The sequence below is a fragment of the Furipterus horrens genome, unplaced genomic scaffold (assembly GCF_987537825.1).
Source record: "Furipterus horrens unplaced genomic scaffold, mFurHor1.1.pri manual_scaffold_13, whole genome shotgun sequence".
NCBI classification, from domain to species: Eukaryota; Metazoa; Chordata; class Mammalia; order Chiroptera; family Furipteridae; genus Furipterus; species Furipterus horrens.
Window position 1 is genome coordinate 35,921,338 of NW_028327183.1, and position 71,701 is coordinate 35,993,038.

Below are 71,701 nucleotides of genomic sequence, written 5' to 3' on the forward strand. Positions count from 1 at the left end.
GACATGAAATAAATGCCCCAAAGCCAAATACCTGTCTAGATCCTGATGATTTCTGACCTGTCCTTGGGGGAGCCTTCCATGGACATGAACAACAGGGTGGGGACTGACTGTGGGAGCAGGGTAGGGGGTGGGCGGGGCAGTGGAGAGCAACAGGTGAAAAATTGGGACAACTGTAATAGAAGAACAATAAGAAAAAAGAAAGAGAGAAAGAAAATAATCCTATTTACAATGGCATCAAAGAATACTTAGAAATATATTTAGCAAAGAAGGTAAAGACCTGCACTCAGAAAATTATAAGACACAAGGAAAAAATTTAAGAAGATAGAACTAAGTGGAAGCATATATGGGGTTCGTTGTTAGAAAAAAATAATAATAACATCATTGACTTCCAGCCAAGATGGAGGCATAGACAGACACTCCGTGTCTCCCTCCACAACTAAGAAGGAATAAAACTACCACAAAACTAAAGACAACCAGAAGTTCCAGAGATTCAAACTGCATGGAAGTCCAACAAACAAAGATATATAAAAGAAATACTCATCCAGACTGGTAGGAGGGGCGAAGCCAGGGCGGAGAGGACATGGTGTGGTGGCAGCAGGCTGGCAGAAAGTGCAGTCACATATTTAAAAGGTCAGGAAGGACACCTGGGGAGCACTCCCAGCACCAGACCAGACTGCGCAGCTCACAGTTCCAGTGCAAGGGAAAGTAAAGCCTCATTGCTTCTGACTGTGCAGACCAGTGTGGGGTGGGGTGGAGGAAGAAACTGCTAGTCTCTCAGCAGAGTGCGCTTGTTTAAAGGGCCCCCACTCTGGGAACGACAGCCAGGGCAACAGCTAGAGAAGCGCCAGTCCCATACGAAGTGGGAAAAGTGCCTGGAAAAAGGGTGAGAGCTGAGCAAGCAGCACTGTTCCCTCTCAGACCTCTCCCCAACATATAGCGCCACAATGTGGTGAAACAGGTTACCCATACTGGTGAATACCTATGGCTCCACCCCTTACAACATAACAGCTGCGACAGCTCTACCTAAGACACAGGGGCAAACAAACACAGGAGCCTGTCAAGATGAGGAGACAGAGATGTATGGCCCAAAAGAGGGAACGGATCAAGGTTCCAGTGGGAGAACTAAGTGACGAGGAGATAGCCAACCTAACAGATGCCGAGTTCAAAACACTGGTGATAAAGATGCTCACAGATTTGACAGATATGCTTAAGTATGGCAAATACATAAGGGAAGAAGTGAAGGCTATGTTAAATGAAACGGAGGAAAATCCAAACAAAACCAATGGTGAAGAGAAGGAAACCAGGGTAAATCAATGATTTGGAACATAAGGAAGAAAAAAGCAGTCAACCAGTACAGAATTAGGAAACAAGAATTGAAAAAAATGAGGGGAGGCTTAGGAAACTCTGGGACAACTTTAAACATGCCCATGTCCAAACCAGAGGGGAGCCAGAAGGAGAAGAGGAAGAGCAAGAAATTGAAAGCTTGTGTGAGAAAATAATGAAGGAAAACTCCTCAAATTTGGCAAAGAAAATAGACATACAAGTCCAGGAAACACAGAGAGTCCCAAACACTCTAGACCCAAAAAGAACCACACTAAGACACATCATAATTAAAATGCAAAAGGTTAAAGATAAGGAGAGAATCTTAAAAGCAGCCAGAGAAAAGCAGAGAGTTATCTACAAAGGGGTGCGTATAAAACTATCAGCTGATTTCTCAAAAGAAACTGCAGGCAAGAAGGGACTGGCAAGAAGTATTCAATGTGATGAAAAGCAACCTACAACCAAGATTACTCTATCCAGCAAAGTTATTATTTAGAATGGAAGGGCAGATAAAGGGCTTCCCAGACAAGGTAAAGCTAAAGGAGTTTATCATCACCATGCCATTATTATATGAAATGTCAAAGGGACTTACTTAAGAGAAAGAAGATCAAAATTATGAACACCAAAATGATAACAAACTCACAACTATCAACAACTGAATCTTAAAAATAAAAACAAAATCCAACGAAGCAAGCCAGAATAGGAACAGAATCATAAGTATGGGGATCATTTGGAGGATTATCAGCTGGGAGGGGGGAGGGAGAAAAATGGGGAAATGGTGCAGGGATTAAGAAGCATAATTGGTTGATACAAAATAGACAGGGGGAGTTAAGAATAACATAGGAAAAGGTGAAGCCGAAGAACTTATATGCATGACCCATGGACATGAACTAAGGGGGGTTGGATTGCCGGAGGGAAGGGAGGTACTGGGCAGAGGGGAGTAAAGGGGGAAAATATTGGAACTACTGCAACAACATAATCAATGAAATATGCTTAAAAAATAACATCATTAAAATGACCCATACTACTCAAAGCAATCTATAGATTCAATGCAATTCCTATCAAGATACCAATGGTGTATTTCACAGAAATGGAACAAATAACCCAGAAATTTAAATGAAACCACAAAAATCCCAAATAGCCACAGCAATCTTGAGACAGAAGAACTAAGTTGGAGGTATCGCACTACCTGATCTCAAACTATACTAAAATGCTATAATAATCAAAACAACATGGTGTTTGCATGAAAACAAACATTGGAGCAAAATAGAGACCCCAGAAATAAATCCATGCCTATATGGTCAATTAATATTTGACAAAGGAGGCAAGAATATAGAATGGGGTAAAGAAGTCTATTCAACAATTGGTGTTGGGAATATCGGACACATATGAGCAAAAAATAATAAAACTAGGTCATCTTCTTACACCATGTACAAGAATAAACTCAAAATGGATTCAAGACTTAAATGTAAGCCTTGAAACCATAAAATTACTAGAACAAAACAGAGGCAGTAAAATCTCTGACATTTTTCTTAGCAATATTTTTTTCTGATATATCTCCTCAGGCAAGGAAAGAAAATAGAAAAACTAATAAATGGGACTACATCAAACTAAAAAGTTTTTGCACAGCAAAGAAACCATCAACAAAATGAAAAGACAACCTACTGAATATGAGAACATACTCACCAATGATAAATTGGATAAGGGGTTAATATCCAAAACTTATAAAGAACTCATACAACTCAGTACAAAAAAAAAAAAAAAAAATCCAATTTAAAAATGGGCAAAGGACCAAAACAACACTTTTCCAAAGAAGACATAAAGGTGGCCAATAGACATATGAAGAGATGCTCAATGTCACTAATTGTCAGAGAAATTCAAGTTAAAACCACAATGAGATGCCACCTCACACCTGTCAGAATGGCCATCATCAACAAATCCACAAACAACAAGTGCTGGCGAGGATGTGGAGAAAAGGGAACCCTAGTGCACTGTTGGTGGGAACGCAGACTGGTGCAGCCACTATGGAAAACAGTATGGAATTCCCTCAAAAAACTAAAAATAGAACTGCCTTATGACCCAGCAATTCCACTTCTGCCTATATATTCAAGGAAACCCAAAACACTAATTCAAATGATATATGTAGCATTTTTTACAATAACCAAGCTTTGGAAGTGGATAAAAAAGTTGTGATACATATATACCATGGAATATTACTTGGCCATAAAAGAGAATAAAATCTTACTATTTTCAACAAGAGCATGGAGATACCTAGGCAGTATTATGCTACATGAAATAGAGAAAGACAAATACCATATGATTTCACTTATATGTGGAATCTAAATAATAATATAAATCAACAAACAAAACAGAAACGGACTCATAGATACGGAAAAAGAATGGTTGCCAGAGGGGAGGGGCATGGGGGACTGGGTGTAACAGCGAAGGGATTAATAAATATAAATTGGTAGTTATAAAATAGTCACAGGGTGTATAAAGTACAGCACAGGGAATATAGTCAATAATATTGTAATAACTATGCATGATGCCAGGTGGGTACTGGAAGTATCGGGGGAACACTGTAACATATATGATTGTCTAACTACTATACTGTACACCTGAAACTAATACAAAATAATATTGAATGTAAACTGTGACTGAAAAATATAATTTAGAGTTCTTTTCAAAAAGTAACAAAAAAGTAAACAGGGCCAGACCCTCTGATATAAGTAGTATTAATAACTAAGAGTTGTTGAGCGCTTACTTCATGCCACATTGTTCTACCTAAATGACATTAATTCATCTCCACTTACCTTTCCTAACAACTATCACAATGGATCTAAAAGTGGGGCCCCTGAACCAGCAGCAACAGCATCACCTGGGCACTTGTTAGGAAGGCAAATTCCACAGGAATGAAAAGCTCAGGGGTGGGTCTCAGCACTGTGTTTTGATGAGGCTTCCAGGTGCTTCCAGGAGCAATGCACTGTTTGAGAACCTGGAAGAGCTGAGGCACAGAGAAGTTAAATCTCTTCTTTAGGGTCCCCCAGCTGGTAACTGTGCAGCTCTGATTTGAACCCAGAGCCCTGGCTCCCCCAGTCCATGCCCTCACCTCTGTGCCCCACTGCCATTTTGGAGAAGCCACAGGAGCCCCATGGCCCAAAGTGCTAAGGGAGCAGTAAAAAGAGAGCTGCAGGGCTGTGGACAATTTGGGGGGTTCCTGAGGAAGGCAGCTCTCCCTGGTTTTCCAAAAAGGCAGAGGATACAATAGAGGACAAAGTCAAGGTCTAGCAGCAAGAATAACCAAAGCAAGCTGAGAGAGAAGGTGACAGATGGAGGCTTCTCTGTCCCTATGGTAGCAGGCTGTGAGCAGAGGGGCAGGGCCCCTGCCCTGCATCCTGTCCAGGCCCTTTCCTCATAGAACTGGCAGTCTTGCAGGCAGGAAGACATTAGACAAGTACCCTCACCCATATGCCCACTGCCACTTGTGACATCTGCTCCCCAGGTCAGTGTCAAGTAGACTTTTACAGCATAGAATGGAAGTGTGCCTTGGGGACTCAGGTGTCAGGGGTCCCTGTGGAAGGCAAGTCACATGGAAACACCCTGATTGAAAGCCCCAAGTGGAAACGTGTTTGTCAAAATTCCAGGAGCTGAACCGAGGCCAGGTGGTGTGAAGTGAGGCAGAGAACAGTAGGGGCTTCACGGCAGGAGCAGTGGAAATGTCAACCAGATCTCTTGCACAGGCAGGAGCCCCGCCTTGACACACCTGTCCCCAACAACAGACCCTGGCTCCGGCAGGTCTGACCTGATAGGAATGCCCCTAAGGACTTTGCCCTGAGGAGCACAGCAGTGTCAATAATAAGGGACTCTGGGTAACCCCAGCTGCCCAAAGTCCCACCCCAGCACCCTGATCCAAAGAGGGGTTGGGAGTGAGTTTTCCATTAATATTTATGTTTTAGTGTGGATCAGAACAAAAAGAAGCCAGCAACCAGACGGGTGATTTTTTTTTTTTTTTCTATAGAAGCTTAAGAAGAGGCTAAATTTTTAAAAAAATCAATCGAGTGAATTGATTTAAAGAAATGTATTGAGTATGGGAAAAAAACAGTTCAGGTGGTTTATAGACAGGACAAAAGTCCTGGAGGTCCTAGGAAAACCTCTAAACTTTGGGAAATAATGAAGTGCTCTGACACAAGGACTAATAGTCCCTGATGACACATAAGTAGGACTGGAATTCAGGTGTCATAGAGCACCCAGCTGCTGGACCCTCCATCACCCCCTTTTCCCAGAATTTCTCCACTCTATCAACATGTTTAGTGAGCACTTACTGTGTGCCAGGCCTATGCTGGTCTCTAGGGACACCACAGTGACCCAGAAGAAACACTCTCTGACCTCAGGGAGGTGATATTCTGTGAAAGAGATGATCAGATAAACAAGTATTGATCAGATAGGACAGGTGTTCTATGCAAGGCTGCTGTTTTAGGAAGAACTCATTTGAGCAGAGATGGAAAAGAAGTGAGGGGTGGAGTTGTGTCAATCTGTGAGGAATGTGGGTCCATGAAAAGCCAAGATCAGGTGCAAAGGCCTATGGTGGGGCTGTACTTGTCATGTGCATGGATGAAGAAGGAAGGCACCATGCCTGGATGGCAGTGATGGAACCGGAGAGTTGCCCAAGGGAACCTGATCACAGAGGGCCTTGTAGGCCACCATCTGGACCGAAGCTTTTCCTCTGTGAGAACTGGAAAGCTGCCAGAGAATTATACACAGAGGAGTGTTATGGAGGGCACTTGTGTGGCCAGTTGGCAGCAAGAGGGCTTAGGAGGCCATGGCAGTTGTCCAAGAGAGAAGAAGTAGAGAGGAAGTAGGGGTCGGGACCTATTTTGGAGGAGGAACTGATTGGGCTTGCTAATGCTGGAGGAGAGGGTAAGCGAGAAGGCCATTTCCCTGATGCCAAAGAAAGCAGAAGAAACATGTGAGCACAAGCATGCTCTACTCTGGCCATGGTCAAGGTCAGAAAATGCTGACGGCATCCTTCTTGGGACTGTCTAAACTGAGGAAGAGTTGGAACACATAACACAGTGGCTCAGAGTGATGAGGACAGATGCACAAGATGAGGTCTAACTGGGCTGAATAGAGGTGAGCAGGTCTCATGTCCCATCTGTTGGGAGGGATAAGCCACGGGGCGCAGGAGAGAGGGCATTCATGCACCAGGCCAGGGTCAAGACAACACAGACCTCTCTGTCCCTCCCTTCCCACCAACCTCCCAGGTCACAGCTGGCTGAGATAACCCTGTCCTAAGAGTTATGCTAGAGGCGACAGCTCCATCATTCTCTGTGATGAAAGGGCTCCAGGTCTGCACTGGCTGCTCCAGTCTCCTCCCCTGGGCCAGTGTTGGATTCTCCCAGCCTTGCTGTAGCAATGCTCCAAGCCTCCTTCTTCCCCATCCTCCTCAGTCTCAACTCCAGCCAGCTCACAGTCTGGGTGGCAGCCAAGCAGAAGACCTTCTCCCAGCCCCAGAGCCTGGTCTGCCTGAAATGCCATCTTCCCTGGGGAGTGGGAGGGGAACAGTGTGTTCTCAAAGGGCCTCTCTATCAAGCTCAGGCTAGAGCTAAGTAGTCGCAGGTATGTGACTCAAAGTCACCATGGAATGTTGGTCAAGCTGAGTAACTGACAATAAGTAACAGCTCACACCGTGGCAGCCACTGTGAAAGCACTGTGGGTACTTGTGATTTCTCACATTGCACCCAGAAGTCGGTACTGGCAATATCAGCATCCCTCTTAGAAAGGACTCTCAGGGGGGTCACAACTGACAAATGACATGACTGGAATTTGAACCCAGTTCTGTTTACCATTTGCTTGTCGTAGGCTGTGCATGTGACTGAGTGCATCACGTGTGTGACCTCACTTACACTGTGAAGAAGGCACTACCATTATCTCCATCTTGTAGTCTTAGGCAGAGGGCCCAGAGAGCCACATAGCCAGGAAATGAGTGACAGCCCAGGCTTCAGGGCACCATTGCTTCCCTGTTTGAGGTGAAGTGGTGACAGGTCACCCAAAATGGAACCATCTCCTTTTTGGAAGAAAGAGTGATGGCACCAAAGCTACTGTTCTCAGGAGCTCTTCTCCACCATCCTTGCTTTCTTCACGCAGCCCTTAGCTTCCAGAAATCAAGGCACATACATAAGCCTGTGACCCAGTTTTCTCTTGTTACAGGACCGTGAGCAGTGCCTGGACCTGTGCCAGCTGAGGTCTTGGACACTCCTTCTAGGTATTGAGTAGGGATTTAGGTCCTCAGTGGGTCTTCTGTCCCCTAGCCAGAAGCCCTCATTGAGATCGCTGTCTTCTTTTTTCACTTCTAATTTTGAAATAATTATAGAGTTACAGGAAGTTGCAAAGAAAACATGTCTGGTGTGCCTTTCACTCAGTCCCCCTCCCCTGCTCCCCAATGATTAGTTCTCACATGATTATAGTGAAGAATCAAAACCAGGAATTTGGGATTGGTCCAAATGTGTGTGTATAGTTTTAAGTCCTTTTATTACACATCTGAATGTATGTAACCACTACTGCAATCATATACAGAACCATTTCGTTACCATAAAAGATCTTCCTGTAGTCACATCCACTTCCCTTTCCCTCACCATCCCTAATCCCTGGCAATAAGTAATCTGTTCTCCACTGCTATCATTTTGTCATTTCAAGAATGTTACATAAAAGGAATCATTCAGAATGTGAATCTTTGAGACTGTTTTTTTCCCCCTCAGTATAATGCCCTTTAGAATTGTCCAAGTTGTTGCATGTATCAATACTCTATTCCTTGTTATTGTTTTGTAGCGCTCTATGTATAGATATATCTCTATTGATTTAGCCTAGTAGGGGACATGTTGGTTACCTCCAGTTTACGGTTATTACACATAAAGCTGCTATGAACAATCATATACAGGCTTTTGTGTGGATATGTTTTCATTTGGGGGGGATAAATGCCTAAAAGTGCAATTGAAGAGTCATATGGTAGGTGTATTTTGTTAGTTTTTCAAGAAACTCACAAACTATTTTCCAGAGTGGCTGTACGATATTTACTTTTCCACCAGTAATGATTCAGTTTTACTGCATCCTCACCAGCACTTGATATTATCTTTTCTATTTCTTTTTTTTAGCTGTTCTAATAGGTATGTAGTGATATATTATCATGGTCTTGATTTACATTTTACTAATAACTAGTGCTGTTAAACACCTTTTATGTGCTTATTTGCCAACTGTACATCCCCTTCCATAAAATATTTCTTCATGTCTTTTGCCCACCTTCTAATGGAATTGTTTAATTTTTTAAATTAAGTGTTGAGTTTTGAGAGTTCTTTATATATTCATGCTGAGTCCTTTGTCAGATATGTGGTTTGCAAATTTTTCTCCCAGTCTATTGTTTGTCTTTTAATTCTTTTGACAAAGTTTTTCACAGAGAAGGAAAAAGATCAATTTTAATGAAGTCCAGTTTATTGATTTTTAAAGATCATGCTTTTGGTCTCATGTCTAAGAGCTCTTCATCAGGCCCTATGTTCCAAAACTTTTCTCTCATGTTACCCTCTAAAGTTTATAATTTAATGTTTCACATGTAAATCTATGATCCACTTTGGGTTAATTTTTATATAAAGTGTGAGGTTTAGGTTGAGGTTCATCTTTTACCTATGGATAGCCAATTGCTCTGTCACCAATGAATGAAAGATATTCTTTCATCCATTGAATTGCTTTTGATCCTTTATCAAAAATCTGTTGGTCATACTTATGTGAAGTTATTTCCGGATTCTCTAGTATGTTCATTTGATCTATATGTTTATACCCCCACCAATACCACACAGTTCTGATTACTGTATATTAGTTCATTATAAGCCTAAACCAGGCAGAATGATTCCTCCTCCCTTATTCTTCTTTTTCAGAAATATTTTCTATTCTAGTTCTTTCGTCTTTCTGTACAACTTTAGAATAGTATTGTCCACAACTACAAAAAATATTGCTGGGATACTGATAGTAATGGGATTAAATCTGTATATAAATTTGAGGGGAAATGAGATCTTTACTATGTTTAGTCTTCCAATTCATTAACATGATATTTATTTAGTTCTTCTTTGATTTTTTTATTTTTTTCAGTGGTATTTTGTAGTTTTAAATACATGAATCTTATTTATGTTTTGTTATATTTATAACACTTAACTATTTCTTCTGTTAAACCATTATAAATGGACTTGTATTTTATTTTTTTATAACTTTTTTTAGACTTTATTTATTTATTTTCAGAGAGAAGGGAAGGGAGGGAGAAAAGCAGAAGAGAAATATTGATGTGTGAGAGATACATCAGTCAGTTGCTTCTCACACGCCCCCATCTGGGGACCTGGCAGGCAACCCAAGCATGTTCCCTGACTGAAAATCAAACTGGCGCTCCTTTGGTTCGCAGGCCGGCGAGCAATTCACTGAGGCACACTGGTCAGGGCCTGGACTTGTATTTTAAATTTCAGTTTCCATATGTTCATTGTTAGTACAATGTGACTAATTTTTGTGTTGACCTTGCATCCTGCAAACTTGCTGAACACACATTAGTTTGAGAATTACTTTTTTGTAGCTTCCTTGGGATTTTCTACATAGACCATTGTGTTATCTACAGATAAAGATGGTTTCATTTCTTCCTTTCAGATCTATATGCTTTTTATTGCCTTTTTTTAACCTAATTGTGCTGTCTAGAAGTTCCAGAACTATCTTGAATAGGAGTGGTGAGAGTGAACGTCCTTGTCTTGTTCTCAATCTTAGGGGAGAAAGTATTCAGTCTTTTAGTGTTGCAGTTTTTGTAGGCTATTTATAGGCTATTAAGTTGAGGAATTTCCTTTCCACAGTATTTCTAGTTTTCAGAGAGTTTTTATAATGAATGGGTGTTGAATATTATCAAATTAATTTTCTGTAACAGTTTATATAATCATGTGACTTTCCTTCTTTATCCATTTTCAATTTCTTTTAGTTTAATGTGTTTTTATTTCCCTTGAGATTCTCTCTTTGATGCATAGATTATTAAGAAGTGTAATTGTTTAGCTTCTAAGTGTTTGGGGATTTTCCTGTTATTTTTCTGTTATTGATTTCTAGTTTAATTTCACTGTGGTCAGAGAATATATTCTGTATGGTTTAAGTTATTTCGAATATTTTGAGGCTGGTTTTATGGCCCTAAATTTGGTTTATCTTGGTATATGTTCCATGGGTACATGTCAAATGTCAATTAGATCCTATTGGTTGATGGTGTCATTGAGTTCTTATGTATCCTGGTTGATTTTCTGTCTAGTTGGTCTGTCAATTGTTCAGGGAGGAGTGTTAAAATTTCTAACCATAATGGTGAATTTGTCTATTTCTCCATTCATCTCTTTCAGTCTTTGTTCATATATTTTGTAATTCTGTTGTTTGATGCATACACATTTAGGATTGCTGTGTCTTCTTGGTGGATTGACTCTTATTATATAATATCCTTATGTAGCTTTGGTAATTTTTCTTGTTCTGCAGTTTACTTTGTTTGTTATTAATGTAGCCACTCCTACTTTCTTTCGAATGTTTGCATGGTATATCCTTTCATATTATTTTATTTTCTTCCTACCTATATAATTATATTTATAGTTGTTTTCTTATAGACAGCATATAGTTGGGTCATGTTTTTTGTCCATTCTCTCAGTCTCGATCTTTTCAGTTATGTATTTGGACTATTTACATTTAATGTAATTACTTAATGCTAAGGCTTAAGTCTGTTACTTTGCTTTTTGTTTTCTCTTTGTTCTCTGTTTTCCTTGTTCCTATGGGTTCCTTGAACAATTTTTAAACTTCCACTTTTATTCATCTATACTGTTTTTTAGTATGTCACATTGTATAACTTTTTAGTGGTTGCTCTATTACATTATATATAACATCATTCTACTGGTTTCAACATGTACCATTTTACTTTTTTTTTTTTAAATTTTATTTTTTGGTTTTTCAATTACAGTTGTCCCATTTTTCCCCCATTGCTCCCCCCTCCCAGCCCATCCCTTCTCCCACAATCATATCCCTCCCCGTTGTCCATGTCCATGAGTCAACATGTACCATTTTAAGTGAAGTATAGAAACCTTACCTCCTTTTACATCCTTTTATCCTTTCTTGTTTCTGATATAATTGTCTCAAATATTTCCTCTAAGTACACTGAGAACAGCATTGCACACTGTTATAGGTTTTGCTTTGACTGTCAAACATACTTTAGAAAACTCAAGAAGAAAATTCTTTTGTATTTACCCATAGATTTGTTCTATTCATGTTCTCACTTCTTGATGTTTCAGGATTCCTTTTTTTTTTTTTTTTAATTGTTTTATTTCTGTTTACAGAATTCTTCTTATTCATTTTTTAAAGGATAGGTCTCTGTTGGTTAACAATTCTGTTAATTTTCCTTTATCTGAGCATGTCTTGATTTTTCCTCCTTCCTGAAGGATATTTTCACTAGATACAGTTTTCTGGGTTGATAGTTCATTTCCTTGTGGCCTCCATGGCTTTTGATGTGAAAACTACTGTCATTTGAATTGGTTTCCTCTCTGTAGGTGATGTGTCATTTCTTTGTGGTTGCTTTCAAGTTTTTTTGTCTGTTATGTGTCTTGGCATGGATATTTTGGGGATTATCTTATTTCAGATTTGCTCAGCTTCTTGAATTTGTAGATACATGTTTTTTTTTGTTTTGTTAAATTATGAACATTTTTAGTCATTATTTTGAAAAATATTTTCTCAACTCCACTATTTCTCGTCTTCTTATGAGACTCCAGTGACAAGAATATTAGATCTTACAGTCATGTGTGTTCATTTTTTCAGTCTATTTTTCTCTTATGTCCAAATTGTGTAATTTGTATTGTTCTACGTTCCATTTCACTGATTCTTTCTTCTGTACCCTGCATTCTTCTGTTAAGCCCAGTCATTAAGATTTTTATTTCAGTTAATCTATTTTTTCTAAAATGGTTTTGGCTCTCTATTCTATTTCTTCGCTGAGACTTCATTTTCTCACTTTTTTCAAGCATGTTTGTAATTGCTCATGAAAGCATTTTTATGATGGCTGCTTCAAAATCTTTGTCAGATAATTTTGACATCTATGTCACTTTAGCATTTGTATCTGTTGATAATCTTACTTTTTATTCAGTTTGAGAAATTTCCTGGTTCTTAATATGACAAGTGATTTTTCAATTAAAACTTGGAATTTGGGACATTGTGTTATAAGACTGGCTCTTACTTAAATCTGTGTTATAGCAAGCCTCCCTGGCACTGCTCCAATGAAATGAAGTGGGGCACTGCTTCACTACTGCTAAGTGAGAGTAGAAGTCCAGAAGTCCAGATTCTGTATTCAGCCTCCGTTGCACCTGGGGGCAGGAGTGAAGGTTCTTTGTTATTGTTGGACAGGGGTGGGAGTTCAGATTCCCCATTAGACACCTACTATTACCACACTGCTTGGGAGGGAGGAGGGATACTTTATTATGACTGTTCACATGGCTTCCACACAGATTCCACCCTAGGAGGTGGGCTTGTTACCACTGGGTAATGGTAGAAGTCCTGTCTGTGGGGTGGGGGCAAATGTTCAGGCTCCCCATGTGGTCTCCACTGGCAGTGTGAGGAGGAAGAGACCAGTGGGGATGGAGGGCCCAGCTCCAGACTCAGCCTCCTCTGGCATCACTTAGATGGGGTAAAATGGAGTGGCCTGAGGATCTTTGTTAAAGAAGTCTAGGCTCCCCACTCAGCCTTTGCTGTCAGGGGGCAGAGGTGAGGTTTCAGGTTTTTCTAGAGTAGGGCAGTTATTACCTAAAAGATTTCTACCTAGACTGCCTCTTTCTGGGTTCTTTGGCTAGAAGAGCAGAATTTTGCTGGAATTTTTTTTTTTTTTTTTTTTTTTTTTTTTTGGTCTGGGCCTGTTAGCATTTCCAGTTGCAGGCTTCTCCAGAACTCAGTCTGGGATATATGAAGCAAAGAGAAAACCCATGGGATTCATTGCCATGTCATTCCTCAGGTCCTGAGGTCCCTAGCCAGTGTGTCTTCTTCCCACCGTTCAGAGTCTTCCTCTGCTTGTTTTATAATGTTTTTTAGTAGTACTTAGAAGAATAAATAGAGGAAAGTATACCTACTCCATCTTCCCAGAACCATGTCCAGTATTTTTGCCATACCATTTTTGCTGCAAATATTTTTGCTGCATAACTAATTGACCATAAGGCAATTTTGCCATAAAAAGATAAAATAGCTGGTTGAGAGTTTGGGTTTTTTTTTGTTGTTGTTGTTGTTTGTTTGTGTGTTTGGTTTCATTTCTTCATTGACTAATCAATCAACCACTGTAAAAAAAAAAAAAAAAAGTCCGGTGTTTTTGTTTGTTTGGTTTCATTTCTCTATTGACAAAGTGTTTGCTGTTACTGACATTTTTATATTATAAATAAATCTTTGCTAGCCCTCACAGTGGTTGATACAGTGAAAAGTAGACATGGTGCTGGTCCTAAGATGGTTAGCATTTCTTCCAGGTGATGATTTGCCCCATGAGCTGGTTTCCTTTTTTGAAACATATTACATTTGGGGGAAAATAAGAGGCCAAGGGCCCTGTTTGTGAGCACAGAGTTGAACCCACATTTCCCACAGAACAAAGACAAGTGCTTAGGTACAAAATAAAGTCAGTTATTTGCACAGTGCTGCTACGAATTTACACACATCTTAAGTGCATTCAAATATTTTGTATTTCCCAATAGTCTTTTTAAATTTTGTGTAATTTTATTTTTAACATTCCCTTTTATTTTTCATAATTTTATATTTTTATGACAAAATTGCCTTATGGCTAATTAGTTATGTGGCAAAAACATTTGTGGAAAAAAATCCTTGTAGCAAAGATGCTACAGCAAAAATACCTAGAACCTCTCAAAACACCACTGCTTTTTTGGAGAACTTGTTCTTCATTTTTTCTATTTCCTTCTTAATGTCTAGCAATCAGTAGAGTGTAGTGGTGTCAGAGTGAGGATTTCTCAGAAGCTTCCCTTTTTATTTGTAGGATTTGCATGGCTTTGCCTATTGTCTAGTTCTGGTCTCAAACACTCACAGACTAGACACCTGAGAAAAGTGGGGATGTTTTAGTTTCAAGACCTTCCCATTCAATAACAGTTCACATAAGTTATCTTCTTCCTTTCTGATATCTGTGTGCTCTTTCTCAACCCTTGGGGGTTACTGAAACATCAATGTCAATGGTCAGATTCCCTATCTTTCAAGTCTATGGAGGGAAAATAATAGAAATGAGAATAATTGGATGGTGAAACTAAATGACAAATACTTTCAAGTTGACTTGTCCAATTTTTAGCAGGCTGGCAGTTCTCATGTGCTTGGATTGGGTCATTAGCATTTCCAAAGGTCTGGATAGAGGGAAAGTTGTGGAGGAGTCCACTCTGAAATTCATCTGATGTAGAAACTTCATACACTAAAACAAAAACTTAACCATAGATATTTGAGTGTTTCTTCCGCTCTGACTCCGAGTCTACACCCCCTTGATTGCCTCTTTTCTCCACTCCCCAGATCATCATGCCTCTTAGTCACCATCAGAGCCAGAGAAAGGCAGGAGGTGTGGCCAGAGAGGGTGAAAATCAGTTACCAGAGACATTGCTGTGCTTCCCCTTTTACTCTCAGATGCTGCTAGGATCTCTGAAAAGGAAAGACACCAGAAAACAGGTAAAAATGATTTTATTCTCTTTTGCATTTAACAAGGAGCAGCTTCTGTGTGCCAGGCACAATTCTTGGGCTGGGTAGTATAGTGAGGACCCCCTCCCTCTCTTGTTGTATTACAGCAGGTTTTAGAGCCCTGTCTTACAGCATCTTCTGGCTGAGCTTGGTGAGTCTTCTGAGAATAAGATGGGTCACTAGATGCCCAAAAGGGAAGAATAAACTCAGGGTGGCTAGCTCTTAGGTCCTGAATGATGTGGCCTTGTCCTGAGTCTTTGTGCCTAATGCCTACTGTGCCTAGCCTCCAAGTTCCACCACACCTCAGCAGCCTTTTAATTCCAGGCTGGAGCACAGGTTCTTGTGCCCCAGAGGCTTTCTGGAGCTCCTTTGGGTAAGCACGCAGCCCCTCTACCACTCATCCTGAAATTCTTAAGCCAGTTCTCAATGAGGATATGGCTGGTGGCTGCTGGCAGACAGGGGTGCAATGGCTCAGCTACTGGAGGCTAGTCTTTTCCTTCGGGCATGGAATCTGGCCCTTGTCCACAGGTCTTGTAGAAACTCAGAGTTTCTACAAGAAGTGCATCTCTCAAAACACTGACCCTGCAACCATGCCAAGACTTTCATGAAAAATGTAAAAGAGTTCTCATGGCTAAAGAAGTGTGCTCTAACACCTATGGCACATGCACTGTGATTAAAGGGTTTAAACAGACCTGCAGTAAAGAATCTTATTTTACTTTTTAAAAATCAGCTTCTCTCAAATGGATCTGACCTTGGAGGGTTTTTTGGGTGTAACACTATTTACACCTGGAGAGACTGTCTCAGTTCCAACCCCTACCTCCTATCCCTGCTTGGGCCAGGCCTGCACAGCCACTAAGCCTGGGGACAGACCCCTTCCTGCTTTCAGCAAGCAGCTTAGCTTCCCCACACCAGATACTGGATACCCAAGAGCCTTTGGCAGAAGCCATACAGGCGATGGGTGGGTGGGGAACTCAATGTGTGGGAAATGTTAGCTGGGTGGGTAGGAGGGGCACGGATCCGTGCTGAGAACGGAGACACACTCTGTGGACACATCCTGCCTGGCTCCCTAGGGACTGGCACTGAGGGCACAGCCATGCAAATCAGGACTTAAATTTAACTCTATGTAAATGTAACTTTGTAAAAGTATAGTAAGATGGCAGGCCAGCTCACTGCAGATAAAGAGAGAGAGAGAGAGAGAGAGAGAGAGAGAGAGAGAGACAGAGACAGAGAGAGACAGAGAGAGACAGACAGAGAGAGAGAGAGAGGCAGCAGTTACATGTTGCACACTGGCAGCCCTTGGACTGCCTCTAGTTCACAGACAACTTTTGTTTGACCCAAACCATGCTTGTTTGTTTTTGTTTTTTTAAAGCAGAATATTTCACATGGCAATCTGGCTTCTTCTCTTAAAACAGTAGATCAGGCAGTGCTGAGCTCACATTTCCACGTGGCAACCAATGATTGGCTAGAACTGAGATAGTCATCCCCTTTACATAAAGCATGACCCCTGACCTTTTTTAAAAACAATTTTATTTATTTATTTGTTTGTTTATTTATTTATTTATTTATTTGTTTGTTTGTTTGTTTTCAGAGAGAGGGGAAAGGAGAAAGAGAGAGAGAGAAACATCACTGTGTGGTTGCCTCTCACTCACGCCCCTAACTGGGGACCTGACATGCAACCTAGTCGTGTGCGCTGGCTGGGAATTGAACCAGCGACACTTGGTTCACAGGTCGATGCTCAATCCACTGAGCCACAGCAGCCAGGACTTATGACCCATGACCTTTGTCCCCACCTCGTTGATTTATGTTTCCTACCCAGCCCCTGGGGACATCTGAGAGAGATCACATTCTCCTAAGTCCTTTCAGATCCCTTAAAATGCTCCCCTGATATCATACTTAATTACTAATTTTAAAGTTATTTTTTCTCTGGTCTTTAAAATCAAGTTTTGGCCATGTCTATCCCCTATGTAAAACCATCTACTAGTTGCCCTAAGGCTCATGAGCCCCAAGTTTCCAGGGCCTAGCATTTGCGGTGCTCAGTCGTCTGGTGCTACTCAAAGTCTGAGAGCCAGTCAGGAAGTTTATACAATCATGGATGGATGGATGGAAGAAGGGAAGAAGTACTGGGAAGAGAGAGAGGCTAGCCCAACAGGGCTCTCAGACTCATGGGAGAGGCACAGCATACCCAGAGAAGTCCCCATGTGCATCCAGAAGCCCATATCTCACCACACAACCAGACATGGGCTTCTAGGGGTCAGGGACCAGGGGTTGGAGCTCAGTGGATGAGCAAGAAGAGCTGTCTAGGGGAAATAAGCAACCAGATGGCTCAAAGACACACTCTTTCCACCCCAGGCCCCTGCCTAGACACAACACCATGCATCTCCTTGGCCCCTTGCTCCTGCTCCTCGGTAAGAACTGTGCCCTGGACTGGTACTTGGGTTCTGGGATGACTGTAGAGCTGGAGGAGAAGGAATGGATCTGGGGCAGGAAATAGTAAATGTGGGGTAGGGTGGGGACAGGCAGTGAACACATGTGTGTGTATGGTTCTCTCTTTGTTTCTCTCCCTCTCTCTTCAGAGGGGATTCTTTAGTCCTTTGAAAGTTCTCCATGCCCCTCAATAATGCTTTCTGAACACTGTGGTGGGTTCCAGAATACTTGGCTTTCTCTGACTCAAATGAGCGGAAGTTTGAGCACCCGAACATCCCAAATAAGTGGAAGTTTGAGCACCCGAACATCCTCTATGCCTGGGAGGGGGCCTGCATCTGGATTCCCTGCAGCTACACAGTCCCAAGGGATGGAGAGGAGCTGGAACGCCTGGTTGTGTACCGGAATTTTGAGTATGACGAGAAAGCCCGGGAGTTCAACGGGACAATCCTCTATAACGGGACAAGGTCGAGGAAGCCTGCCTCTGAGGAAAGGGTACAATTCCTGGGAGACTTCAAATCCAACTGCACCCTACACATCCACCCTGCAAAAGCCCAAGACAATGGTCTTCTGGGGCTGAGGATGACATCAAAGACTGACAAATGGATGGAGAAAATAGTCCTCAACGTCTCAAGTAAGGCCCTGGGGGTTGGGGTCCTCTGCCTCGGGCAGGGGCAAGGAGGGAAGTGGGAAACACTGACTCCTGGGACAGGGGCCACAAATGAGGTTGCCTGCAGAGGCCAGGCAGGGGGTGCCAGCAGGTGGCTTGGGCAGCACTAGATATGGGTCTGTGGCCAAACTGAAGCATGAGCACTTGTTCCTTCTTAAGCATCCCACCTGCCACTCAGCTTGTGCCCATTCTATAATCTGGATTTCAGGCTACCTGATTTTTCAAGAGGAAATAAAACTCTATAGATTTTGAAGTAAAATCTTGCAACATGTTAATGTTAGTGATTAATTCTAATTGGCCCTTCGTGGCTAAATGACACATGTGTAGGGGGTGGATCAAACACAGGTCTGGGGCCTGTACCCCAGGGCGTGTGCTCACTCCATTTCATAGCCTCTCTTAGGTGGGTGGTTCTAGGAAGCCCTATGTTTGGAGTGAGAGATGCAGCTTCAGACCCTGCAATTTGAGGGTGACCTGGCCCAGGATGGCTGAGATTGGCTGCCCACAGTCCTGCTCTACTAAAAAACCCTTTAGAACAATGCTGTTTGGGGTGCCTCCAATAGTGAGGCCGTTAAATTGTGCAGGTTTGTCATCAAAGCTAAGCAACACATGTTGAACTAAACTGTAAAATCCACTTAGGGGTGGTGGGGAGAGCAATCTGGAAAACATTTAGAAAGCAAACATTTGGCAGTGAGAATAGAATAAGTACAAAATATGAAATGTAATTTCTAAGAAAGTTCAGCACTCGACCTTTCAAGAGGAGATGCTTCAGCTGAGCAAAAGTGATTCACAGTAGAGAAAGGCAGGCCCAGAGAGAGGCAGATAGATTAGGAGGGGTTCCTGAGCAGTTATTTGGGGCACAGCATCTAAAGCCAGCTGTAAGAGGCTAGTGCGCAGTGGTCCTCAATCTCCCAGGCCACCAGCATGGTTCTTACTCTTTTGCAGAGACAGCCCCTCTACCTCGCATTCAGCTTCCTTCAGAAATCCGGGAGCTCCAGACAGTCACTCTGAACTGCTTGCTGGATTTTGCCTGCTCTGGATACCAGATCAAATGGCAGTGGTCCCTGGAGGAGCTACCACATGGATTTTCCTCTGTTCCCTCAACTATCCTGACCACCAAGACTGTTTCCACCCAGAGAAGGCTCACATTCCAGCCAGAGTGGACCAACCACGGCAAGAATCTGACCTGCCAGCTCTGGAAGGATGAGGCAGATGGGCCACTCTCTCAGGAAACAGTGCGGCTAGATGTGAAGCGTGAGTCTCTTCAGTGCTTTTGTGGGAAGGATGAGAGACTTGTCCTCTTCTCCCAACACCTCAGTGAGCACCTAGAGTGGCAGGAACCTCCACAGAAGGAAGCATATTGTCTGTGGGCCCCTGAAGCTGGGGATGGTCTAGGCTGAGCTGGGTTCGCTCCTCCACCATCCCTGTTGTCAGGAAACTGATTCATTTTAGCATCTGCTGTGGTCTAACAGAATAAAACATTTTAATCTCTCCTCAAGCCATAAGGATTAATTATATGATCTTGGGATCAACTGGTTAGGTTTTATTGTTCTTCTTTGGGGAGAAAGGAGAGGAATTTTTTCACATCATTATTTGTGCCTCATTTATTCACTCAATAGGTATTTCTTGCAAACCTACTAGGTTCCAGGCCTCATTACAGTTACTGGGGAGATAGCAGTGAGCAAAATTATTGCCCATGTGGGGCTAGCATTGCAGTGGGAAAGACAAACAATAAAGAGATCAACAAGTAAATAGAGAATAACAGTAGGTCCTGCTAAGTGTATTAAGAAAAAAATTAAGCAGGGCTTGGGCAGAGGGAATAAGAGATGGAGACTTCTGTGAGGCAGGTGAACTTGAGCTGAGACTTGAGTGAAGGGAGGAACTGAGGCAGGCAGAAATTTTTGAGAACATTCCAAGAAGAGAAAGACTGGGGACAAAGTCTTGAGGTAGGAACTTGGTGTGTCTGTGACAAGCAAGGAGACCCAGAGCCCCAGCACCACGTCGGAGGGGTCTAGGGTAGGACAGGATGGTTGAGAGGGACCAGAGCACTTGAGCTTGCGAGCAACAGCTAGGATTTTATATTTTATTCTAAGTGTGGACTCCACAGAATGGTTTCAAGCAAGGAAGTGGCAAGCTCTGATTGATAGTATTAGGAATGCTGTTGGCTGTTGGTGGGGACCAGAGCTTCAGGAACTGGGGGTGGGAGAAGCAAAAACAGGAGTGGGAGGTGGTGAGAGTTGCCAGCCCTCGCTTGTTGACACAGGTAACAGTAGAGTAGCTGCACAACTCACATGCGACATGCAGGCCACTGCTTTATCAGAAGAAAAGCCTGGCAACTTCTCACTAATTTATACCCTCTGAGAATTCTCTGTGCCCTCCTGCACTGTCCCTCTGCTTCTCCAGACTCCCCAAAGTTGAAGATCATGGTCAGTCCTGGAGATGCCATTGTAACAGTGGGGGAATCTGTGCACATGACATGCCAGATCATCAGCAGCAACCCCGAGTGCAAGACTATATCCTGGTTCAAGGATGGAAACCCCCTGGAAGAGCAGAAGACACTGCACAGGGAGCAGAAGACACTCACGCTAACTCTGTCCATGGTGACTAAGCAGATGAGTGGAAACTACCACTGTGAGGCCGAGAATGATATAGGCCCAACAAAGTCAGAAGTGGCCCTCCAAGTGCAGTGTGAGCCTCCTGGGAGCTGTGGAAGGGCAAGCGGGGAGTTAGTTGGGTGGAGCACAGGCCCTTGAGAGGTCAGCAGGAGAGGCCTCTGCTCACCTCCCCTACCTGCCTCTGCCCCCTTTTCCAGATGCTCCAGAACCTTCCATGGTTCAGATTGCTTCCTCACCAGCTAAGGAAGGAAATGCAGTAAGGTTGACTTGTATATCACAGGCCTATCCCCCTCCAATAAATTATACCTGGTATCACAACACGATTGAAATGTTGAAAATAACAAACAAGACCTTCCAGATCCCAAAAGTCCTCCTCAAGCATGCTGGGAATTATTCCTGCAAGGCAGAAAACAGTCTTGGTCCTGGGGATGTTGGCCAGAAAGCTGAGCTGGATGTCCAATGTGAGTAGTCACAGAAGCTATGGGTTCTAGAGAGAGAGGATGGAAGTGGGCGCAGGAGGGAGCCAGGTGAGCGCAGGGGATTCCTGAGTCCTAGGATGGACAGCAAGCAGAAGCCAGGGTTTCCTGATGTGGAAGCTTCTTGGAGCAGGTGTTTTGCTGCTGTTCACAGTTGTATTCTCAGCAACAGAATAGGTCCTGGCTGGCAGTAAGGTGCTCAGTAGATGTGTCTTGAATGAATAAGCTGCACAATGCCAGAGTCCCATGAGGGAAACAAAGACTTGGCATCACTAAGCACTGTCTCAGTCCCAGAAGGGGTCCTGAAGTTTCTGAGAAGAAATGGGGCAAAATGTGTCATTACCTCTCCATAATAAGACCCTACTTAACACAGTGAATCTTGTCACTGAGTCAAGTCCAGGACACAGAGAATTCATAGTTTTCATGCTTAGACCCTGGAACATTATTGTCTGGGCCAAATACACTGATGGGAATACGCAAATCTTGAACATCTAGACAGCCTGGGCACTGATAACAGCATCGATGTTTATTGCTTATTTACTATACACCATACTGCTCTAAGGACATCATCTCCTTTTGTTTTGGCAGCAATTCCATGAGGTTAGATACTCTTAGGACCCATTTGACAGATGAGTAAACTGGGGCTTGCAGTCCATGGTCACACAGCTCTAAGCGGTAGGGCCCGGCAGTCTGGCTCCAGAGTTGTGCTTTATTATTATTATTATTATTATTATTATTATTATTAATCATCACTCATGCTGCAGCGACCCAGCCGTGTGCCCCAGACCCTCACGGAGACCACAAACAATGTCACATGTTCTCTGCCAGAGCTGTGCTCTTAGCCGCTGCACCACCCTACCTCTAACCACAGCCAGGCCAAACGGGAAGGGCAGGGTTTCTGTCCTCCTGCAGATGCAGGAGGCAAGTGTGAGTCTTCTTTTGGTTAATTTAGGAACTGTGTGGGTACAGGGGACAGATAGAGGGAAAAGAGGAAGCAGAAAGGGACAGGTATTATGAATAGTTGACTTTTCTTCACCCACTTCTTTCATTTTCTCCCAGATTCCCCCAAGGAAGTAACCATGTTGATTCAAAACTCCACACCAATTCGAGAAGGAGACAATGTAACCCTGTTCTGTAACTACACTTCCAGTAACCCCAGTGTTACCAGATATGAATGGGAACCCCAAGGCTCCTGGAAAGAGCTAATGCCTGGGGTGCTGATGATTCAAAAAGTTGCCTGGAACGCTGGTCCATTCTCCTGTGCAGCCTGTAACCAGTGGTGTTCGTGGGCTCTCCCCGTCAACCTGCATGTCCAGTGTGAGTGACTTAGGAACGGGCATCTGGGAAGTGGCCAAGTGGGATATGGGGCTCTAAGGGAGAGGAGACTGGAGTCTGGACCAGAATCTTCACATAGAACTGAGGGATGAGAGTCAGGCCTCAGCACCAAGGGGAAAGGAAGTCCTGGGGACAAGAAGAGGGAAGGGGACCCAAGAGGTCAGACTGAGGTCCTTGCTCTCCAGATGCCCCCAGAGGTGTGAAGGTCCTGCCGATTAACCCCAGTTCTGAAATTCACTCTGGACACTCAGTCCTCCTCCGATGTAACTTCTCAAGTAGCCACCCCAATGATGTCCGCTTTTTCTGGAAGAAAAATGGAATCTTCCTGGAAGAAGGAAGAGATCTGAGCTTTGACTCCATCTCTCCAGAAGATGCAGGAAATTACAACTGCTTGGTCAACAACTCCATAGGACAGAGCACATCTGAGACCTGGAAACTCCAAGTGCTATGTGAGTGGCTGGACCTGGAGGCTAAGAGCAGAGGACAGGTAACTGGCTACCTGGATCCTGATTTTGCTTCTCCTTGCAGATGCACCTAGGAGGCTATGGGTGTCCATCAGCCCTAAAGACAGTGTGATGGAGGGACAGAAAGCAGTCCTGACATGTGAGAGTGATGCCAACCCTCCCATCTCCCAGTACACCTGGTTTGACTGGAATAACAAAAACCTTCACCACGATGATCAGATGCTGAGATTGGATCCTGTGAAGGTCCAGCACTCAGGCGCCTATTGGTGCCGGGGGGCCAACCGACTGGGCATGGACCAGTCTCCCCCCAGCACCCTCACTGTCTACTGTAAGGCCCCTTCCTTCTTCTTCCCTGGCCTTGACCACTCCTGTGGCCAAACGAGAAAGGCATCCCAGACCATCTACCCCTTCTCCCCTCTGCCTCCCCTCCCTGTCCTGCCAGGCCAGCACAGCCTGTGTGCTCAAAGGCACACCCCTGCTCCACATGGCTCACCAGCCCTCCCTCTTTCCCATCCAGTCTCTCCCGACTTTCTCCAGTAGCATTCCCTCTCAGACTGCTTCTACCTTCCAGACACCCTGAATTCCTACTGGGTCCATCTCTCTGTCTCTCTGTATCTCACCCTTGTTTTGTCTTTTGAAACTTAAGTGTGTGTTTTTTTTTTTTAAAGATCATACAAGTACATGGTAAAAGATTAAAAGAGCATGAAAGAGCAAATAGTGGAAATACAGACACCTCTCCTTTCTTGCTCCCTGAGAACTGTACCCCTCCCTCTAAGCCTTCACTGTTGGAAGGTGTTTACATTTCCTCAGAGAATTCTATATGCATGCAATATGCACCTATACGTCTGTGTCTACACCCTCTTCATTAGCAATAGTGGCAGGACTCACACTTTGCCCTAAACTTCCTTTTTTTCCATGTAGTAACAACACTTGGAGAAGGCATATATAGGATGTCTAAAGAGTCTGTAAACATAGGAAAGATATTAATTTATTTGTTATACTTTTTAAGATTTATGATTGACTCCATGGTTTTAAATTTAGAGGATCATTGCCTGCAAAGTTGGACACTGGAGGAAAATAGCCTGAGCCTGTTACTTTGAAATGTAATATATTATATAAAAACATGTTCCCTAGGTTTCCCACTTTGCAGACACCCCGGAAACCTGCCTTTTTTTCCCCCTAAGGGCTGCGCCATACTCCGTTGTATGGATGCTGCTTAACTTACTACCCACTGCTCTCCTCAAGGCATGTGCACCCTCTTGCTCGGGGCACCCCTGTAAGGATAGCTGCAAGATAAATTCCTTCATGAAATTGTTAGGTCAAAGGACAGTGATTTGAAATTCTAATGGTATGGCCAAAGTGCCCTTGAAAAAGTAGTGCCCGTTTATGAGAATTACATGCTCTGTGTGTGCCCCTGTCTGTCACAAAGCAGGAGCTCTTCATAAGAAAGAGCTATCCTCCTTGTGGCAGCCCCAGAGGGCAGGACCTGGCTTCTCCCTCTTTGTCTGCATCGTTTCCCCACTGGTGGAAGTCATGCAGGCAAAAGGACAGAGCTCTACAGAGAGAAGCCGAGGATGCCCTCCAGGCAAATGTCAGAGCAGAGTGGTCTAGTATCTCACTGAGACAGTGTCATCAATGAATGGTCCTCCTTTCTCTATCAGATAGCCCAGAGACTGTCAGCAAGCGAGTGGCCCTGGGGATGGGGCTCTGCCTGGCCATCCTCCTCCTCTCACTCTTGGGAATCAAGCTTCATCGAAGGTGAACTTTTCACACTGCCCTCCTCCCCCTCCTTCTCCTCCCTCCAACCCCCTCCTTCCCCTCTTCCTCCTCCTTCTCTCACACCTCCTTCTCTTTCCTTCCCCTCCTCTTCCTCCTCTCTCCCTCAGCTGATTCCAGGGAGTAACTCCAGTTACTCAGTCCTGTGGGCTCCAGCTTACCCATCCCATAGTATCTTGTCCCCATTCCCTTGATTCTCACTGAGCAGTCTTTATTTCTTAGCTGGAAGAGGATTCAGAGCCAGCAAGGGCTTCAGGAAAATTCCAGTGCGCAGAGCTTCTTTGTGAGGAATAGAAAGGTAAGATGGAAGAAAGATGAAGTGCAAGGCAGACCTTGAAGTCAAGCAAAGAAACAAAGTGAAGCGGGGTGACAAAGAGTACTGTGGAGAAGCCCGGGCTGTCAGAGGCCAGGGGAAGGGAACCATGGTGGTGAGAGCTGAAACCTTGTTTCCCTTGCAGATTAGAAGAGCCCCCCTCTCTGAAGGCCCCCGATCACTGGGCTGCTACAATCCGGTGATGGAAGATTCCATCAGCTATGCTACTCTGCACTTTCCTATCTCTGAGACTGACACACGAAGGGCTGGGTATGGAGGGTCCTGAGAGGGTGACAGCTGCACCCTGGGAGGGGTATGGGAGGAAAAGCCCATGTCTCGTCTGCCATCTTTGTGCCACGCTCATTCCAGGCACCACTATATTCCCATTTTCTCATTCCAGCTCCACAATGACCTGCCCCCTTCAGTAAGTAATATTCTCAGGAATTAGACCTGTTCCTTCAAGCCCGGAGAAAGTGTATCTAGTGTCAGTCTCTATCACCAAAGTTAAGATCATGGTATATACATCCACCCACTCATTTGACACATTAGCTCCTACTGCAAGCATTAGGCATGTATATAAAGGACTGAGAGGCTGGGTTACTCTTAGGGTCTAGGGGAGTCAAAAGAAGGAGGAGAGTTCATGAGAAATGCTTCATTTGTGGTCATCTATCTGCCCCCCACCCCTTTCAGAGAAACAGGGACTCCAGAGGCACAGAGGCCTTCCCTAAACAGGGACAACACAGTCACTTATGCTGTGGTGCAGAAGCGTCAAATGGTAAGAGGGCAAGGCTATGGGAGGTAGGGGAGTGGAGGACCTGGCCTCAGCTGTGGGTTCCAGATGAGGAAACTTGGGTGGACTCAGCGGTGTCAAAGGCTGGGCGATGGGGAGGTTGCTCAGGTACCTCCCAATGTGAGATGTCAATGACTGTCAGTTTCTGGCCAAGAGTACCCCTACTTGGGTGCTTGATCCCCTAGTGGAGTCAAGGAGAGAGTGGCAGAGAAAGATGGTGGGAGGCTGGTGACCATGAAGCCAAGTCGACCATAATGTGGCTTTTTCAGGGTGACTATGAGAATGTGACCCCAGATGCTCCAGAAGACGAAGGGATACATTACTCAGAGCTGGTTCACTTGGGGCTTGGGGAGAAGCCCCTGAAACAAGAAGGAGTGGAATACGTGACCCTCAAGCACTAAGGGGTCAAACTGGCTCTGGTGGAGATGCCTGGGGGCTGTAGGGGACAGGGTAGCCTCCCCTCACACACACACATACCACACACACACGCACACATGATTACTGCACCCCAAGTTGGTATACAGAACTTGGGGCATGGCCCAGAGACAGTCTTCCTTCTTAGCATTGGTTACCCCAACCATCTAAAAGACCTGGCCCTGGTTCTTTCCCACTCTCCTTCCCTCCCAGGAACTCATCTAAACATCTACCCTGAACTGTACAAATCTCCCTGCCCTTCCCCAGCCATCTGCCACCACCCACTCCCTCCTAAATCCCACCCCCAGCTGGCTATTTCTCTACTGGGATCAGCTGGTTACCCGTTTTTCTCCTTTCCTTCTCCATCCCATTGACACTCCACTCCCACCCCACTCTGATAGCCCCACTCACTAATCTTGGGCCTAATTTCTGCCTCTGGAGCAAAGTCCAGAGAAAGGAATAGAAATGAGGTAGAAAGAGGCACTGCTCGGTGCTGGTTTCTCCTCTATTTGTCAGCGAGGCATTCCATGGAGAGGATCACGCAGCTGCAGCCCCACCCTCAGGGGTCTTGTGGTATGACCAGTGTGGAAAAACATGTAACAAGCACAGAGCTGCACAATAAAAATGGCTCAGATATTACTTCAAAGAACCGGTGAGCTCTTTCCAGTCTGTGGAATCAGAGTAGGATGGGGACTTGGGGAAAACATCATGGGTGGAGCTTGGGGAGAAGTGATAGGAGTCAAGGTAATTTCATGATCAAATCAGCAGATTGAAGAGTCTGTCATCTTGTTGCAAAGAGTGCACTGGGTCTGAGTCTGAGTCTGTCTCTTCTACTTAGCTAGTCAAGCCATCTTAGGCAAAGTTCGCCAGCTTATCTGAGTCTCAATTTCTTCCTCTGTGAAATGGAGATGCCACTACCTATTGTACAGGTGGTTCAAGACAAGAAATGATGTATAATCTTACATTGCTGGAGTTGCTTTATAAGAAGTCTTACACAATAGCCAAAAGTCCACCAAACCAAATTCCCATCTTATTTGCATCTCTTGAAGAATGTAAAAAGGGGAAGCCAATTTGTTAGTCAACTCTTCTCAAAAGTGATCCCAGCTTCTTTTACAATCCACAGCTGCCTTGAGAAACCTCATAGTTTTTCTACCTCGACTGTCACCCCACCCCCCACCCCCAGCTCCCTGTTATGTTCTCTAATTCTGACTTTCCAGTTAGGTCCTTCCAGATTCCCCTCCACTTCTCAGTCTCAATCTCTCCCCACCCATTCTCCTTCTGTCAATGGGCGAAGGCCCATTCTCCTTAAGGGCAGCAATGTGTGGCTAATCAATCACCAAGAAGAGAACCATAAAATTCCTGGCCTATGGTAGTTATTTCAAAAGTGCCACCTTTTCTTTCTTCCCCCTTTTCCAGTCCACTCAATTCTGGAAAGCTCTCAAAGGGAAGAGGAGATTCTGGTCATCCTCAGAATTATGCAGAATGAGGTGCTGATTTCTTATCATTCCACTTTGTCCCCAATTTGATATCCTGTGAGCACCATCAGTTTTTCTGGAGCAAGAGGAGACTCCAAGAACTGTTTAAATGAGGATAAGGTTTGGGGGGTTCTATATTGAAAATGAGGTCCAGTATCATTCAACTGTCATTCAACAGATGTCTCCTGAGCACATGACAATGCATCCAGCACAGAGCCAGTCATTGGGGTAAAAAAATATATGACAGCCCTGAGTGGTGTGACTCTGTTGGTTGGGCATCATTCTGCGAAGCAAAAGGTCGCTGGTTTGATCCCAGGCACATGCCTAGGTTGCGGGTTCGGTCCCTTGCTGGGGCACTTACGAGAGCAAACCAATCAATGTTTCTCTCCCTCTCTTTCTCCCCACCTTCCCTTCTCTCTAAAACAAAATAAATAAAATCTTCTAAAAAAAAGATATGACAGAGTCCTAATTTGGGGATCTCTGGGGTACCCAAAGTGTTTTAGGGCAGAGTCCCCTTGAAGAGACTGGAGTCAGCCCTGAGTCTGATGAGGCTTGGCCCAGGCTTCCTGAAAACCAGTGGGTACCTTTCTGTCTTGTCCCTGAGCCTGGCTGCTGACATAAATCTACTTCATGGCCAGCTGACCAAGAGATGTGGCCACCAATACGCACAGCTGAGGCATGCACGGAAGGTGACTGGGAAGCTCTAGGGTCAGAGACTCTAGACCATGGGCAACCCCCATCCAGCCCCAGATCTCACTGCCCTCCCAGGGTCCAGACAAATGACTGTTCAACTTCCTGAGCCACTACTACATATGCAGCAAGCAGTGGACAAAGCAGACAGAAATCTTGGCTCTCACTGACCAACATTCTAGCAGAGGAGCTAGCAAATCTGATGTCTTTAGCAGTGAATGTTCTGAATAAACACAACACAAGATAAATACAAAGAGACTGGAGCAGGGGCGGACCTGTTTGGATGGAGGGATCAAGGAAGCCCCTCTGAGGTGGTAGCACTGGCCAGACTTGAACCACCAGGTGGGTGAGGCTGGAGCAGAGATCTTGAAGACCCAATATCTCCCTTTACACTCAGCTTTGATCTTCTCCCAAACACTTGTTACAGGAGGTGAAATGGCACTCCTCTTGATTTTTCCCTTGGTTCTGTCAGTTTCTCAGTGTTTTCTAAAGAGAGTCCTAAACAACAGGTGGCAACATTGGACTTGGAAGGGAGGTGACTTGGAAGGAATCAATTTAGTGACTGAGGCAGAAAAAGAAAATTCAATTGTTTCTTTTGAGGGAGTTGTTGATATGTTGCCTCCGCCTGAAGCCTGGTGAGAAGCACTCCTAGAAAACCACCCAGAGAAGCTTATTTACTTATTTAGGGTAACTTGGAATGTAGGAGGGGCATAGTAGCTTGGTGACCTCCACACACACCCAAGAAAACTGAAATCAAGAGGATGTGTTGTCTAGGACTTCCGGTCAAGGTAGCAGTCCTGGTAAACATGACTCATCCCTTTGCACAACCACACCAAAATTACAACTAATATATAGAACAACTCTTACTCAGAAATGTCAGAAATCGAGTTGAATGGAAATCTTACAACTATGGAATTAAAGAAACCACATCCATTGAAACAGGCAGGAGGGGTGCAGATGCAGAATGGGCTGGTCCCACATCCACATGTGGTGGATAAAAATTTGAGAGGGATATCTCTGGAGCAAGGAGCCCCAGCCCAGGGTTCCAGTGCCTGGAAGAGAACTCCCCATTTCTGGCTATAAAACCAGGGGGATTGAGTCAGTGGAAGAAAATTCTGAAGTTCCAAGCAGTTCCTCTTAAAGAACCCACACATAGACTCACCTACTCAGACTCACTCCCTCTGAGCTCAAGCATGAGGGTAGCAGCTTGAAAAACATCAGTGGTATATAGGGAGGAATTGAAGTGTCTGGCATCAAGGTGAGCAAAGACCACTGTCCCTTTCCTAAACCCTCCCCCTACAGAGCTGGCAAGCTGGTGCCATATCTGAGACTCCATCAACCTGGCTAAAATTGTTTGACCTGCCTTGGAGATCCCCAGAGACTCTGCCCCACCCAACTTATGGGCCCACCCAAGCTGCTTTACCATATGAATGCCTGGTTGTGGCTCATGCTGCACAACTTCCTAAATCCTCTCAAACAAGCAACAGCTGGCCTTAGTGAGCCCCAGGCCCAGCACTAGCAGCAGCCAGCCTAGAGTCACAGCTTGGCTTCACCTGGGAATCTCCAAGCCCAGCATAAGTAGCAGCCATCTCAGACTGCTTTATAGCTCAGGCAGGGTCGCCCTGGGCAAAACACAGGTGGGGACTGAACTTGGCCTGCACCACCTGGGAAACCCCAGGGCCAGCGCACCCAGTGCACAGCTACAGACCACATCAAAGCATCACCACCCTGCCCTGCACAGCTGATCCTCCACAGAGGGCAGAGGTTGGTGGTAAGTGGTCACAGCCAGTCCTTGCAGCTGACTGGCCTGGATAAATCCCTCCCACTGATCTACCAATAGCAGCCAAGGCTCAACTATAAGAGGAGGGTATACTTAGTCCACACAAAGGGCACACCTCGAGTATCCAGCTTCCCAGATGAGACGAAATTAAAGGAGTTCATCATCACTAAACCATTATTATATGAAATGTTAAAGGGACTTATTTAAGAAAAAAGAAAAAGATCAAAACTATGAATAATACAATGGCAACAAGTACATATCTATCAACAATGGAATCTAAAAAACAAACTAAACAAACAAGAACAGAGAGAGATCATAAATACAGAGAGCGTTTTGATGGTTGCCAGATGGGGGCAGGTGTGGGGGAATGGGTGAAGAGGCGAGGGGATTAAGAAGTACAACTAGGTAGTTACAGAATAGCCATGGGAATATAAAGTACGGTGTAGGAAATGCAGTAGCCAAAGAACTTATACACATGACCCATGGACATGACCAATGGTGTGGGGATTGCCTGAGAGAGTGGGAGGTGCTGGGCGGAGGGGGCCAAAGGAGGAAAAATCATGACAACTTTAATAAGTATAATCAATAAAATATAATAAAAAAAGAGGATGTGTTGTCAGTCTGAGGCAGCAGAGAGATAGAGATAGTTAGGGAGACACATGCACAGTCAGAGACAGAGACAGAGAATGAAAGAGACAGCTTAAATCTCACTGAGGAGGTCTTCCTGGAAGGGCAAGGTGACCCCCGATAGGAGGTAAATGGCCAAATTCCCAGAGACTGAGAGAAGAAAGCTAAGCAGCCATTTGGGGCATGCACTGTGCCAGCCAATGTCCCTACAAGGGCCCAGATGGAGTCCCCTTTGACATCCACACATCCCAGAGAGGCAGAGTGGAGACCACTACCCAGTTAGTCCAGTGCCACCAAAAGACACCTTGTTTGTCCCTTGTCTCTCCTTCTCCCCCTTCCTGCCAACACTGGAAGGGTCAGAAACCAGTGTCATCAAGCCAGAGGGGAAAGGAGAGGGAGAATGGAGGAGTGCAGTCCTCATAACACGTGCCCACTCCTGTGCATGACGGGGTACGAGATGCACAGGCTGTACTTCGGAATAGTCATTTCATTAGTCCACATATGAATGACCAAATGGAGACAGTGTGGGTGACTAAAAGGACTGGAGGCCTGCCTCGCAGCTCCTCCAAGACTAGAGAAAACTTGGCCCCAGAGCAGGTTGGAACCAGCCAGGCAGTGGGCGAGATAAAGCTGTGTTCTGATTGTATGTCACCAATCCTGCCCCTCCAAGGTGCTGGCTCTGCACTCCACACTCTGCCCAGGAAAAGTCCACATTTCTGCCATCTTCCCTTCTTGTGTTCACATCATCCTGGACCCCTTCCTCTTTCCATCTGGCCTCAGTTCCAGCAAGAGATGCCCCATTAGCTGCTCACCCAGGCTGCTAGTGCCTTGGGCAAATGGCCCTGCCACTACTCCACCCTTCTTTCCCTTCCAGCTCACTGCCCATCCCAGGCACCCTCCCTCAGCCCAGCAGGGGGGGCGGGGGGGACTCCTGAGCCTCAGAGACATCTGGCAGCACCAAGAGGTGAGTCTTTCTTTCTGTGGCTCCTCTCTACACCAACAATTATTTCCTGCACTCCCAGATCCCCTTCCTTAGGGTGCCCCTGAAGTCAGCTAAGGTCATTCCTTTGGGACTTGGCTTCCCTTGGGCTCTCTCCTGGGGACTGCCTTTGCCTGACTTTTGCTACAACCTCCACCCTTCCCAAATGCCAACTTCCTCCCTTGGCTAGGAGTTGCCACCAACCCTCCACTGCAGGAAGGTGGTCCGCTGTGGGAAGCAGCTCCTTCTCTTTCCAGGGAATTGGAGGGAGGGGAGTGAAAGCAGAAGTCTAACTTCCATGTCTCAGAAAAGCACATACTGTGGGGCTCAACTCTGTTTAAATTCTCTCTACGCCTTCTCTCCTCAGAGTCTCAGAAATTAATCAGTCTTCGCTCTCCGGGGACCTGCATGCTTTTGTTCTATCTTCTGTTAATCTTCTATCATACTCTTCATTTTAAGAGGTGATACAGTAAAAAGAAAGCAGAGGACTGAGGGCTAGCAGCCTCACTTCTAATCCAGGCATCCCTGTTAACTGGCTTCCACCTCCTTCTGTAGGCCTCCGTCTCCAGATGCCTTCTAATACTCTGAGAAGTGCTGAAACCAGTTTGTGACTCCAAGAGCTCCCCTCTTCAGGCCTGAGATCCGAGGGCAGGGAGCAAGTAAACGCAGGAGCCCATTAGGCCACCGGGACCCATGGACCTCCCTCCGCAGCTCTCCTTTGCCCTCTATGTGGCTGCCTTTGGGCTGGGCTTCCCACTCAACACCCTGGCCATCAGGGGTGCTGTGGCCCATGCTCGGCTCCGCCTTACCCCCAGCCTTGTCTATGCCCTCCACCTGGGCTGCTCGGACCTCCTACTAGCAGCCTCCCTTCCTCTGAAGGCAGTGGAGGCCCTGGCCGCAGGAGCCTGGACTCTGCCGGCCCCGCTCTGTCCAGCCTTTGCCCTAGCTCACTTTGCTCCACTCTATGCGGGTGGTGGCTTCCTGGCTGCCCTGAGTGTTGGCCGCTACCTAGGAGCCGCCTTCCCCTTGGGCTACCAAGCTGCCCGGAGGCCCTGCTATTCCTGGAGCGTGTGTGTGGCCATATGGGCCCTTGTCCTCTTTCATCTGGGGCTGGTCTTTGGATTGGAAGCTCCGGGAGGCTGGATGGACAACACCACCAGCTCACTGGGTATCCACACACCAGTCAATGGCTCTCCAGTCTGCTTGGAGGCCTGGGACCCAGCTTCAGCAGGCCCTGCTCGCCTCAGCCTATCTCTCCTGCTCTTCTTTCTGCCGCTGACCATCACAGCCTTCTGCTATGTGGGCTGCCTCCGAGCACTGGCCGGCTCAGGCCTGAGCCACAGACGGAAACTAAGAGCTGCCTGGGTGGCTGGTGGGGCTCTGCTCACGCTGCTGTTCTGCTTGGGACCCTACAACGCTTCCAATGTGGCTGGCTTCCTACGCCCCGACATGGGAGGCCGCTGGCGGAAGTTGGGGCTCCTCACAGGCGCTTGGAGCGTGGTGCTCAATCCACTGGTGACAGGCTACTTGGGAGGGGGCTTTGGCCGGGGGACATCATGTGTGGCAAAAATGAAATGGGGTACAGCCCAGAAGTAGTAGCCATTGCTTGGGGGAGGGAACATGCAGCAGACACCAGCTGCTTCTTCAGGTCCCTGGTGGGGGCTGCTCCAAAGGAACTGCAGGATGGCCTTGCCTGGGGGCATCCCTGGAGCCACTTATGGGAAGAACTGAGCCTGGCGAGACTGCATCCCAGTGGGAGAGAAGAATGGGGGCCAGGAACTGGGTCACAGGAGAAAGGTAAGTTTACCTCTGCACACAACAGCCTGACTCCTCACATCTTTCCTCTCCTTGTTCCTTACCTGCCTGTCTGCCAGTGTGCTATGGGCAGAGGCCTTTTACTAATGGGGAAGGAGGAGGGAAGTTTGCTTCTAATTTAGAGGAACTTCCACTTTGATGATACACTTTGGGAGATGCTACTCCAAAATCTTTTCCTAGGAAATAACAACTTAATTTCTGAATGAGAGGAGGCAGGAGGCAAAATAATGACATTGTGATACCATTTAGAGGTCACAAGGGGGCAGCATTGGAATTGTGAACAGGAGGTTGGAGGGAAGGGATGCTTCAACGGGGTGAGAAAAAATATTAGCAACACCAGAAATAGTCACAAACAAATATAGAGTAGCTAACATGTGACAGTCATCATGTCAAGTGCTTTACAAGTGTTGTCTCATGTCGTTCTCACACAATCCTTTGATTTAGCCATGCCGTTGCTGTACAGATGGGCGGGATGTTCACTGCATGAGGGAGTCAGACAGAGGGGCAAACACCAACTAAATTCTGGCCTATACTTTGCTCACCAAGCCATGTGCCTGGCGAAGGCTGGCCTCCATCCAGGAGAAGTAGCATCTTATTCTAATTTGAACAAAAACATCACCCAGTCCTCAAATGGTACACTTTGGTGCACAGCAGGGCTGTGCTCAACTGGATGGGGTACCTTTTCCTAATTTGCACAAAGGTGCTGCATGAGTTAGCTACAGATCTGAAGCTATTATCATCTCTATTTTGCAGGGTGAAGAAATTTTCCCAAGGCCCTAGAGCAGAGAAGGGGTAGATGTGGGATGTAATCCTTTCAAGGCAGGACCCCCAAGGGTCAGGGGACATTTAGAAAACTTAGGCTCTCAGGTTAATGTCTGTACTTGGGATCCATTTTGCAAAGGTGAATGGTGGCATGAGGAAGCAGACAGAGAACAGTGGTGATAAAGGAGACAGACACGTGGGCATCTGCGCTGATGAGGCCTGGTGTAGGAAGCAGAATTGTTCCTCTAATGACAATAAGGCCATGAACATACAGGAACACCAAAAGTGGTAGCTATGTGTCAGTGTGTGTGAACTGGTTTATACAAGTTATCTCTTTTCATGCTTAAATGTCTACAAGGGCAAGGAATTTTGTTTTATTTGCTGATATAGCCCCAGCACCTTGAAGAGAGCCTAAAACACATATAGTAGGCTCTCAGCAAATGTTTGTTGAATGAATGAATGCTCACAATAGCCCTCCAAAGAAATATTTGTTTTATAAATATGGGAACAGGCCAGAGAAGCTAAGTAACTTGCCAGAGGCTCTGTGAGAGGCAGAAACAAGTTTGTTTTTTTACGCAGTAGTGACACCAGGGAATTTCAGTAAAAGCGCAGGTGGCCCACTGCCCCTCCCATGATGCCAGGGACTACTGCCTCTCCGCTTCTTCCAGTTACTTTGCCTCCTCCTCTTAGGGGAGCAGTTCCTCCTTGTGACCCATGGAACCTTGCATGAACCACTCCTGGCATCCTCCCCAAACCCTCACCACTTGAGCCCTAAACCCTCCACCAGCTGCCCCAGCAGGTTGAGTCTATGCATTCCCTGTTCCTTCTGCCTGCAGTGTTTCCTCCAGTGATGTCTGTATTATCCTCCCACTCACCCCCCAACCCCTATTACCAAATGTAAGCACCACAACAGCAAAAACTTTGTTTTGTTCACTGCTGTACTTGTAATAGCTTATTTGAGATAAAATTTTTATATCATAAAATTCACCCATTTAGAGTGCCACAATTCAGTGATTTTTAGTAAGTTTAATGAGGTGTGAAATTATCATTATATTCTAATTTAGAACATTTTCACCACCCCATGCTCATTTATAGTACATCCCATTTCCAGTCCTATTCCTCAGGCAACTAGTAATCTACTTGCTGTCTGTATAAATTTGTCTATTCTGGACATTTTATATAAAACAAAACATACAATACATGGTCTTTTGTGTCTGGCTTGTTTCACTTAGCATAATGTTTTTGAGGTTCATTCACACTATAGTACACATGGATATTTCATTCCTTTTTATTACTAGATAGTGTTTTATTGTATGGATATGCCACCCGATTTATCTGTGTGCTAGCTGAGGGACCACTGAATGATGTTTCCATTTTTCAGCTATTATGATTGATGCTATTTGAACATTTATGAGCAAGACTTTGCATGGACATAAGTTTTCATTTTTCATTTTATTTTATTTTTAAATTATATTTTATTGATTATGCTATTAAAGTTGTTCCAATTTTCCCCCTTGCCTCCCCCTGCCTGGTATTCTCTCTAGCAATCTCCATCCCCTACTTAGTTCATGTCCATGGTCATGCATATAAGTTCATGGGCTTTGCATTTCCTATATCATTCTTAACATCCCCCTGTCTGTACCTGCCAATTTACGCTTCCTTTATTTTTAAGTATACTTTATTGATTGCGTTGTTACACTAGTCCCAATTTATTTTCCCTTTGCTCCCCTCTGCCCAGTACCCCTCTTCCCTCCAGCAATCCCACCCCACTTAGTTCATGTCCATGGTTTGTGCATATAAGTTCTTTGGCTTCACCCTTTCCTATATTATTCTTAACTTCCCCCTGTCTATTTTGTACCAACCAATTATGCTTCTTACTCCCTGCACCATTTCCCCATTTCTCCCCCTTCCCCCTCCCAGCTGATAACCCTCCAAATGATCCCCATACCTATGGTTCTGTTCCTATTCTGGTTTGCTTAGTTGGGTTTTGTTCTTATTTTTTAGATTCAGTTGTTGATAGTTGTGAGTTTGTTGTCATTTTGGTGTTCATAATTTTGATCTTCTTTTTCTTAAATAAGTGCCTTTAACATTTCATATAATAATGGCTTGGTGATGATGAACTCCTTTAGCTTTACCTTGTCTGGGAAACACTTTATCTGCCTTTCGATTCTAAATGATAGCTTTGCTGGATAGAGTAATCTTGGTTGTAGTTCCTTGCTTTTCATCACATTGAATACTTCTTGCCAGTCCCTTCTTGCCTGCAAAGTTTCTTTTGAGAAATCAGCTGATAGTCTTATAGGCACCCCTTTGTAGGTAACTCTCTGCTTTTCTCTTGCTGCTTTCAGGGTTCTCTCTTTATCTTTCACCTTTGGCATTTTAATTATGATGTGTCTTGGTGTGTACCTCTTTGGGTCTAGCCTGTTTGGGACTCTCTGTGCTTCCTGGACTTGTATGTCTATTTCCTTCACCAAATTTGGGAAGTTTTCCTTCATTATTTTTTCACATAAGCTTTCCATTTCTTGCTCTTTCTATTCTCCTTCTGACACCCCTATGTGGATGTTGGCACATTTCAAGTTGTCCCAGAGGTTCCTAAGCCTCTCCTCATTTTTTTTTCAATTCTTGTTTCCTTATTCTGTACTGGCTGACTGTTGTTTTTCTCCTTATGTTCCAAATCTTTGATTTGAACCCCAGTTTCCTTCCCTTCACCATTGGTTTTGTGTGGATTATCCTTCGTTTCATTTAACATAGCCTTCACTTCTTCCCTTTTGTGTTTGCCTTACTCAACCATATCTGTCAAGCCTGTGAGCATCTTTATCATTAGTGTTTTGAACTCTACATATGTTAGGTTGGCTATCTCCTCATCACTAAGTTCTCCCACTGAAATCTTGATCCATTCCTTCTTTGGGGCCATACATCTCTGTCTCCTCATCTTGACAGGCTCCTGTGTTTGTTTGCCTCTATGTCTTAGGTAGAGCTGTCACACCTGTTACATTGTAAAGGGCGGAGCCTTAGGTATTCATCAGTGTGGGCAACCCGTTTCACCACGTTGTGGCACTGTATGTGGAGAAGGGGTCTGAGAGAGAACAATGCCACTTGCTCGGCACTTAGCTTTTTTCCAGGCACTTCTCCCACTTCTGTATGGGACTGGCACCTCTCCAGATGTTGTCTTGGCTATTGTTCCCGGAGTGAGTGGGCCTGCGGAGGTTCTAGGACCATGGGAGCCCTTTAAACAAGTGGACTCCACTGAGAGACTGGCAGTTTCCTCCTCTACCCCAACCTCTACTAGTTTGTACAGTCAGAAGCAATGAGGCTTTATTTTCCCTGGCACTGGAACCGTGAGCTGTGCGGTCTGGTCTGGTGCTGGGAGCGCTCCCCAAGTGTCCCTCCTGACATTTTAAAATGTGTAACTGTCCTTTCCACCAGCCTACTGCTGCCACCACTGCTGCCACTACCATACCACATCCTCTCTGCCCCACCTCTGTCCCCCCTACCTGTCTGGATGAGTATTTCTTCTTTATATCTTGGTTTGCTGGACTTCCATGCAGTTTGATTTTCTGGAATTTCTGGTTGTCTCTAGTTTTGAGGTAGTTGTATTCCTTCTCAGTTGTGGAGGGAGATGCAGCGTGTCTGTCTAGGCCTCTATCTTGGCTGGAAGTCCCAATTTATGCTTCTTAATCCCTGCATCTTTTCTACCCTTCTCCCCCTTCTCCCTCCCAGCTGATAACCCTCCAAGTGATCTTCATATCTATGATTCTCTTCCTGTTCTCCTTGCTTGCTTGGTTTGTTTTTTTAGATTCAGTTGCTGATACTTGTGAATTTGTCGCCTGTTGTCATTTTCCTTAAGTAGATACTTATAAGGGAATTGGGTCACATGGTAAGTTTACATTTACCTTTTTAAGAAATTGTCAAAATGCTTTCCAAACTGACTCCACCATTTTATATCCTTACCAGCAATATCTGAGCATTCCCATTTCTTCACATCCTCATCAACACTTGGTATTATCTCATGACTTTGCTTTAGCCATTTCAGTGGCATGTGAGTGAAATGGTATCTCATGATGTTCCATACATATTAGAATGAATAAATAAACAATCTCTGAAGCTGTACAGAACATGGGTGTGAATTCTGGTGGTGATACTTAATATGTTTTATTACATGGATCAAGTCACCTCCACACTGTAAGGCATGAGGATTTCAAGACATAATGGTGATACCCTGAGAAACAGAGTATCTGATATAGATTATCTGCCTCCTAAAAGGTAGCTGCTATCATCATTGCCACTATTATTATTATTATTAATATTATTATTACCATCACCCCATAGAGAGGCTCACACTGGTGACTGGGATGATGGCAGCTAACATCTGTCAAGTTCTCATCATGACATGCCAGTCCCCTTTCTAAGCACTTGACATGTATTAATGCTTTAGTTTATACCATAACATATGAGATTAGTACTATGATTATCTTTTTTCAGATGAGAAAACAGAGATTCAGAAAGTTTAAATCACTTGCCCCACATCAGAGTTAATAAGTGACAGAGCTGACATTGAACCCAGGCCTCTGGCTCCAGAGCCCACACTCTGCATCACTGCATTGTGCTTCCTGCCCATACAAGGCAAACTGGATCAGTGCCATTCTAAAGGAGCAAATATAATGCCAGTGGAGAATTAGGGAGGGAAAGATGAAGTCTACTCAGGCCTGGTTAGAGCATTCCATCAGAGGCTGCCCTAGCATCCAGGCATATAGTTGTGGAATTTGCTCTTCATTTTGCATACTGTGCAGCTCTGTTAATGGAACTGAAGGTATCTTTTGTGCTGTTGCTCACCAGTGAATGACGTTGTGGGCACTGCCAGGTCTTTATCTGTTCTGTCAGATTAGTAGCTAACTGCATTTGTTCTGGAGGAGCCCTCTAGGTGCTTAGCGGCAGAACACTCGAGTTCTCAAATAAGCAAGTGAATGCTGGGTCCTGAGTTGCTATATGGAGTACTGACTTGGTGCTTGCTTTACTGGGGACAGAAATAGAAGACAGTCAGCGTGACCTTGCTGGGGGAAAAGCATTGGGGGCATAAGGAACTGGGGGTGGTGGAAATGTTCCCTGTGGATTGTTGAGATGTTACTGGTGCAAGTTCTCCATCCTCATTTCTCTCTCTCTCTCTCTCTCTCTCTCTCGGCCATCACCATGGACACAAGCCTGGATCAGTTCTTCTTCCCTGACAATCACTGGCTATACTCCATGTACCTCTTCACCTTCCTGTGGGGCTCCCCCTCAACTTGAAGACTCTGGTGGTTTCGTGGGCAAACCTCAGTGCCGGCCTGTAGCCATGGACATGCTCTTGCTGAACCTGATCCTGTGGGACTGCTCCTGCTGCTCTTCCTGCCCTTCCACGTGACATGCGCTGGTCCCTGCCCTTCATCTTCTGCCCCTTCTCCAGATTCCTCTTCTTCATGACCTTCTTTCTCACCTCCCTCTTCCTGGCAGCTGTGAGCATCAAGCACTTCCTGAGCATGGCCTACCCCATGTGGTACAAGACCAGATCCAGGCTGTGTGGAGCCAGTGACCACTGCAGCGTGGTCTACATCACCAAATTCTTGGGGTTCCCCAAGAACCCCTCCCACAGCCAGGGTGCCAGTGGCACCTGCTACCTCAAATTCTGGGAGGATCAGCTGGGTGTCCTCCTGTTTGTCCAGCTGGAGATGGCTGTGGTCCTTTTTGGGATGCCCCTGCTCATCACTAGCTACTGCTACAGCCGCCTGCTGTGCATACTCAGTAGGGGAGCCAACCATCGCTGGCAGAAGAGTCTGATGGGGCTGATGGCAGCCACACTGCTTAACTTCCTCATCTGCTTTGGACCCTACAACGTGTCCCATGTCATGGGCTACTTCTAGGGTGAAAGCTCAATGTGAAGTTACGTGCTGCTCCTCAGCACCCTGATTTCCTGTGTTGACCCCCTGATCCACTACTTCTCATAATCTGGATTCCAAGCTGACTTTCAGAGGCTGCTGGGGAGGCTGACTGTGGCCTGGGGCCTGGGGCTTTTTGAGGGAGGAAAGCAACTGTAAACTGAAGAAGAATGAAGGAGAGGGGCAACTTCAAGAGCTGTCCAACATAGAGAACTCTGGGAGGTAGTGGACTCTGGGAGGGCTGTGGAGTGGGTGGCCAAGTGGCCTCGACTAAAAGATATCTCATCCATAGGACAGTTGCTCGCTCAAGTCAGGTGGGCCCTGGGAGTAGCAGTCTGGGGACTGATGCAGCCAGGGCAGAGCAGGCACCCAGCCTTCCTGAGGATGTGCTCACCAAAGCCCAACTCTTAATCTCACCACACTCCCCTCCCTTCCCATCTCCCCACATGCTGTGGATTAGGCCCAGGGAAGTAGTCAAGGTGAGAGAGGGCTCTGGAGAAAAGTGAGCTCCCTGTGGCAGCAGGCCAGCTCCTGTGCTTTTCTGAGTGTAGAAAAGGAGGTGAGAGCAATGTCCAGGATCTGAGGGAGCTGCCCAGCGACTTGGGACAGGAGAGAAGAATCTATCCTTCAGAGCTGCTGACCTGGTAGGTCGTAAGTGGGGGACACAGGATTCCAGGCACAAAGGAGCATCCTGCTCTCGTGTGGACTTTTCCAGAAAGTTTCCATTATTCAATGAATTCATATTTTAGGGGACATTTGTGAAAAATGACAGAACAAAAATTACCTAAATAGATTTGTTAGTGAGTACTGTCTTTTCTTATTCTGTTTTCTTGTGGTATATGTGGGTCAGGTGCAATTGGTGAACGGAAGGATAAAACACCTAGACTTTGAAGGGAAAGGGCTAAACAATAAGATGCCTGGATGCTGGGAGAGGATCTGGGTTGAAGAAATAACAATAATAGCTGACATGTTATTTTCTTTAACCCTCTCAATAATCATGTAACAGGTAGTATTTCTATTTTTCAGATGAGGGAATAGGCCCAAAAAGATGAAGTCTCTTACCTGAGATCCTATAGCCAGTAAATGATTGAAGGAACACTTGGTCCCTCTGTCTCCACCCTGGCTCCTCATTCTGACCCCATGTTTTGGAGGCATTGTTCTGAAAGGCTTTCCTCTTTTGCTTTTGTTCTACACTCTTCCCCCAGGTGTTCCAATCCATTATAGTAGTTTTGGTCATTGATGACTCCCAAATATCTATCTCCAGCCACAGACTCTTGTGTACCCAGCTGTGTACAGGGGCATCTCATCTTCACAAGTTCAAACCAAACTCTTCAATTTCTCCCACAAAGCTGACCCCACTCCCCAGACTAGTCCCCCTCTAAAAATGGTAACACCATCTACCTATTCTACCAGGCCAGAAACCTAAGCCTCATTTTATAGAAATATTTAATTTTTTTATTTTAAAAATAATCACACAATAAAAAGGAATTTCTTCAGTTGTACACTTTTTTGTGTGTACAGTTCTGTGCATTTTAACAAAGATTCTTGTATCCACCACCACAATCAAGATAAAGAGCCTTTATAGTCACATCTGCTCCTCACCCCTAACTGCTGACAACCACAGATCTACTATTAAGACAGTTTTATCTTCTCAAAAATGTCACATAAATGGAATAATATAGTCTTTAGCCTTTTGAGACTGGCTCCTTTCACTCAACTTAATAATGTCTTTGAGATTCATCCTAATTATTGTATCATAGTTTGTTTCCTTTTACTGCTGAAAGTTTGTTGCTTTGTATGACTGGACCATAATTTGCTATCTATATACCCACTGAAGGACATTTGGGTTGTTTCAGTTTAGGGCAGTTATGAATAGAGCTTCTCTAAACATTCATGTACAAGTTTTTATGTGGCCATACATTTTCATTTCTCTAGGTTAAATATCCAGGGGATGAATGGTTGAGTCATATGATAATTATATATTTAACTTTTTAAGATACTTTCAATCTGTTTGCCTGAGTGGTTGTACCATTCTGCATTCCTCCCAACAATATACGAGGGGTTCAATTGCTCCACATCCTCGTCAGCACTTGGTGTTGTTAGTATTTTTATTTTGGCCATTCTGATAGGTGTATAGCGGTTAAGAAGTAATTTCTGATGCCTCTCCTTTACTACCCACATTCATTTCACCATCTTATTTTTTCTATCTCCAGAATATCTTACATAAATCTGTTTACCTCCAGCTCCATGGCAGCCATTATTCCTCACCTGAACTATTGCAAAATCTGGCTTTTCTTTTTGTCCTCATCCTCATTAGTTCACCCCAAAGCCAGAGGAAGCTTTGGAGAACATAAATTGGATAATGTTGTTGCCCTAAACAAAACATTTGATGGCTCCCTATTCCTGTCTCTCTTCATAGTCTAGCAGGCTCTGTGCTGTCTGGCCCTGCCTCTCTCTCCAAGATCCTCAGAAGCCAACCCACCTTCACTGACACCACTCTGCTAGCCTAGCCTCAAGAAGGCCAAGCTCTCAGTCTCTGCCTACATTGTTTCTACCACACTTTACCGTGCTGGCTCACCCTCTTCTTTCAGCTATTCTCTCCAATGTCACTTTAAAATATATATATTTTTAAATATATATATACACACACACACACATATAATCTATATATATTTATTATTTAATAATCTTTTTATTTTTCAATTAGTTTACATACAATATTATATTAGTTTCAGAGGTACAACATAGTGATTAGACATTTATATAACTTATGAAGTAATCACCTTGTCCAATGTCACTCTTTAGAGAGGATTTCTCTGATCACCTAATCTCAAGCAACCCTCCCCGCCTTGATAGTATCTTACATTGTACGATGACAGTTTGATTTATATATTTGTTCATTTGTTTAATATGTGATTCCTCCCTCTAGTCTGGGAAGCTCTTGACAGCAGTCACCATGTCTGTTTTATTCATTACTATCTACCCAGGTGCCTAAACCAGTACATAAAACAGAGTAGGCATTTGACATTTGATAAATAATTAAATAATAAAAAGTATCTTTGATTCTCTACTATTATAAAAAATGTTACAGAAGTGTCATTTAAAATAAATGCCTGTGTGCTTGCAGATTTCCAAAAGTGGTACTGCTGTATTAAATGATATATACGGTTGACATTTTTATAGATACTAACAAATTACCTTCCCCAACTAAATTAACCATCTCTAAGAGTCTGTAAGGAACCCTATAACCGTGACAACAAGGGAAAATGTCATATTTTAATTTTTTAATGTTTATATTTAAAACTTAGGATCTCACTGTATTAGAGAGGGTCCTCCAGAGAAACAGAACCAATAACATGTGATTATACGTAGAAAGAGGCTTGTGCCTTGGTCAGTGTGGCTCAGTTGGTTGAGCACCATCCACAAACCAAAAGGTACTAGGTTCAATTCCCAGTCAGGGCACATGCCTGGGTTGTGGTTTCTGTTCCTGGTTGAGGCATGCACAAAAGGCAGCCAATCAATGTTTCTCTCTCACACCAGTATTTCTCTCCTTCTCTTTCTCCCTCCCTTCCCCTCTCTCTAAAATAAATAAGCATATCCTCAGGTGAGGATTTTTAAAAAAGAAGAAATATTTGGGTAAGGAATTTGCTCACATGATTGTGGTGGTTTGATGAGTCCAAAGTCTGATGAAGGAGGCCTGCAGACACAAGACTTCAAAGAGTTGTAGTTCAAGTTCAAAGGCAGTCTGATGGCAAACTCAGAAAAGCTGTTGTTGCAAATAAAGTCTGAAGGTAGTCTGCTGGGGAGTTTCCTCTTGCTCAAGGATGTCAACCTTTTGTTCTACTCAGGTCTTTAACCAATTGGAGAAGACCCACCCACTATGGAGGGAAATCTGCTTTACTCAAAGTCTACTAATTCAAATGTATATCTCATCTAAAAACATCCCCTCAGAAACATCTAGAATAATATTTGACCAAATATTTGGACACCATGGCTCAACCAAGTTGACACACTGCATTCAGTATTATTTTAACTTTAATATTTCAGATAAAAAAGTGAGTTAGAAAATATCTGCAAATTATATGCACTTATATCTTTTCCTATTTTTGCCTGTTATTTGATTTCCCAGAGTTCTTTGAATATTAGTATATAAACCCTTTATCAGCTATATGTGTGGAAAGACAGTAGTCTTTTACTTTAATTTCTTTTCATAACGTCATATTTTTATATGCTCAAAATTGTTGTTTCTTTGATGGCTTCTACATTTATATCATACTGGAAAAAAAGCCTTATTTATAAGGCTTAAAAATATTCATATGATACCTATACAACCCCTATAGTTTTTAAAAAACATCCTCAATCTTGAACACACCTGGATTTTACTTTTATTATTTAGTGGCAACTTTTCCAAATGAAGAGGCAAATATCCCAAAATTATTTACTGAAGAGTCCATCCTTCTCCACACTGATTGAAATGGACTTGGATCATTTATTTAGAAAGAGTCCTCAAAATGTAATCTATAAACAAGATATCATCATTTTATCCACCTTATTAGCAGAAACATTAAAAATTAAAAATACCCAGTGTTGGAGAAGGTGCACAGAAATAGTACTCTCATGCCAGTTGGTGGGAATGTAAATTACTGAACATTTTCAGGAAGGTAATATGGAAATATCTATCAAACATTTTAAGGTACCTCTCTTTAACCCAGCAGTTATATCAATTACATATGTAAAAATCTATCTAACTAAAATACTCACATGTAGATAGATACATAGATAGATAATGAACTAGACTGATAAATAGATAGGTAGATAATCACTGAAACACTGTTTATTATAGCAAAAGAACTGGGAACTATGAAAATGGACCCTAGGACTTCCGGCCAAAATGGAGGCAGAGGTAGACACGATTTGTCTCCTCACACAACCATAAAAAGGATCATAACTAACCTCAAGACAAAAACAACCAGAACTTCCAGAAAATTGAACTGTATAGAAGTTTAACAACCAAGGATTTAAAGAAGAAATATTCATCCAGACAGATAGGAGGAGTAGAGATGGGGAACTGGAGCAGAGGGAACACAGTGTGGTGGTGGCAAGGCAGCAGCAGCAAGGCAGTAATGATAGCAACTGGCAGAATGGGCAGTCCCACATTCGTGTGTGGCAGATAAAAGCCAGTAGGTACATCTGGGGAGCCATCCCAGGTCCAAGCCAGATGACACAGCCCAGAATTCCAGTGCTAGGAAAATAAAGCCTCATAGCTTCTGGCTGTGAAAACCAGTGGGGGCTGTTCTGGTGGAAGAAATTGCCCGTATCTCAGGAGAGTCTGTTTAGAGGGCCCCCACAGTCTAGAACACATGCAAACTCACCCACTCTGGGAACCACCACCAGTGCAATAGCTACAGTGGTGCCACTCACATAGGGGAAGTATTTGAAGTGACTGGAAAAGGGGTGAGTGCCAAGCAAGCAGCATTGTTCTCTCTCTGCCCCTGACAATGTAACAGATGTACCAAGAAAGGGAGTCAAAGCAGCACTACCTAATACATAGAAACAAACACAAGGAGGCTGCCAAATTGAGGAGACAAAGAAATATGAGCCAAATGAAAGAACAGGTCAAAGCTCCAGAAAAAGAACAAAACAAAATGGGGATAACCAACCTATCAGACACAGTGTTCAAAACACTGGTGATAAAGATACTCAGAGAATTCACTGAGTTTGACAAATGCATAAGGGAAGAAATGAAGGCTACACTAAGTGAAATAAAGGGACCTTTGTGTGGACTGCATACACCTTCTTTTTTTAGTTGAGCCTTGGTTGCTTTTGACAGATCAATGGGAGGGATTTACCCAGGCCAGTTAGCTGCAAAGATTAGCTGTAACCACTTACTACCAACATCCACCCTCCCATGGTGCAGGTCAAGATCAGCCCCCACCTGTGTTTTGCCTGTAGTTACCCTGTCTTAGCTATAAAGAAATCTGAGGTGGCTGCTATTTGTGCTATTCTTGGAGATTCCCAGGCAAAGCCAAGTCATAAATCTAGGTTGGCTGCTGTTAGTGCTGGGCCTGGGGCTCACTGAGGCCAGCTGTTGCTTGTTTGAGAGGATTTAGGAAGTTGTGCAGCATGAGCCAAGACCAGCCATTCATATGGAAAAGCTGCTTGGGTGGGCCTGTAAGTTGGGTGAGGCAGAGTCTCTGAGGATTTCCAAGGTGGATCAAACAGAGTTAGCCAGGTTGATGGACTCTCAGATACAGCACCAGTCTGCTGGCCCCATGGCTCTGTGGAGGTAGGGCTCAGAAAAGGGACAATGGCCTCTGTTCACCCTGATGCCAGACACTGTGCCTGCACCTCTCATTCTAGTCTGGATGGATGTGGTTTCTTTAATTTTGTAGTTGTCAAGACTTCCACTGGACTTGATTTTTGATGGTTCTGAGTGATGGTTGGTCTATATTTTAGTTGTAATTTTGATGTGATTGTGTGAAAAGGCAAGCTATGTCTGCCTATGATGCCATCTTGACCAGAAGTCTCATTATTACACAATTTTTAACAATTAAAGCACTAATAATACAAAAACATTCACCACCTTGTTTCTGACCAAGCTAGAAGAGATTTTCCAGTTGTCTGAAAAATCAGAGGGATGCTGTGAGGCTAGCTGAGATAATGATGATAAATTATTTAACATGGTCATGCCTCTAAGTGCCCACCCCTCAAATCTCAGGCATTAAAAACAAGAGGACTGTCTTCTCTAAGACCAATGAGGGTAGCATCACTGGAAGATGGGGGAATGTGAGCAGGACACACCATTAAGCAATGACTAACAAGGCTGATGCCCAGGAGATGTGTGGGAGGGTCTCATTAGTGTAGGGCCACCACATGCTTTTGGAATCTGCCATTTCTCCTGTTGATATAAGATCAAAAATGTACCCCAAAGGTTGACTATCAGAATAATCACACCTAGACAAACCTCTGCCTAACCAATCTCCTGGGAGCCAGTCACAAAGAGTAATCAGCAATGAGTTCAAAACATGATCAGACTTCTGATACCACTCCATCAGTCTCACCCCTGACTGGTCTCCAGACATCCCCAAAACCAGACACAGGATTTTTCCCAAAGTAGCAGGCTCCTGTGGACCCTTGAGACACATGACAACAGCCTTTAAGGTACAGTTTCATACCCTTTTGGGAGGAGCCTCCTATCATAACAGCTAGAGAGAGAAATTTTAAAATGGTAACTTAGAAAAGAATATGGCACAGAGCCAAGGCTGTCCCTGTAGCAATAAGAGTCTGGCTTATAAGCTTTTTCAGTGAGGGAGAAGAGGTGAAGTTATAACTGGTGCCCTAGGAATTGCTCAAAACTGGTCTCCCTGAAGGCGGGCATCACGTGTGGAAGCATCATTCCTTTGCAGTGTGGTTGACACAGAGGGAGACTGAAACTGGCCTGTGAGATAAACAGCAGAGCTGGTGGTGTGCTTTGCAATTTGGCAAAGATCTCCCCCAGAGATAATCTTTTTAACTTGTAATATAAATTTGAGGGGTTGGCATCATTCTGCTGTCTTTACAGATGACAGCACTAAGGATAACATCTGTGAAATGAATACAGGATATAAAAAGGAGACCTTTGCTGTTTTAGTTTCAAACAAGAACAATCAACAGATACCAAGCACCGCCACAGCCCAACCTAATGGGGATGTTAGACCATCCATCTAGACCAGTGGTTCTCAACCTTCCTAATGCTGCAACCCTTTAATACAGTTCCTCATGTTGTGGTGACCCCCAACCATAAAATTATTTTTATTGCTAATTCATAACTGTAATTTTGCTACTGTTATGAATCGTAATGTAAATATCTGATATGTAGGATGTATTTTCATTGTTACAGATTGAACATAATTAAAGCATAGTGATTAATCACAAAAACAATATGTCATTATATATGTGTTTTCCAATGGTCTTAGGTGACCCCTGTGAAAGGGTCATTCGACTCCCAAAGGGGTCGCAATCCACAGGTTGAGAACTGCTGATCCAGACTGTGAAAACTAGTTCTGTCAGCACTCACTCAAGACCCCCTCTAGGCCACATACAAGGAACTGGGAAGCGGAAGAGGCAGGCATTGAGGACTGTTCTGGAAAGCTGTGAGTGCTATGTTCTGACCTCAGTGGGAAGAGGAGGAGAGCTTCCCACAAACAGATAAGATAAACAATAGCCCTGGCTAGGTGGCTCAGTTGGTTGGAGCATCATTCCACGAACCAAAGCATTTCAGGTTTGATTCCCAGTCAGGGCACATACCCAGGTTGCAGTTCAAACCCCAGTTGGGGGGTCTGTGGGAGGCAACCAATTGATGTCTCTCTCTCAAATCAGTAAACATCCTCAGGTGAGGATTTAAAAAAAAAAAGACACACAATACAGGGACTCTAAGATAGCAGCTGGGAGGGCTTGACATGGCCCTGAAGTTTAGAGGACACAGGGCTGATGCCAGATGCTTACTGGGAGAAATTAAAACCTGGCTCACTCAGCCTGGCAGAACAAAATGAGAAAGAAGGCTACACTGGGAGTGAGCTGCTGTTCCACCAACAATGGGGCAAATGTGCATGGCTCCCTTGGACCAAATAAGAGCCTTTTGCTAAGGAGGCAGCCTAGAGTCATTTTATAAATGATACCACCCAAGGGTCAGCCTACAGGAGCAATGCAATGTAACAGAAGGCATGCCCAAGGGCTGGGGGTGGGTCAAGTGTGGCCAAGCAGAGGAGGCACTCCACATCCAAGGGAGACACAGAGACAGGTGCCTGCTGGAAAGCCCAAGAACTTGCAAAAAGTCCCCATGGGAGAATGAACTGGCACTAGATGCCTTCCCTGACCAGAGAGCTTTGGCTTCAGGTCATAACTGTGCCAGACCAGCTAGACATTTGCCACCCCCTACACCTACTCTATGCCTGTAGAACGGAGCCCAAGGTGGGTTCAAAGCAAAAGATAAGGAATGGAAGAGGAGATGAAATGGATGGAGCCAAGAAAAAGAAATCCCAGTCGCTGGCCTTCTCTGGGTTGCAAGCCTAAGGCATTGCAAAGCTGGAAGGGACAAGTGCCACTGGAATAGAATTGGGAATTTTGATATAACACTGGTCTGGAGTTGTGTGATTATTTAACTGGACTAGACTTTTAAATCATCTAAACGTGCCCAAAGAAGCCATGTCACCCAAGGAGCCAAGCAAGCAGCAGAAACAGGGGGTGTAGGGGAAGAATAAAATTAGGTTTTACTTGAATTTTGTCAAGTTCAGCTCATTCAACAGCATGATTATATTCAATTCTAGATACGCTCAGTGGGCAGTCACTTGCCTCTTTGGCTTCTTTTTTTTTCTTTTAAGTATATTTTGTTGATTATGTTGTTACAGAAGTTTCAATTTTTTTCCCCTTTGCTCTCCTCTGCCCAGTATCCCCCTTTCCCAGCAATCCTACCCCCCTTCCCTTAGTTCGTGTCCATGGGTCGTGCATATACGTTTTTGGCTTCACCCTTTCCTATATTATTCTAAGCTTCCCCCTGTCTATTTTGACAACCAATTACGATTCTTAATCCCTGCACCATTTCCCCATTTCTCCCCTTCCCCCTCCCAGCTGATAACCCTCCAAATGACCCCATACCTATGATTCTGTTCCTATTCTGGTTTGCTTATTGGATTTTGTTCTTATTTTTTAGATTCAGTTGTGGATAGCCGTGAGTGCCTCTTTGGCTTTTAGCATCTGCATAACATCCATGGCAGCTCTTGGCTCTTGAGTGACCAGATATAGAAGGGGCTGCTGCCCCAGAGTGGACCAGAGCACGGCAGCACAGGGCCACTTGCCCACGACAGGGCCTGCCACAGGGCTGGCCCAGAGGGTATTGGGCCCAGGTCTCACAATTGCTCTTTGAACATAATCACCAGATAAGGTTAAACATAAAGTCACAGGAAAATGTTGACAGGACCCAACTTTGAACCCGTAGCTCATTTCTGACTTCACACTTCAATGAATTCTGTCAAGAACAAGCAAATAAAATCCCACAACTATTGTGAGAACAGTACAATTACATTTCTTATTTTATTTAAGAATGCTGCTCTACTATTGTAATCCCATTTTGGCATTTCATCATTTTTTTTTTTTTTTTTCATACACCAGGAACCTCAAAAAACTGGAAGTGGTCTTGCCTGTCCTTACCTCTGAGAGGCCCTGTTCTAAGGACATTGGTCATCCTTTGGTTGCCTAGCATCTGAACCCCTTTCTATGTTTAGGGAACTGCCCAAGTATGAATTCTAAGTCTTAGTGGGAAGCAGAACCCCACTCCCACTAGAGAGACTGATAATACTGGGACTCAGTTTTCTGTGCATCCTTCCTCTGTTTAGGCAATCAGGTGCACCTGCTCAAATTCTAAATCTGAAGCTACAAAATGGGACAAGAAGGTGGGGCAGTGGAGAATTAATTCTGGTGGTGACAATAGTAGTGCAAGTAAAATGTGGCTCTAGGGCCCAGTGTTCAGTATGACTGTTTTTGGGAGGGAGGGGCTCCTGTGTCCTCATTGGACTGGGTCAGTGGCAGGACTTTCTGTGTGATCCTGGCTGCGCAGTTTCCTTTATACTCCAACCTGGTTCACCAGCTTTTTAGCAAATCATTTTTATCATATAATCCTTAAATTAGCCAGAGTTGGCCTCTGTTGCTGCAATTAAGACCCCTTCACAATGATTATAAGCTAAGAGAGTCTGCATTCCAATGAGATTCTCAGCTCATTAGTAATCTTTGTTGAATTAAAACAGTAAAGAGATATTGCTTGATATCCATTCAGCAGGCAAAGACCCGGAAGCTGGACAATGCCAAGTATGGGTGGGAGTGTGGCTCCGAGTTCCAATGGCTGTGAGGCTGAACTTTTTCTGTTTTCTGTCTACCTTGGTCCTATGTGGGGCTGCCTAACAGAAGAAAAGGCTGTGGCTGAGCTGTGTGGACCACACTGCTTACTACTTCCACAAACTAACCTTAATTCTAGGTGTGCACTGTGATGAGAAACATAGCTCATAATAAATGCTCAATAAATGTTAGCTATATTTTTTCTTGCTTTTAATTTATTTTTTTGAGCAAGATTGCACACACATACATAGAAAAAAAAATGAGCATTATAAAAAGCTTTATGGGGACAAACCACTACTAACAGTTTCCTTGGTATTCCTTCCCCCAACCTACTCTTCACCCAGCATCCAGAGGGATCCTTTGGAGATGTGAAGCAGATTACAGCACACTTCTGCCCATAGTACTCTGGATGTCACACTACATCCTGACACAGCCACAAGGCCCCATATGATCTGGGACCTACTGACTGACCTGACCTGACCTGACCTTATTCCCAGGACCATCAGTCCTCTTACAGTCACTCTGACCTCCCTGACCTCCTCTGACATGCTGTCACTCATCTTAGGCTTGCTGTCTGTTGCTGGAATGCTCATAACAGTCTCATACCTCATTCTCTTCTTTCTTATAGGTCTCTGTTCAAACATCACCTCCTCTGAGAGGCATTCTAAGATTGCCCTCACCTTCTGTCCTGTACTCTGCTTTTCCAATCTCTGTCTTCCTTCATTGTGCCAGCCTAGCCCCTGGCTTGATGTTATATACATGTTTCTCAATCTATATAGAGAGAACATCAATGGGACATCAGCTCTGTGCAGCAAGGCCTGTTCACACTGATTGCCCAGTACCAGGGAGCTCCATCCCATGGAGCTGCTCTGCAAGTGCTCACTGCATGAATGCACAGGTATATATCCCCTTCTCTTACAACTCATTATTCTCATACTTTCATTTTTTTATTTAACAATACATCTGAGTTTGATCTACATTGGCATATGTAGAATTGCCTCATTCTTTGTAACAGATGCATAGCATTTCTGCTGTTGGATCCCCCACAGTTTTCATTTAACCAGACCCTTTCCTGATAAACATAAGTTGTTCCAAGTCTTTTATTATCACAGAACAAGCAAAAAGATAACTCAGTGATAAACATTCTTTATTGTGAACATGGGAATGCATATCTATACAATAAACTTGTAGAGGTCAACTTGTTGGGTCTGATTGCATAGGATTTTTAATTTTGAAAGATTATCAACAAATTGCACCCCACAAAATATGTCTCTAATAATAGGGGGAGAGAAAGAAAGAGAGGAGTAGGAGATGAGGCCAAAGAGTGAGGGGAGCAGGAAGCTGACACAGAGGAACTGTGGGCCGCTGTAGGACTGTGGCTTTGACGAGATATGAGGACACTATGGGATTTTAAGTAGTGGATGGATTTGACCTACTTGTGCTCTAAAAGATCATACTGGCTGCTGTGTGGAGAACAGACTGAAAGGGCCAACAACAGAAGCAGGAAGACCATATAGATTACTATGGAAAGCAGGTGAGAGACAGTGATGAGGGCCTGAACAAGAGTGGTAGCAATAGATGGAGTGAGGAGTAATTGGATTGGGGATAGTTTGAAGATTTTCTGATGGAGTAAATGGCAGAGAAAGAGAAGAGTCAAAGATATCTCTCAGATTTGGGGCCTGAGCAACTGAAAGGATGGAGAAGTAAAGTCTGTGTCACCTGGGATCCCACTCCTGAGATGATGAAAGTGAGAGCCTGAGAGCCAGCAGTTGGTGGAGCAGAGGCATCTAGAAAACATGACAGGTAAGGTTTCTTGACCTTAGACTGTTTTTGTGGTTTCAAAGGGGTACAGCTGAACTGCAAATGAGAGCAGTGGCCGCCTAAACCCAGTTTCCTGGTTGGGCCCCCGCCCTCCTTTCTCTTTGCTTTCCCTGTCAGTGCATGCTGTTTTACACGTATAGATGGAATTCTGTTTCCTGACATCTTGAAGTGTTTCCTAGTCATTCCATTTTCACTATCCCTGTATCTGGTCTTCACCTCATCTGTTGTTGCTGGATGCTAAAGAGGATGGCAATGGCTCTGTGTTGTCAGGATATCGAGAGGGCTCTGAACCAGAAAGGGGTTGTCAGATTCTGACTGGCTGCAGCAGCTTATTAGGACGTATCAAAGACTAGGAGAGGAAGATAAGATCAACAGATGAGACAACCATCATTCGAGGTCAACCAAGTCCAGATGAAAGTCAGCTCTCTCAAGCTTGCTCCTGTGTCCTCTCCCCAGGGTCCACTAGGCTGAGCAGCCTGACCTGACTTCTATCCAGCCACACTGGTTTCCTTTCCATTCCTCCAACACAGCGAGCTTATTTGAACCACAGGGCTTTGGTGCTTGCTGTTCCTTCTGCATGGAATGCTTTTCACATTGCTGGCTCCTTATCATCAGTTCAAATGGCCTTTTTCAGCCCAGGCCTTTAACATCTCTCTCTAAAAAAGCCCATCCCAGTCTCTCTCTATATTTCCCTTTTTGCTTCCTTTCTTCACTTGAACTTACCCGGTGACTTTGTTTACTTGTTTACTATCTGTCTTGTTCATTCATGTACCCAGAGTAAGGGCTCAGCACATTTGATGAACAGGAAACAAAGTGATGGTGAAAGGTGTGGCATTGTGGAGAGGAAGTGCACATACATAATTAATGCAAATCAACCTCAACTTTGACTTAATTGAGTTATACTTGAGATGTTTCCCTACCTGCTCCCATGATATAGCTGTATGTGATTCTGCAGAAGCTTTATGATTCTGCAGAATAACTTAATCTGAACTCCCCTTTCTACTCCTTTGACCCTAGGACCCTAGGACCCCAGCACCAAGGATGTCCCATTACTGGTAACTTGGCCAACAGAATGAAGATAGAATAGAGAAGATAACAAACATTGGTTGCTTATATCAGGTAGCAAACTCTGACAGGTACATTCAAATTTCATCCTTTCACTCCACATATTCAACTGCCTATTATATGCGAGGGACTATGTGAAGTATTTTCTAAGGACAAACTTCAAAATAGTTACTTCCAGAAGAGATGATTTTACCTAGACTCAACACTAGGACCATATGAAAAGGGGACTTATGAGAGCCTTATGAAGTCTTAGAAATTGCCCACGGTCTTGGCATCTGCTAGAAGAAAGTATTCTCTGCCCTGTTCCTGACCTGGGAATCAGCTCTGCATGATTGTGGATAGTAATGGATAGCATTTTAAGATAATTTAGAGCTGCCCTATCCAGCAGTCTGCCTTTCCAGTAAGTTTCTGTTCCTCAATCAGATTCACACAGTAAACTAGCACAAAAGATTATTATGTTGCTTCCATCTTATGTATATCAAACATCAGAACTACTTCCTGAGTGCCCATTTTAGGCCAGGCACTGTGTGGGTTACGGAGGGCCAGGCTGCAAGGTGGAGAATAATGAGCTAAGTGAGGAGAGATCATTTCTTCTGGAGAAAGTGTGCTGAGGGTCACTCTTCCGGGGGCAAGAAGAAGAGTTTCTCTTGGCAGTGTCAGGCAGCTGGTGGCAAGACAGACACAATCTCTGAGAAGAGACAAAGCATCCTCTCTGCCCATATCTTCATGTGTCTGCCTCAAGACACCACCAGGGAGCAATGTGGACTCTACACAGGTTGATGATAGACCAGCAGTGAGAAGTCAGGGGCCACAAGAGAAAAGATTGGGGAGGAATAGGAAAAGAAAGAACAAAAGGAGCAGGATACGGATATGTGTGCAAAATTATTTGAAATAATTGTCCATGGAAAGGAAACAGAATAGATTCCTTAGAATACAGAAGGAGGACAGAGTCCAAAAGAACAGTTGTGATCTGGACTCGGAGAAATAAGTTTGATGGGGACAGAGTTCAAGCTTCCTTGTAAAGAACTCAACTATTGATCTTTGTCTTTTTGAACACATGATTCTTCCCAGTATAAAAGCCTGTTATTTGTGAAAGAGAAAGAGGTGGTCCAGTTGGACAAGGCTCCATTTGCTTCTGAGAACTGATGTATTTGAAAAGCCATCTGTATTCCTCCAGGAAAAGGCAAGGCACCTGATTTTGCTTGTGCTCAGGAAAGAGGCCATTGGGATCAAGATCTAGGAAGAGTTGGGGTGGAAGGAATGCATGTAGATAAACTTAGCAAGACAGGGCAGAGTGTGGAGTTTACTCTCCAAGAGGAGAGGAAAGAGGCAATAGAAACAGGAAAGGGGCAAGGACAAGGTAATGGAGAGATGCTGCTGGTGAGGGCCAGGTGCAGGTGAGAGCAGGAGGAAAGCAAAAGGTGAGCTCAGTCCCAACTGGGTGGGAGCCTCCCTCTTCACCTGGTCGTCTACAAGATTCTCCAGTTTGGGAATGAGCCACACAGATGTACACCAATCATTTGTTACCAATAACAGGTTAACTACTCAAAGCTTTATTTTAAATGTCTACCTTAATAATAAGTTAGAGGAGACTAAAGGTGACTCTTGGTTGACATAAATCTCATGTACATAAGCTTTCCTCAGGGGCAGAGAAAAGAGTGAATCTGCAGGCATCATACTGGGGATTCTGGTAGTTCTGGTGAAAATACTGGTTATACATGGTACAGAATGAAAACAAGCTAATGCTGAGAGGACTTAGAGTGATTTTCCCAGACTCATATGGCTGATAAGAATGGTCAGGACTGGAATCCTGGTTACCTGGCCCAGGTCAGGCCTCTTCTGTTACCACACCCAAACCTATAGGTTTTCTTTGAATTGCTCAGCATATTATCAAGAAACTGGGCATCTGGGATTCATCGTGAGCCTGCTTTTCCCTCGGGCTTAATTGAATTCCCATTTTCAAAAGTGGAGCTGAGAAATCTGCATTCAAGTCCAATATCTTAAGGCAAGAAAAGAAAAAGAAAAGATAAGGTGAGAAAAAAAGCTACAATCAGGTTGAGTAAAACTTGGAAAAACTCAGCAACAGTCTCAGGCTTCCTCCCTCTTTATTTTGAAGCAACCTGTTTCTTTTCACTCAAACTATGTAGCCATTCATTTACTGTCAGATTTTTGTTGATCACCTACCATGTGTCAGGCACATTTCTAGGTACTAGAGACACAATGGTGAACAAGACAGATAATGTCACTGCCCTCATGAAGTGTCCTTTCCAGTGGAGACTTGACAACCTCATAACTTTTCCTATGAGAGCTTCTGAGACATCAAAATTCTGAGGAGACTAATATTTTGTGTGTGTGTGTGTGTGTGTGTGTGTGTGTGTGTGTGTGTGTGTGGTGTGGAAATGGAGATTGGGAAGATGCTAAAGAAGTAATTTGGCTGGAAAGAAAGGAGGCCTTTCTTCTCCATGACATACAGAAAGCAGAACAAGGCTCACTTTGAAGAGTTAACAATAATTACTTGGGGAGGCAGGGAGAGAAAATACAATGAAGCTAAGAATGGATTCAGCTTGATTTGGGGCTGGGAAGCCCATGGTCAGAGAGAATTCTGACCCCATCTTTTCTCTCTTTTGGAAGGATGGCCCCAAGTCCCAGAAGCTTGGAATTTTTCTTTGTCTGCATCATATCTTTTCTCATTTGGTTTCCCTGCCAACCACCTGGCACTTTGTCACATGAGTCTTCCAGCCCCACCCTGTACCTGTCTCCATCCTCCTGCTCAGCCTGACACTGGCAGATCTCCTGCTGCTGCTGCTGCTTCTGCTGTCCTTCAAGATAGTTGAGGCTGCATCTGACTTCTACTGTTACCTGCCTGAAATAGTCTAAGCGCTCACTGGCTATGACTCTTACAATAGCACGTGGCTGCTGGTAGGCATTAACATTGAGCACTACCTGGGAATGGCTTCCCCCATGCGATACAAGCTGTCCCACCGGCCTGTGTATGCAGTGATTTCTGCTCAGGTCTTCTGAACTTTGTCCTTTGAACACTGTAGTATTGTGATCACTGTCCAGTAACCTACCAACCAACAATGTGATGAGTGATGCCTCCCTGTCTGCTATGAGAACTTGCCCCAAGTGCAGCTGGACATAGTAACTCCTGTGAAGCTGGAGCTTTGTCTTGTCTTTTTCTTCATCCCCATGATGGTCACCATTTTCTGCTACTGGCGCTTTGTACATACTGTGCTCTCCTGCACCCAACTGGGGCTCTGGAAGTGCTGGAGAGCCGTGGGGTTGGTCATTGTGACCATCTTCAAGTTCCTGGTCTGTTTGGGACCCTACAACGTGTCTCAGGTGGCAGGGTTCTTCCACAGAAGAAGTCAAAGCTGGCAGTGTGCAAGGTGTTGCTCAGTGCTCTTGGTGCTTGCATCAACCCCTTCATTTACTAGTTTTCCTCTCCAGCTGTCCACAAAGCCATTGATGAAAGGCTACAGAGGCTACAGAGCTTGGATGGATAAAGAGTTGAAGAACCAGCTGCAGAGAGGAAATGGGAGCTTAAGTATGAACAATGTCAGCTTCACAGGAGACTAAATTTGCCAGCTTGTTAAGTCCTTGCAGAGAAAGGCTAAAAAAGGGAACAGTGAAACAGAACTGGGGAGAGTTCTCCTGTGTCTAGCTTAAGAAGCAAAGATGAACATCTCAAATCCAACTTATCCATTTGGGTGAGAGTTTTTGTTTTGTTACCCAGAGTTTACAACATTTCTTTATTTACGGTTGGTACCACTTCAGGGTAAGCTGCAAGCTCTGTTATCCTAGAATATCAGTCTTGGAATTCTTTATTTTCCCCATTCAGTATCTATAATATAAGGCAGTAGCATTCATATATCTACTACAGAGAGTTTGATATATCCTTGGCCCTGATTTGGGCAAGAGAGGGATTCCACATGCTGAGTCTGACCATCCAGCACAGACAAGAGTCTGGACCAGCAGACAGGATTCTGCATGTGAGCCCAACAACCAGCACCCCAATCAAAGCAATTGCTGGCTCGGGTCTATAAAACGTGCAGGAAAGAAACAGTTCTTGAGAGGAAGAGTCAGTGCTAGTGTTAAGAAACTCAAGTCAGAATACTTTTTAGTAGTTATGCCCTATTTTCAACCGCCAGTATTCTGTATTTCTGCCTTCTTTTCTCCTTAATCCATCTTTCCAAAGGTCTGTTAATTTGTCTTTTCAAAAAAATAAGATTTTCTCTAGCATTTATTTTTGTTTTCTGTTTTAGTTATGGCTAATTTTATTATTGTTTCCTTTCTTTTTCTTTATTGAGTCTTTTCAGTTGTTCCTTTTCTAATTTTTAAAAGTTGGATGCTCATTATATTTTTGCCTCTTTGTTAATATAAGTATGTAAGACTATAAATTTCCCTACAAGAGCAGTTTTAGTGGGATACTACAAGTTTTGATTTGCACAATTTTTATTATTTTGAGTTCTAAATTGGCTCTAATTTCCATATAGTTTTTTCTTTGACTCTTGAGTTTAGAAATGTTTCTTAATTTTTAAGCATATGGATTTTTTTCTTGATCCTTCCATTATTCATTTCTAATTAGAATGCACTGAGGTCCGAAAATGTTGTTTGAATGTTACTAGTTCTTTAAAATTTGTTGAAAATTACTTTTTGGCCTAGGATATAGTCAGGTGTAATAAGAATATAGATTCTAGCTTGAGTTCTAACAGAATATGGACTCAGTCTATGTTTAAAACGTACCCACTCAGACTTGGTTATAACAGAATATGGACTCAGTCTATGTTTAAAGAATACCCACACAGCCTTTGTTCTAAGAAAATACGGACTCAATTTATGTTTAAAGAATACTCACTCAGCCTGTGTTCTGACAGAATATGGACGCAGTCTTTGTTTAAATATTACTAACTCAGCCTGTGTTCTAACAGAATGTGGACTCAGTCTATGTTTGAAAAATACTCACTCAGATTGTATACTAACAGAATAGTTCTAAAAGAATATGTACTCAGTCTATTGCAAAGAATACTCACTCAGCCTGTGTTCTAACAGAATATGAACTCAGTCTATGTTTAAAGAATACTCACTCAGCCTGTGTTCTAACAGAAAACTCACTCAGCCTATGTTCTAACAGAATATGGACTCAGTTTGTGTTTAAAGAATACCCACTCAGCCTATGGTCTAACAAAATATTGACTCAGTCTATGTATAAAGAATACCCACTCAGCCTTTGTTCTAACATAATATGGACTCAATATATGTTAAAGAATACTCACTCAGCCTGTGTTCTAATAGAATATGGAATCAGTCTATGTTTAAAAAATTCTCACTATTCCGGTGTTCTAACAGAATATGGACTCAATCTGTGTTTATAGAATACTCATTCAACCTGTGTTATAACAGAATATGGACTCAGTCTGTGTTTAAAAAATACGCACACAGCCTGTGTTCTAACAGAAAACTTACTCAGCCTATGTTCTAACAGAATACAAACTCAGTCTATATTTAAAGAATACTAACTCACCCAGTGTTCTAACAGAATATTCACTCAGCCTGTGTTCTAACAGAATAATCACACAGCCTGTGTTCTAACAGAATATGGAGTCAGCCTATGTTAAAAAAAAAAAAACAAAACAACTCACTCAGCCTGTGTTCTAACAGAATACTCACTCAGCCTGTGTTCTAATAGAATATGGAATCAGTCTATGTTTAAAGAATTCTCACTCTTCCGGTGCTCTAACAGAATATGGACTCAATCTATGTTTATAGAATATTCATTCAACCTGTGTTCTAACAGAATATGAACTCAGTCTGTGTTTAAAGAATACTTACTCAGATTGTGTTCTAACAGAATACTCACTCAGCCTGTGTTCTAGCAGAATATAAACTCAGTCTATGTTTAAAAAAATATATATAGATTCTGCAATTGTTGGGTGCTGTGTTCTCTCTATGTGCCTTTGATCAAACTTCTTAGTTTGCATTGTTTGAATCTTCATATCATTATTTATTTTGCCTATTTGATCTATCACTTACATAAGAGCTGTGTTACATGCTCTTCTATGATGGTGAATTTGTCTATTTCTCCTTGTACCTCTGTCTTCCTGGTGAATCGAACTTCTCATTATTCTTTTTGCCTTATTCTATTTTATCTGATATTGAAATAGCCACACCAATTTGTTTTTTTGTTAGTATTTAACTAGTACATCTTTGTCCATCATTTTACTTCCAAACTTTCTATATCCTTATGTTTTAGATGTGTCTTTAATAAGCAGTATATAGTGTTTGAATTTTTTTTGTAATCTTGTCTGACAATCTGACAGTATTTTTCTTTTAACTATATGATTTTATTCACTTATATTTATGTAATAATAATTTTCAATATATTTCATTTTATATTTAAACACTTCCACTGAGGTATTTTAAAAATGCCAAATTATAATTGTACTGGTCAAATGCATTATCACAGTGAACACAGCCATTTAAGTAAAAAATGAAATATCTACCATCTTATTTTGTGCTTTTTACTTTCTTTACCTTTTTTTTTTTTAATGTTTTTTATTGATTACTTTCTTTACCTTTTAATGTTTCTTTTTTTCTCCTCTCGCCTTCCTTTGGGATTAAGTTGTTTTATTTCTTTTCATTTCTCATATTGCTGACTTGGAAGTTATATGCTCTGGTTTTATTATTCTAGTGGTTATTTTGGGCATTTTAATATGTTAGGAATTCCTTAGTCTGTTCCTTTCCTTCCTTCTTCGTTTAAAAACCACACATTAAGACTTCCGGCCAAGATGGAGGCTTAGACGGACACGCTAGGTCTCCCTCTACAACTATAGTGGAATACAACTACTTCAAAACAAAGGATAACTAGAAATTCCAGAAAATAAAGCTACACGGAAGCCCAACATATGAAGTTATAAACCAGCGGTGCCATTTGGGCAGGTAAGAGTTAAAGAAGGCAAAGCTGTTTGCGGAGCGGCGGGGCGGGGCGGCGAAAAATCCTGGAGGCAATCAAGCCCCTGCCGGTGCGCGACTCCGGCGCTGGGGAGCAGCCGCAGCATCGCCTTGAACAGTGAGGCCCAGGGGGGCGGGAGGACGGATCCCGGTCTCCTAGCTGAATAACTGTGTGAATCCATCTTGGACCCCCGCCCCCACAGAAAGCACCACAGGGCTGCGAAATAGGTCGCGGACAGGCAGGCGACTCCGATCAAGCCCCTGGCGTGCCCGACTCCGGCGCTGGGGAGCAGCCGCAGCATCGCCTTGAACAGTGAGGCCCAGGGGGGCGGGAGGACGGATCCCGGTCTCCTAGCTGAATAACTGTGTGAATCCATCTTGGACCCCCGCCCCCACAGAAAGCACCACAGGGCTGCGAAATAGGTCGCGGACAGGCAGGCGCCTGCGGTCGCTGATTTGTGACGCGTACGCAGGCACTGCCCCCTGCCCCCGACAGCCGGCCCAGGAAAACAAAACGCATCTGTCAAAATGTGGCAGACAAATATAGAGATCCCGGTGGCACAACTCACCAGACAGCAGATAGAGAACCTGACAGATGAACAGATAAGAAACCTGTCAGAGGCTCAGTTCTGGGCCATTGTTATCAGGTGGCTTACAGAATTCACAAAAGAGCAGGAAAAAGATATGAAAGAAGCGAAAAACTTTCATAACGAAAGGAACAAAACCACATACGAGACAGATGGTGAGGAATCCAGAGTCCATTTCAACAAACTGGAATATGGAGAAGGAACAAGCAGTCAACCAATGCAGCGAGAGGAAATGGCAAGCAACAATGAGAGGATCAGAAACCTCTGGGACAGCTATAAAAGGCCCAACATAAGAATCATTGGTTTGCCAGAGAATGAGGAAGATGAACTAGAACTTGAAAAATTGAGTGAAAATATAATAAAGGAGAACTTCCCAGACTTGGGGAAGGGAATAGACTTGCAGGTCCAGGAAGCAAGGAGAGTTCCCAAGAGACTGGACCCAGGGAGAACCACTCCAAGACACATTATAATCAAAATGTCAAAAATTAAAGATAAAGAGAGAATCTTAAAAGCAGCAAGAGAGAAGAAAAGAATTATGTACAAAGGGGTCCCAATTAGACTATCAGCTGATTTCTCAAGGGAAACCCTACAGACAAGAAGGGACTGGCAAGAAATATTCAAAGTAATGAAAATCCAAAACCTACAACCACGAATACTCTATCCAGCGAAATTGTCATTCAGAATAGAAGGACAGAGAAAGTGTTTCCAGGACAAAATAAAACTGAAAGAGTTCATTAGATCCAAACCACTGTTATATGAGAAGTTAAAGGGACTGGTTTAAAAAACAGAAGCTAGGGAGATGAAACAAAGGCAAACGAAACAGGCAACGAGAGTGGAAAAGGAACTGTGGGTAAGGGAAACATAGTGGGGGGAGGCCAACAGGGAGGGGGAGTGGGGAGAGGGAGGGAGATGATATAGGAATTGGGGATCATGGTAGGAGGGAATGGAATAGACGGAGAGAGGTTGGGAGGAACTGTAAGCACAACTAATGGACATAATCTAAAAGGGGGGGACAACTGGAGGGAGGGGGCCACCGGGTGGAGGGGAGCAGAGGGAAGGGAAATTGGCACAAATGTAATATTTTAATCAATAAAACACATTAAATCTAAAAAAAAAAAAAAAAAAAAAAAACCACACATTAAGGAAAAATTGATTCAGAAGACATTCAAATATGTCATACCCATAGAGCAGTTTTCAAAGTGTGATCTGAAGACCCCTGCAGGGTCCAGAGACCCTTTCAGGGATACATGAGGTCAAAGCTATTTTCATAATGATACTAAGATGTTAATTGCTTTCTTCAGTCTCAATCTCTTACGAATGAACATACAGTAAAGTTTTTTAGAGGCTACCTGACATGTGATATCACAACAGAGGAAATGCAGACCAGATGTGAGAATGCATATCTGCCTTCTATTAAGCCAGACATTAAAGAGACTTGCAAAAATGCAAAACAAGGCCATTCTTCTCAAGAGTTTTTGAAAATTTTGTTATTTTCATGAAAATGTTATTTATATTAACATTATGACTTTATCGTTATTATTTTAAAATAAATTAGTATATTTTAAATTTTTCTGTTTTAATTTCTAATATGGTAAATGTCAATGACTATAATGTATATAAATATAAAAAAGCTCTTTGGGGTACTCATTAAGTTTTAAGAGTAAAGGGACCCTAAGATCAACAAGTTTGTGAGTTGCCAATCTAGTGAACTGATAAAACTGTGCTTATTCTACTGAATGCAATTGCATATATTGGTACTATATAAAACATTTTGCTACCTGGTATATAAGCATTTAATGATTCAAAATTTTGAGTTAAACTCGAATGCTGCTTAAACTTTCAGAGATGTAATTTAACGTCTCTCTGGTCAAATGCAAAGCTTTTTGAAGTATTAAATATGAGACATAAAACCCGGAACTACTCCTCCATGAGAGAAAGAGTAACAAAACCAGTTTAGATGGATAAGGTATAATTGTGCTGCTCAGGTCAGTATGTTCATCACTCTATGCTAGTCAGTGTTCTTGTTCAGAGATTCTTTGAACTGGAATTCTTGCTTTATGGGGCAGGAATGCTTCATCTACATTTAGGTGGTGGTATGTTGATTTAAAAAATCAACACAGGTGGTATGTTGATCAGAAATCTTAGTAAGTGTATAAACTAGGGGAAGGGGAAAGCTCAATACTAATTATATTTGCCCTATATCATCCTGAGAAAAAACTGTACATTTGATTCTTGTCAGCAAAGATTAAGGAAAGCTTGTTAGGCACGAACAAAATAAAACCAGAGGCATGGATACATGGAACAGACTGACAGATCTCAGAGGATAGGGGTAGGGAGGACTGGAAGAGATTAGTCAAAGAACATATATGCATATACACATAGTCCATGGACACAGACAACAATGTGATCAAGGTAGCAGGGGTGTGGGGCTGGAGGAGGGGGACAGGAATTGGGTAAAGGGGAGCAAAGGCAGGAAAATGGAGGATATCCATAATAATGTCAACAATAAAAAAAGACAGAAAGAATATACTTTGTGAGCTTTATTTTGGAAGGAGAGCTTCATAAAACCCCAATTTTGTTGTTAGAGTACTCAATAACAACTAGTTCATATAATCCGGTTTGGTGCAATGACTGTTGCACCTGCTGATAAATGAAGGGCTCCTGGAGCATTGTGTTAAGGGGGATAATGGAAGGTTTTCTTCAGCTCCCCTTGGCTTTCAGGTTAATGGTAGGGAGGGTGAATTTCTACTGGAAAGGGACTCTGACATGAAGTCAGATTACTTGGTTTATGTAAACTTACATGAGAGTTTTCTCCTTAAGATACCACACCCCTAATCAGCACTTCACAGTCATTGAATACACACCTTTTTGACAAGTTGCTAATCATCTGCAGTTGTGTTACATTAAACAAGTATTATTTGGCAAAGATAAAATTATACTAAACATGCATTTTCAATCAATCCACTCCATCCTACTTGCAAAATCCTGCTCTGAGGGTGGGATTGCTGGGGGAGGGGTGGTGCTGGGCAGAGGAGAGCAAGGGGGAAAAAATTGGAACTATTGTAACAATATAATCAATAAAATACATTTTTGTAAAAAAAGAATTTGTAAATCCTTCTTCCTGGTTCTGAAGCCTTTCCCTGGGGATGACATTAGGCAGGGCTTGGTCATTTTCCTTCAGGAGAGAAATTCTAAGTTAAGCTTCTCAGGAGATTTTCTTTTTTTTTTTTTTTTTTTAACTTGATCAGCCATGAGTTTCCTCCACAGTCAAATATTACAGATTCTTAACTTAGACATTCTTAAAAAAAAAAATCCCACTCTGAGATTCTAACAAGCTGACTTGGCAGAGGCTCTGCTCCCACCCACTCATAGGTGGAGTGCTGATAGCTTACTGGAAATCGACTGAGAACCTCGATCTGGCATTTACAGTGCATTCCCATAAGGGAACCCTACATCCAGGGCAAGGTGCAGAGTGATAAGAGAGAGGCAGGGAAGACAGAATGGATCAGTCAACTTGAAAGTTATAGTTTTATCACTATGTGCACTGCAATCCCTTTTCAAAAATGAGCCAGCAATCAGAGGTGGGCATTTGTTGCTTTCGTCTTCTTGACAGCACCCTGACAGCACCCCACCTGCCCCATCTGTGATGTGGTTTAGTGGACCTGAGCTCTTTCCCCACCTCATGCTCCTGGGGTAGCTGTGTGACCCAGAATCAGGGCCACCAGCCTAATTCCCCTCTGACCACAGCAATGGTTTCCATGTGTGCATGTGACTCAATCTAGGCCAACGAAACTAGTCCAGTCCTTACTTTTTAACCATTTAGGAGAAAGAACCTCTCTTCCACTGAACTAAACCTTAAATGAATGGCCATTTCTTTCAGGGCCAGTTTGAGGAGAGAGGCTGAAGTCAACTTGAAGGAAGGTGGAACTGCAAAATACCAAAAATTCTTCCTCTTTTAGCTTAAGCTGGTTTGAATTGGATTTTCAGACACCAGTAACCAAAATAATGCTATCACAGTTGCAGCAAGTCTTTCTTCATTATATTTAAAATTTGGATTAAAACCTTTAAGTTTGGAAACTTAGAAACATAAAAAATATGATACACTCATAATGCAGAAAGAATGCTTATTAACAGCCCTTTTCTTCAGATTTTTAAGATATCTACTTCACTGGATTTTCTCTCTTCTTCACCAGAGGCAACATTATTTTGGAATTTAAGTGTCATTCCTGTCCATGAAATGTACTTTGTGCTTAAATCTATAAATACTGTTTGGTATTCTTTTGTGTTTTTTAATGTCCATAAATATCATATTGTTCAAGTCATTCTGTGTGGGCAACCACTCGTCATGGTTTAGGGAATTGTAGCCCCGGCCTGAGCATGACTGCTGCCAGCATTCTGGCTGTGCTTGTCATTAAGTCTCAACATTAAGGCTGTGTACAGAACATGACTGAAAACCACTCAGAGGGTTGCCATGGGAATTAGATTTGAAAAATGCTTATTATGCTTTTATGCTTTAGAACTTGCTCTGCTTTCTTTATCTGTAGTATAACATAAACAGTCTCTAGATAGGAATCTATGAAACTTTGCACCTAATGCCAGTGTGGCGTCAAGATGTTTGATAGACCCTCACACACACTGGTCACTGTACCCTCTGCACTAGTACATGTAATCTGTTACTGTCAACTGTAATCCTAATGCCTCCAAACTATTGATGATTCATGAATCTTGACCTTGTATCTCTCATGCGTATCCTCCTCAATAAAAGGCATGAGGGAAGAAGGTGTAATCGCTGTTCTCTGCTAGAGAGAGCAGCCACCTTGCTTCCCCCAGACATAATAAAGTGTCCTGGGTAAAAGGTATTTCATGGGATATAATAAAGTGTCCTAGGTAAGAGTTTGTTCCTCTGTGGTCAGAAGCGTCTGCTAGACAGAGTGACTTCCAACCAAGCCTAGGGTGTGTGAGGCACATCCACCTCAATTCTGTAACTAGCTATTTTCCACCCAACATTATATCTTTGATATCTACTCTTTTGATAGTTATTACTGAAGCTTATAGATATCATACATTTCTTTTGTCTGCTGAATTATATGCTCTTGTATTCCTAAGCCATTTTACTTTTCCATTCTACTATTTATAAACATTTAGATAATCTCCCATTTTTCAGTAGCATAACAATGCTGCTTTGAACGTCCCTGTGCATGTCTTTTGGTATATGTATGGGAAAGTCCCTTGGAGAGGGAAATACTGGCTGGCATAACATGTGCATTTTCAGCAGAAGCTGCCAAACAACTCTACAAAGTAAGAGCATAATTCCAGCTTTCTGAAAAAAGTCTCACAACACAGAAACCCCTGCCTTCCTATGGGGTTCTTCTTCCAACCCTGGCCCTGCAGCTGACACCAGGTGAAGACTGGAGGGAAGAGGTGAGGCATACCCATCCTGCCAATGGGAAAAAGAGTTCAGACGGGGCCTGATACCTTCAATGTAGCCCAGTAGATTGGCATACACATGGGCTATGGGGGACACAGGACAGAAAACCTCTCCAGAACTTTAGGGGTAAAAGAGTGGTGCATCTCCCCATTTCTCACCTTTCTTAATGAAACCCACATTGTTGTGAACATTCAGGAGAAGCATAAAGGTAAAATGATATAACTAAATATTGCAAAAAGAGGTTTCTCCCTGCCCCCCCCATGCCATTGCTTACATAGAAGTACACTCATGCTGCAGAGAAATGGTGACTAGAAGGCTAGATATTCTTGGTCCTAGAGGAGAGCATAGATTGACAATGGAGTGAAGGGAAGATAAGATGTTGGGATCCTGAGGGGGTGGATCTGGGAGGCAGGAGGTCAAGTGTGCTGGATCTGTTGACTCTGGGCCATGTACCACGGGCCAAGATGAGACATAGTTCTGTGGAGAGAGAATGCATAATCTGTCACATGTGTCTGTGTCAAATGGCTTCCATGGAATCTGACACAGACACGTGTGTGTCTAAATAGTAAAGAGGTGGGAAGAAAACAGGTGGTGCCGTGGCAGGGGATGGGACATTGGGGGACAGAATCAGAGCCTGCCTGCAGTCATCAATGGGCTGTTGAGGACTCTGACCCTCTGTGAACATTTTAACACGTGGCCCCACTTTCTTCTAGGGTGCTCATGGGTCAAGGGATTTAGAGAGGTTTTTGAGGCAGAGCTGGAGAATAACCAATTCAACTGGATCCTGACTAGGGAAAACTGGCCAAGCAAGCAGTGTGACCAGGAGCAGGGATGGGAGCACATGAGAAAACTGATAATACACAAGTTCATTTGGAAGAATCAGCCCAGCAGATGATGTAAAAGAGGAAACTTGAATTATGAAAGCAGAACAAAGTCTGAGAAACTAATCATGACTTGAGATCTAGAGATTAGCTAGATTTGTGGGAACAGACTTTTGGGGGAAATAGAAAGGGCTGAGTAGTCTGAGAAATAGCTCAATTCTTGACCTTTCTCTTCCTGACACATAGCAAGTTCAAGTGTAAATGCTCTTGGCTCATGGGAGACCCCGAGATGGCAGACATGCCTGTGTCTCTGCACCTTATTCCACACATCAGTAAATGTCCATTTGGGGCTGATCTCCAAGAACCATCTGCTTGGCAATGGGATGAGGCTAGATTCCCAATTAGTGAGCAAGTCCTGGGAAAAGATACCCTGAAATATGACCCAGAAAATGAAAGGGAAGAGAGGCCCAAGTGACCACAAGTTCAGCCAGCTGGGAAAGAAGGTGAGAAGTTCATTCCCAGTGGAGGGGTGAAGCCAGAATGATAAAAGATCAAGAAAACTGAATGGGGACTTGAGAGAAACTGATGGAGGTATTAAACAAGTTGAGGTGGGAGGTACAATGCCAAGCAGAACTGATCTTCCCTGTTGGAATAGAGAAATGCTCTGGTATTCAACTGGCCAGTGATTAAACTGTCCTCACCTCTGCCATCCTGCTTGCTGTGTGGTGACCTCCTGTTAGTGGACACCCAGAGTTCACTTGAGCAAAGCTTCATTTAAGCTCCTGGAGCTGGCCATTTCTGAAGCCACGACTTTGCCCTAGTCTCTTCAATTGCATAGGCAATAAATTTCCATTTTTGCTTAATCAGCTGGAGCAAGTTTCTGTCACCTAGAATCATGATATTAATACAAACCATTGATAAATAACTTGTCACTAATAATAAAGGATAAATGTTTCTAAATTGTCTCATATATTTTTAAATAAAGTAGATTCAAGGCTATCTGTTTAATAATTTCACTAAATCACTTGTATTCTGACATGCAAAGGTTAGAGCTACAGCTAATGGGCTAGGAATGGCATGTAGCTCTGGGCACACTGGTAACTGCCTTCGCATACCAGTTTAACAACAATAACAAATCAGAAGAAGTGTGTTCTGCAGTTTTAAAAGTGCGTCCACACATACTATCACACTTGAATCATAAAACAACCCTGTGAGGTTGATTTCTTATGCCTTCTTCATAAGTGAGGACTCTGAGGTCCAGAGAGGCTGAATGCCTTCCTCAAAGATACACAGCCACACAGTGGTCAAACCTGGACAAGAATCTATGTTGGTTTTCCAGGTACAGTGCTCCTTTTATTCCACCAGCTTCCTCAAAACTCAGGAGCCAGTGTGTGGGATGCAGGGACAGAAGTACAGAATTGTGTCCAACAGCATCTGGGTATGGTGCAAGGAACACTAAAAGGCTAAATGCTAGGACCCTGGGAGGGGAATGGCATCTGCTGGTGCATCTGCCTGGGTCCTGAAGGAACAGGAAACACTACAGAGAACTTATAGTTCTATATGTTTTATATCCTCTAACCCACTGTGCTAGTTCTACCAGAAGGCTCTGGTTGCAGAGCTTCAGGAAGGCAAAGACCCCATTGTCTTCTCCAGAGATACAGACACCTGGCTGCATCCTTACCTGTCTCTTTCATTCCTTCATTCAGCTGTATTTACTGATCACCTGCTCCATGGCAGGCCTTGCTCCAGGTGTGGGAAACATTGTGGTGAACAAGACAGAGAAAAGCTAGCAGCTCTCATAAAGTTTACCTCCCGGAAGCATACTGAAGTTGAAGAATACTGGTACACACCTTCAGGCCTAGCATTTGGGCTCCCCAGGAATGAGACACACTTTAGATGATTACTGCAGGACTGAATTGATAAAAGACCTGAGCTAGTTAACAATGTTGTTTTTGTTTTTGTTTTTGTTTTTGTTTGGATAATGTAAGTGTGACTTCTTCCTCCCTGTTTCCAGGCCAAGGGGTGTTAAGGGGTAGAAAAACAACAACAAAAACAAAAAACTTGTTTGTTTAACATGAAAGGGTGTCTATGTATGCATTTCTAATTATTAGGCATAAGAAAAAGTTTTACTGGGGCAGTGTAAAACCAAGCCTGTGAACTGAATAACACCTCCCAGTCACCAGGAACTGCTGACACACAAAAGTAAATAAACAATGTTGGAACTTTCAGCCAAGATGGAGGCGTAGACAGACACACTTCATATCCCTCACAACTAAGAAGGAATACAACTACCTCAAAACTAGAAACAATCAGAAGTTCCAGAAAATCAAACTGCATGGAAGTTCAGCAAACAAAGATATAAAGAAGAAATTCTCACCCAGACAGGTAGGAGTGGCGGAGCCGGGGCAGAGAGGATGCAGAGTGGTGGTGGCAGCAGCAGCGGTGGAAGTGGCAGGCCAGCAGAAAGTGCAGTCACATGCTTCAAAAAGTCAGGAGGGACACCGGGGCAGCATTCCCAGCTCCCCACCGGATCTCGAAGCTCACGGTCCCAGCTCCAGGGAAAATCAAGCCTCATTGCTTCTGACTGTGCAGACCAGTGCAGGTTGGGGCAGAGGCAGAAACTGCCGATCTCTCAGCTGAGTCCATTTGTTTAAAGGGCCCCCACGGTCCTAGAATGTCCGCAGACCCACCCACTCTGGGAACGATGGCCAGGACAGCAGCTAGAGGGCACCAGTCTGGTGCTGGAGTGGGAGAGGTGCCTGGAAAAGGGGCAAGTGCTGGGCAAGCGGCATTGTTCCATCTCGGACTCCTCCCCACATACAGCGCCACAACGTGGTGAAACAGGTTGCCCTGTACTGATGAATCCCTAAGGCTCCACCCCTTACAATGTAACAGGAGTGACAGCTCCGCCTGGGATGTGGAGGCAAAGAAACACAGGAACCTGTCAAAATGAGGAGACAGAGAAGTATGGCCCCAAAGGGGAAACGGATCAAGGTTCCAGTGGGAGAACTAAGCGACGAGGAGATAGCCAACCTAACAGATGAGGAGATAGACAACCTAACAGATGCAGAATTTAAAACACTGGTGATAAAGATGCTCACAGGCTTGACAGATATGCTTGAGTATGGCAAACGCATAGGAGAAGAAGTGAAGGCTATGTTAAATGAAATTAAGAAAAATTCACACAAAACCAATGGTGAAGAGAAGGAAACTGGGGTTCAGATCAATGATTTGGAACATAAGGAAGAAAAAGTCAACCAGTGCAAAATGAGGAAGCAAGAATTGAAAGAAATGAGGAAAACTTCCCAAATTTTACAAAGGAGATGGACATACAGGTCCAGGAAGCACAGAGGGTCCCAGGTGAGCTAGACCCAGAGGGGACCACACCAGGATGCATCATGATTGAGGTGCCAAAGGTGAAAGAAAAGAGAGAGTCCTGGGGGCAGCAAGAGAGAGGCGGAGAGTTGCCTACAGTAGGGTACCTATAGGACTATCAGTTGATTTCTCAGAGGACACTTTGGAGGCAGGGAGGGACTGGCAAGAAGTATTCAATGTGATGAAGGGCAACCTGCAACCAGGACTACTCAATCCAGCCAGGCTATCATTTGGAATGGAAGGGCAGATGAAGTGCTTCCCGGACAAGGTGAAGCCAAAGGAATTCATCATCACGAAGCCATTATTATATAAAATTTCAAAGGGACTTAAGAAAAAGAAGATCAAAACTATGAACACTAAAATGACAACAAACTCACAACTATCAACAAGTGAATCTAAAATATAAAAACAAAATCCAACTAAGCAAATCAGAATAGGAACAGAAT

General features: G+C 43.7%; 3 protein-coding genes and 2 pseudogenes across 3 annotated transcripts in view; all 5 read left to right on the top strand.

Moving 5' to 3' along the window:
• The window catches only part of MAG (myelin associated glycoprotein), a 14,400-nt gene extending 14,372 nt beyond the window's left edge, over positions 1–28 (top strand). The window contains exon 11 of the mRNA XM_090260439.1: positions 1–28. This exon is cut by the window's left edge and continues 470 nt beyond it. The gene's annotated coding sequence lies outside the window, so the exon portion shown is untranslated.
• A 14,857-nt stretch (positions 29–14,885) lies between these two features.
• On the top strand, positions 14,886–26,956 carry CD22 (CD22 molecule). Its single transcript, XM_090259856.1, has 14 exons — positions 14,886–15,027; positions 17,386–17,441; positions 17,684–18,091; positions 19,070–19,378; positions 20,528–20,812; positions 20,937–21,200; positions 22,275–22,532; positions 22,736–22,999; positions 23,079–23,342; positions 24,676–24,772; positions 25,013–25,088; positions 25,249–25,373; positions 25,794–25,878; positions 26,163–26,956. The coding sequence occupies exons 2-14, from the start codon at positions 17,408–17,410 to the stop codon at positions 26,292–26,294; spliced, it is 2,601 nt and encodes an 866-aa protein (XP_090115982.1). The 5' UTR covers positions 14,886–15,027; positions 17,386–17,407; the 3' UTR covers positions 26,295–26,956.
• Positions 26,957–32,551: 5,595 nt separating this feature from the next.
• On the top strand, positions 32,552–33,454 carry FFAR1 (free fatty acid receptor 1). The gene has a single exon (XM_090260661.1). It carries the CDS (start codon positions 32,552–32,554, stop codon positions 33,452–33,454), a length of 903 nt encoding a protein of 300 aa, XP_090116787.1.
• Positions 33,455–39,619: 6,165 nt separating this feature from the next.
• On the top strand, positions 39,620–40,500 carry LOC149994504 (G protein-coupled receptor 42-like; annotated as a pseudogene).
• Positions 40,501–56,725: 16,225 nt separating this feature from the next.
• On the top strand, positions 56,726–57,599 carry LOC149994505 (free fatty acid receptor 2-like; annotated as a pseudogene).
• Positions 57,600–71,701: the final 14,102 nt, after the last annotated feature.

Coding starts and splice junctions, on each gene's coding strand:
- CD22 (XM_090259856.1), top strand. CDS start 17,408: ATGCATCTCCTTGGCCCCTTGCTCCTGCTCCTCG. Junction 20,813..20,936: donor AGTGGCCCTCCAAGTGCAGT/GTGAGCCTCCTG, acceptor CCCCTTTTCCAG/ATGCTCCAGAACCTTCCATG. Junction 23,000..23,078: donor CTGGAAACTCCAAGTGCTAT/GTGAGTGGCTGG, acceptor TTCTCCTTGCAG/ATGCACCTAGGAGGCTATGG.
- FFAR1 (XM_090260661.1), top strand. CDS start 32,552: ATGGACCTCCCTCCGCAGCTCTCCTTTGCCCTCTATGTGGCTGCCTTT.